Source organism: Pinus tabuliformis, chromosome 3_1, assembly GCF_031772625.1.
Source record: "Pinus tabuliformis cultivar Carrire ecotype Pingquan chromosome 3_1, CPIR1, whole genome shotgun sequence".
In the NCBI taxonomy this organism is placed as follows: Eukaryota; Viridiplantae; Streptophyta; class Pinopsida; order Pinales; family Pinaceae; genus Pinus; species Pinus tabuliformis.
Window position 1 is genome coordinate 872,444,842 of NC_142301.1, and position 72,089 is coordinate 872,516,930.

Genomic DNA, 72,089 nt, shown 5'->3' on the forward strand with positions numbered 1-72,089 from the left:
AATTATTCTACATAGATTGTGAAGAGGAAGAAGGAAAGGAGCAAGAAAGGTCAAAAGAAGAAGATATACTCCAGGAACAAAGCCTAGATGAAGAACAAATAAATTCGACCATATCTTGTAATGCATTGGCGGGAATTACCACTCCTCAAACCATCAAGATAGAAGGACAAATCAAGAAGAAAAAGGTAATAGTGTTGATTGATTCAGGAAGTACGCACAATTTTAGTCATTGTAGGGTAGCAAAAGAATTGAATTGCTTCCTATATCCAGCACCAGAGTGTCAAGTGATGATCGCAAATGGAGGAACAATAAATTTCTCTGGAAGATGCCATAATATAAAGCTATCCATGGGAGAATATGTATTGACTAGCCCAATGCTTTCCATTCCAATGGGAGGTGCTGATGTTGTACTAGGAGTCCAATGGCTACAATCCTTGGGCACAATAGCTTTTAATTTTCAAGAACTTTTCATCAAATTTTCTACAGAAGGAAAGGAATTTGAATTAAGGGGTATTGCAGGGAAACCAGGAAAGATAATCAGCTCTAATGGTATGACAAAGCTTCTAGAAAAGGAGCAAAGAGGTGTAATTGCACAATTATGTTCGCTAGATGTTTCCACATCGGAATCATCTATTTCTCTAGATCTCCAAAAAGTCCTGGACAATCATTCCAAGGTATTTGAGACTCCCAAAGGTCTCCCACCTATGCATGATCATGATCATGCTATTCATCTGATTCCAGGAAGTGTTCCTCCAAACATCAGGTTGTACAGATATCCCTATGTCCAAAAAAGTGAAATTGAACGTATGGTTGCAGAAATGCTAGAGGCTGGTATAATTCAACCAAGTCAAAGTTCTTTCTCTGCTCCAGTAGTATTGGTGCACAAGAAGGATGGATCATGGTGCATGTGTCCGGATTATAGGGAGCTCAACAAGCTCACTATTAAAGATAAGTTCCCCATTCCTGTCATTGATGAATTACTGGATGAATTGCATGGATCAATTTACTTCACCAAGTTGGATCTTCGTTCGGGATATCATCAAATCAGAATGAAGATTGAAGACATTCCAAAAACGGCATTTAGAACTCATGAGGGTCATTATGAATTTTTGGTCATGCCTTTTGGCCTTACTAATGCACCTTCAACATTTCAAGGTTTGATGAATTCAATTTTCAAACCATTCCTTAGAAAATTTGTGTTAGTATTTTTTGATGATATACTAATCTACAACAAGTCTTGGAAGGATCATGTTGAACATGTTGATAGGGTGCTACAACTATTGGAGGAGAAACAATTATATGCAAAAAGATCCAAATGTTTCTTTGGAGTCCAGGAGGTGGAATATTTGGGTCATATTGTATCTCATGAAGGAGTTAAGGTAGACCCTAGCAAAATTAAAGCCATTAAGGAATGAAAAATCCCCACGTCCATAAAGCATCTGCGAGGATTTCTTGGGTTGACAGGGTATTATCACAAGTTTGTTAAGAATTATGGGAGAATAGCAGCACCTCTAACAAAATTATTGAAGAAAGATGCATTTTCATGGACTCCGGAAGCAACAAAGGCCTTTGAACATCTTAAAGAGGCAATGTGCCAAGCACCAGTCTTAGCTACACCGGACTTCACAAAAACCTTTATTGTGGAATGTGATGCTTCAGGAAATGGAATTGGTACTGTTCTAATGCAAGATGAAAGACCCATTGCTTTTGAAAGTCGTCGTCCAATCAAGGGAAAGTTTTTAAGCAAAGCTATTTATGAGAAGGAAATGTTGGCAATACTCCATGCACTTAAGGAATGGCAACCCTACCTACTGGGAAGACACCTCAAGGTAAAAATGGATCATGATAGCCTTAAATACTTTTTAGAACAAAGATTATCCTCTGAAGAGCAACAAAAGTGGGTCACAAAGATGTTGGGTTATGACTTTGAAATCATCTACAAAAAAGGGAAGCAAAATGTGGTGGCAGATGCACTCTCAAGAAAGGATGAGGATGTGGAAGCATTGTTGTGCGCCATTTCTATTATCCAAACAGATTGGATAAACGAAGCAAGGGAGGAATGGAAGAATGATGAAGAAGTGTGGGCACTTATTCGAAAGCTACAACAAGATTCCAGTACATCTGATGCATTTAGCAGGAAGAATGATTCATTATGGTACAAAGATCGCTTATACCTCTGTAAGAATTCCCAGCTAAAACAAAAGATTCTTATGGAATTGCACACTTCTCCCTTAGGAGGGCACTCAGGATTTTTAAAAACTTACAACAGGGTTAAGAAGGAATTTTTTTGGGATGGCCTTAAATCAGATATTCAAAAGTTTGTGGCGGAATGTTTGGTTTTCCAACAAAATAAAGTTGAAACAATTAAGACACCGGGTCTATTACAACCTTTATCCATTCCAAGCGGACATTGGGAGGAGGTTTCAATGGATTTTATCACAGGTTTACCCAAGTCTCAGGGAAAGAGTGTCATCATGGTGGTAGTTGACAAACTTACCAAGTATGCACACTTTTGTGCATTATCACATCCATTTAAAGCCAGTACAGTTTCTACTGCATTTATGGAAACAATTCAAAAGGTACATGGAAACCCAAAGATTATTGTAAGTGACAGAGATCCCATTTTCACTGGAAATTTTTGGACAAAATTATTTTCTTGTCTTGGTACTCAGTTAGCTCATAGCTCATCTTATTATCCTCAATCTGATGGGCAAACTAAGATAGTAAACAAATGTTTGGAAGGATATCTTCATTGCTTTGTATCTGATAAACAGACACAATGGGTCAAATGGTTGCCTCTGGCTGAATGGTGGTATAACACTTCCTTCCATACAGCAACAAAAATGACCCCATTTATGGCACTTTATGGGTATCAACCACCATCCATCACATCATATTTAAGAGAAAATTCTAAGGTTCAGGAAGTGGAACATCACATCGAACATCAACAACAAGTCCTCCAACTCTTAAAGGATAACCTCGTGTTGGCACAAAATAGAATGAAACAACAGGCAGATCAACATCGCAATTAAAGAAGTTTTGATGTAAGTGATTGGGTATTCCTTCGGCTACAATCATATAAGCAAATGTCCCTAAAGCAAGCTAAGAAGGATAATAAATTATCACCAAAGTATTATGGTCCGTACAAGGTGTTGCAAAAGATTGGTACTATGGCATACAAATTGGAGCTTCCTGCAGCTTCTCGATTGCACCCAGTTTTCCATGTTTCATGTTTAAAGAAGGTTATAGGCGACAAGCTCCCAGTTCAAACAATATTTCCAGAACTTGACGAGGAAGGAAAAATTATATTGGAACCGGTAGCAGTCATAGAAACAAGAACTCGACAGCTACGAAATCGATCAATTTCAGAGTATCTTATCAAGTGGAAGAACTTATCCGCTGAAGATTCCACATGGGAGGATGAGAATTTTATGCAGAAGTATCCAGAACTACTCAAGCATTGAGGACAACACTTTTTTGAAGGAGAGGGGCATGTTAGGTCCCTATAATACTAGTGATTACCCCATTACTATTGTAGTTTTACCCCTTCTTTATATTGTTGTGCCCCTATTACCCCCATGTTGTTATTTCTATGTCCCATAGAATCCCTCTATTGTTATTTTTGTGGTTTTATATTATTATTGTTAGGTCGGCTGGATTATATTGTGACTCCTTAGACTCCTATATATAGAAAGGAGGTTTTGTCATTTGTATCATCCAAGAATTGTTCATTTATGTAATGTAAAGGAGGTTGCCACCTTGAAGAGGCTGAATTCTAAGGCGTTGATCTATCTTTTCTATCTTTTCTTGAGCTGGTTCCATAACAGAGACTTGAGACAATATGGTCTCGAACTCCCTCAAGGATGATCTGTCTCGCCCTCGCCACACACTTCTTCCACTCAGCCAAATCTTGAGCATTAGTTGAACCTGGCTTTGGGATTTCTTGATCAATGAAATCCTTCAAGCCATTGTCTTCTAATACAGCCTCCATGCGATCTTTCCATGCTATGTAATTCGAGCTACCTTCCAAGGCATACTCAAGTCTCAAGCCATAAAACGCCATTGGCCAATCTTGAAGTATGATATGAATTCGATTTGCACCTGTAACCCCAAACTTCAAACTTCAAATTCTCTTCACCGTATAATATTCACAACTCTGATAAAATTGGCTCCAATACAATGTCGAATTTCCTGCAAATTCTATACAAATCTACCTTTGAGATCTATGTAGAAAATCTGACTGTAGATTAACTCAATAATGCAATATACCAAAGCAAAATACTATAATCTACTTCTACACTTGTGGAAGCCTAAAGATCGAGCTGAATCAGAGCTAAACACATATAACCATAAGAAGAAGAATCAATGCACATGAAACACAGAAAATACTCAAGGGAAAGCCTCGGCTAAAAACCTCACTATCTGTATTATCATATAAGGTGGAAATACATCAGAATTATACAAAGCCTTAGCTCTCACAGCTAGCCAGCTCTCAATACAATCCTCCTGGATGCTCACAGGTACTCAAAGCTTCTCACAAGCCTTCTCCTCTGCCCTCCAAGCTCCTATTTCCTTGCACAGTTACCTCTGGGATGATCTCCTTCACCCAGTGTAACACTACTCTCAAACACTGTTCTAACACACTGTCAGAACTTCACAATCCTCAAGGAACCTTACCTTGACTGCATGGATGAGTTCCTTTATAGGAAAACACATGCAACTAATAGTAGCCTGTCCTTGACATTTAGCTCAACCGGGTCTTTCTCAGAATAGACATGCATGAGTTTCTGATGAGGGAATCTTCAATTATCTGGAGTACACTAGTTGAGTGCATGCATGCATCAACTAACTGATAACTCACAATTAGTTCCTCAAACAGTTTGGAACTAATTTAATTGGACTTAACTCAGTAAGTTGAGTTAACTAATTACAACTCAAACATAACTCAATCTTATCTCCTTAGTTAAGGGATAATCTCCTTAATTTAAGGGATAATTGTTGCATGATTGCAAATAGACTTCTAACTTGAATTTCTCCAACTAATTAATCCATAATGAATTAATTAATTATTTCCAAGCAGCTGGTGAGACTAGAGTCAAATTTTAATTCACAATTTTAATTTAAGGAAAAATTAAAATTGGAATACTCTGGATTCTATTTTTATCGTTTCTTGTTTCTATTTTCAACACCTTGAATGGGGCTACCTGCTCTGCAGAGCACTTACCACTGACCAGGGGTGCGCTGGTGACCCAAGGAAGCAATTCAACAGGATTTGAAGTCAGGAAACTCTCATGCATGAAAGCACTTAATGAGGTGGCATGTCTAGGGCATGTAGCAACTGAATTAGGGTTTGATAGACCCTGTTTACACTGATCTGATTTTCGGTAGTGATGTGCCCAAATAGACCTATAACAACTACCCTCTAAAGTATGAAGTAAAAAATGATAATGTTGAGTGATATGCTTTATGATGTGATGAGGAGGATCTGAAGCAGACAATGACCTACATCGATTACAATACATAATATCATGATATCTTTGAATTTTTCATGAATTCCTGAGGGAAGGCATACCCATGCTCAACATATAAACTTTTCATTACATGTACATAAATCAGATAGTCGTCTATAGATATAGATCCATGATAAGATGACTATTTATGTAAATCCATCATTCAAATGATTTAGTACTTTCCTGAAATTGCAGCCCGGATGGATGAAACTAGATCCGAGGTCCTCTATCTTGTCCAATCATTTGCTCAAGTTTGAGTATAACCATGTGAAAATGTGATCTGAATTTGAACATGGGAAGACATTGTCTTATTACTAGCCAATGATGTAAGTTGTTAACAGATGCGAGAGAAATCACCAATAATGATAATGATTCTCAAGGTGCTATAATACATTCTGCATGGTGTGAATAGATGTTTTGATGTCGAACACCATACAAAGTCTTTCGGTTGAAGGTCTGTGATGTCAACCTGTCACTAGAAGGGAGAAACTTGCCATTGATGTATGCAAGCCTCAAGGTACTGGAAGAGTGTTTCTAAGTCAACTTCCTGGATACTGTGTTGGTGTCGACAAGAAGAGACTCGCTGCAGGAGGGCCTTGATGTATCCCCTATCAATGACACAAAACGATTGTAATGATTTTGAAGACAGAATGTGACTAATGATACAATGTTCAGGAATGGCGGTCATGAAAATGAAGGTTTATGAGTATTGCAAAGGATGAAGTTTACTGAGTGACTTCTGTTAAACATGTCGGTGACACTGAATGAATTGGCAGCATTGACCCAAAACCAAAGTGATGGATGGTGTGATAGAACATAGGTATGATAACCATCAAGCAGATAACCCAACCCAAATAGTCACAGAGATGAAGTGAAAGTGTCATGTTCAAGAGCGACTTGCTACCATAAAGTGATTTATTCCTTTTCCCATTTTCCCCAGTCATTGCTAACCATTACCTCTTTATTTTTGAACAAGCTTGAGGAGGATAACATATGCTTGATGTATAATTCTACCCTTCGGGTGAATCCATCGCCATGTGATGTTTTAACAAGTGTAGTGAAGGTGAGACTCGGTCTTGTCATGATGGACAAGTTTGTCGCTATTTGATGCTTTAACAAGTTTACTGGCAATGAGAACTTTGTCCTTTTCATGTTTAGGGAGTTTGAAAAGGGACAAAAAGAAAACTCTGCAAGTTATTTTTCGTAAATTTGTCTCTCAAGTCCGAAAAAGCGTAAAATAATACAAGAGAGAACTTATTGACCATGTTCGATCAACGTATTCCTTTTTCATAAGTAATCTATCTCAGTCCAAAAAAGGGTTAAACTTATACTGAGTAGATTTCATTTCCAATCCATTTACGAGCTGTAAAGTACAAGCGCTCGATAATATTTTCATATTTTGAGAGTCTAAAAGAGCTAAAAGCGGAATCTAGGGCGGTTCCTTTTTCGATGTTTAACAGAGCTCGAAAAAGAGATAAAAGTATGCTCTGTGGTCAAAAGTAGATTTTATGATCATGCACGTCAAATTCACTATGTCAGTTGTAAACTTGCTTAAAGAACCACCAAACTGATTAAACATACCTATTTTATTGGTAAAAATAGTTAAAAACTATAGTTTATTCATTTAATGAACATGAAATAACCATAAAACAAGAATTTACCAACTCATTTTACCATTTGAAATTTACCATTCATTTTTGTGCTCTAAAACAGTTTTTTACCTCAAACTTTAGCAGTTGATTGCGGGAGATTCTATGGATCATTCTTCATACCGTCAGGATCGAGTAGGATATCTACCTCTTCTCTTTCATTTAAGGTCATTCTTTTTCAATTTAAGGCAAAATTGTTAGGGTTTTGGGGTCCCTAGGGTAAATATATCATGTCCTAGGATCAGCGCACTCTTACGCATCAAAAAATGTACTGCAGAGCAGTCAAACAGAAGGGAAACTACTCTGCATCGCACTATCTAAAGATCAGGGGTGCATTGGGCACAGTTTAGAAATTTGATTCATCATTTCTACCCAAAATATCTTCATTTTTTTGCATGAAATGGATCCTAACTAATCCTATGGTGTGATTTCAGACTTTGATTATATCAAATGGCTATCACATGACATGAAAGAGAACATGAAGAATAGGATATGGTTGCCCTAAATGATCCTGGTACTGTTGAGGCCCTTAGAGATTGTGGGTTACTCAAATATTTCAGGTTATCCGGGATGAGGCAACAGTTAGAACTATTGCAGTTCTTGGTTCATTCATGGGATCCAACGGGACATAGTTTTCACATAGGGGACAAAGTTTTCCATATATTGATCGATGATATTTAATTTCTCATAGGATTGTCGAGACATGATGCCCCCATTTCTCTTTTAGGTTCTTCCCGTGGTGGTGAATCAGTGAGGGACCACATTCGACAATTCTTCTGGCCAGGTACACGGCCTAGCAAAGATGGAAAGATAAACATCAGGGATGTTCGTGATATGCCCTTGCGAACAATCCTCTTTACTATCACAAAGTTGGTGGGTAGCATGACACTTCATGTCGCGAATAGAACATACATGTAGTATGCGCTCGAGTGTCTCGAGCCAGCTATGTTCAACTGGTGTGAGGTAGTATTCTCTTTGATGAAAGAGCAGATGGCTAAAGTAAAAAATGGTAAGACAAAAAATTTCAATTATGGATCGATCTTGATCGCTTTTACTTTGGAGAGAATTCCATTGATACAAACTCAACATGTGACACTGAGTTTAGCTGGTCCTAGAGATCCATGGATGCAAAGATGGGTAGAGTTGATGGCTAGACATGTTGGACAGTCATCAATCCAATTTTCTACCACATTCTTCAGTTGGATCCATCGACAACAAATTATCATAGAGGAGCATCCATATGCAGGAATGGATTTCTGTAGAGATCCATATTTGAGATTACCAGTGGGTGCTTAATGGGGTGCTATAGGTAAATTTTTTTTGACCATGTATTTTTAATTTTTTGAGTTTTTACATGTTTTTGTGTTTCTTGATGTTTCCAAGACTAAACTAAAAATGTTCTCATGTATACATATGTTGGCACTATTTGACCAATGGGTCATCAAAAGGAGGCGGGTGAACCAATGGGGAGAAATGTCAGAAGAGTAGTTCTCCAGGATTTAGATCTGATCAAGACACTAGCGGAGTTGCAACATCATATAGAGGGGTTAACCCTTAGTATACCAAATGTTCGAATTGAGGAGTTACCGATGAGACTACAACGCCATACTATTGGTGTACCCAGCTGTTGGATGAGGCTATTGTGCATGGTAGCTCAGGCAGTGACCTGTTATCATGAGCATCATTAGATCTACTTAGGATGATTTACTGTATGCATTTTGTGGTTTTGAGGTGAGATGACAAACATGTCTTGGACACAAACTTTTGTAAAATCTTTGAACATCTATCTATTTTACTTTCAGTGTTTTTGTATGGTTATGTGTAGTCTTATTCAACTATTGATGTGAATTGAAAATTTACTCTTTACATATGTTGTAAATGTTTGTTTAACCCGTAATTCTCTAAATAATCAGTCAATCTGTTAAAGTTTCTGGAAATGTGTTGATATTTAATGTAATCAAAATGTCTTTCCAAGAGATGAACTCTAAGGAATATACGATGAATAGTTAGAATTTAGAAGGTATAAACATTCGTAAGTTGTAGTACGACAAGTTGTGAGTCTAGCCTAAGGATGATTCGGCGAATGCCAAGTGAAATGGAATTAGAGAGGAGTTCGATCAATGTGCTATATTCAATGATATTGTTTGTAGAACAATCAATACAAATCCCTTGAAAAATCACTAACTCGCCACTTGGAGCGAATATGTCCCATGCTGCAGAGGATAGGTTCTGCGTACTACGACTAGCACCATCAGCATAACCAATAAATGGTTTCAAAGATTTCGACATCTGCAACAAATGCAAAGTGGATTGCTAACCACATAAAAACTTTAAAAGTCACACTATGACACACACACGCAATCAAAGCATATATAGACAATGTTTTTACTATGCGCAATCAATCATAGTAACGTTTAAGATACAACCGTTTCGGGTCTACGACAATGAAATTCCATCATAATCAACCAACTAGTAAGCGCCTTTTTCCAAAAGACGCTTGAAAATGTAGGGGCCCATCCATAGTGGTTCAAATTTTCTTGTTCCTAATTTCTCGGCTTCCTGATCATAAAGAAAGACCGGGCCTCCTTCTGAGAATATGCGAGGCTTGACATTGCGGTCATATTGCGCCTTAATTCATTTCTTATGTGCTTCATTGGCCAATGTGGCTTCACGATGTGTTTCATCTAGATGGATGAGTTCTAAGAAACGTGATTCCTCATTAGAAGTGTCAGGTAACAAGCCAATTGTGAGTTTTAGTGGTGAAATCTCACATTGTATTGGCAGGATTGCCTCAAGACCATACACCAATCAAAAAGGTGTGAATCCAGTTTCGTTTCTTACTAAGGTTCGGTAAGCCCACAAAGTTGAGTACACGATTAAATGCCAGTTTCATTTGTGAACTCCTATCATTTGTTGAAGCATTCGCTTAAGGATTTTTTTGATGGCTTCAACTTTCCCATTAGCTTGTGGATAATAAGGAGTAGAACTATCATGTGTTAGTCCTAACTTGGCAGTTAATTCAGTCATCATATGATTGCGAAAATGCGAACCATGATCTATAACTACAACTTGTGGTACACCAAACCGTGCAACCACATGGTTGAAGAAAAAAAGTGCAGCTGTCTCACCACTGTTGTTTAATGTAGGCATCGCCTCAGCCCATTTCGTAAAATAGTCAATGGTGACAATAATATATCCATGCCCCCCAGCCTAGTGAGGGTTACATGTCATGAAATCAATGCCCCATTTTGCAAATGGTCCAACAACAATGATAGGATGTAGTGGTGTAGGTGGTAATCGAGTTTTATGGTCAAAAATCTGGCATGCATGACAACTTCTAAAAGCAGTAATGCAATTGTTAAATATGGTAGGCCAGAAGTAACCATCACGGAGAATTTTTTGTGCGATAGCATAACCAGATAAATATCCACCACAAGAATGAGAATGGAAATCATTTAGAACTTTCTCGGCTTCCTCATGTGTGAGGCACCTATGAAAAATCATATCAATACCACGATGGTAAAGGGTGTTGCCAATGATTAGATAATCTTTGGCTTGATATCGAATACGTCATTGTTGTAGTGAGAGGTATTAGATTGGAAAGTTTGGTTTGGAGATAGATCAGTATATCTCCATACCAAGGGTCAGATGACAAGATCAGAAACAGAGACTCATATGGAATTGATGGTTCCGTTGTTGAGTTGATGGCGGTAGAGGGAAGGTCGCAAAGAAGCTCGGCAAAAGCTAGAGATTTATTTGACTTGTATTTGATGAATTCCAAATCAAATTCCTAAAAAATGATGATCCATTTTGAATATTTTCCCCCTACCAATTGACGTGGCAAGATGTATGTCATAGGGTTTTAATCTGAAATGAAAGTGGTCTTTTAGAGCAGGATATAATGGCGAAATCTCTGTACAGCTTGAACGGAAGCCAAAACTAGCTTCTCCACGTAAGAATCCTTAACTTCCATATCATTGAGATTACGACTCAAATAATAGATCAGATGTTCAATCTCATCTTATTCTTGGACTAAAACCATATCAATGGTTGTATCTGCAGTGACGAGATACAATAAATTGTCGTTTTTATAATTAGGAGAATACATTAATGACGCTCAGATCAGGGTATGGATTAAAGGAAGCTTGCGCAATCTGGTCCCAATGGAAGGAAATTCCCTTTTTCAAAAGACGATTAAATCCTTTAGCCATTTCGGCATAGTTGGGAATGAATCCCCTTAGAAAGTTAGCCTTCCCTTGGAGTATCTGTAACTGAAGTAAATTGGAAGGTGGAGGCAAATCAAGAATTTCCTTAACCTTCAAGAGGTTGAGTCAAATTCCTTCTTTAGACACTACAAAACCAAGAAAATGACCAGAACCAACACAAAACACACATTTATGTGGATTGAGTTGAATTTTGTAGTGTCGGCATCGTAAAAAGATGGCTCTCAAATGTTACGAGTGATCAACCCGTTTCTTTGAATGAGCAGGTAAGTCATCTAGATAGGGTTGAATGATGTGTTTGATGTCGTGGAAGGCATAATTCATTGCCCTCTGAAAAGTTTCCCCATCATTCTTCAAACCAAAAGGGAGTTTCCTATATGCGAATGTGCCCCAGGGACAAATAAAGGCAGTTTTAGATTGGTCTTCTAGGCAGATATTGATCTGATTATAGCTGGAAAAGCCATCCATAAATGAAAATATTTCACATCCGGCACATTCATCAATTATCTGGTTGATAAAGGGAGTGGGATAGTTGTCTTTTGGACAAGCATGATTAACATCCCTATAATCAACACACACTCGTATTGTTCCTTGTTTCTTCATGACAGGAACAATATTGGAAACCCAATCGGTAAGAGGAACGAGGTATATGAAACCAACATGCAAAATTTTTTCAACTTCTACTTTTATGGTAACAACCTTCTTCAGATGAACAGGATGGAGGTGCTGTTGTACCAGCTTGACATCAAGATACATTTTAATCTCGTGTTCAACTATACTAGAATCAATTCCTAGCATTTCCTCATATGACCAAGCAAATATATCGCAAAATTCATGAAAAAGAGCACGATAAGTTTCAAGTTCCGATGGAGAACAAGATTTGCCAACACAAATGTTTTCTACAATTACAGGTTTGGTCGAAATATCGATAGAAATGATTTCTTTGATATTCGATAAGTTTTGTTTAGAATCGACTGTGTCTAAAAATACAGAATTCGAAATGAAATCAATGATAGAAGGGAGATTTAGTTCATTTGGAATATCTTCTATATGATATGGAAGATGGGATCGATGATGATAATCTGCCCATGGTTCTTCTTCTGTCATCATTGATTGGATGATTCCTTCATCAGTAGAAAATGTACATGAAAAAGGATCAGTGGAAGTACCATATTCTAATGAACGATTAACCCATACAATCGGTGATGATGGATTTGGTTTTACTGCGCAAGCCAAAAAGATTGATTTCTATGCGAGCTCAATTGGGCTTAGTGGAATGGTTGCATTATGCATATCAACTTCGGAATTATTGGAAATCTGCCATGAGTCAGATGAAGTGGAAGATATCATGTTACAGGTCTCAACTTTTGTAACTTCCACTGTTTGTGATGGTGACGGTAGTGAAAATGTGTCCATTAGGGAAGAATCTTTGAAGAGACCTACTCCAATGTTCTGAAGAGATAGCGGAGGTCTGTGAACTAACGGAACGCTTCCATTTGCCTATGAAATAGAGGAGAAGAAGGCGAGTTGATCAATTACTGTGATTCCACCTTTATGAGGGAAAGCAATCATATGAAAGTATGTCGAAACCACAGTGGCCATGGCATAAACCCGTGGTCTTCCTAGTAAAATATTGTAGTCAAGGGGTCCATCAACGACCTCAACTTCAACAGTTACAGTTTTTCCCCCTAGTTCTATCTGCAGGTTACTTAAAATTCCACAAGGTGTATAAGTGTGACCATCAAAATCTTTTAACGTCATAGGTGATCGTGACAAAGGTGGTGAGCCAAGTGTTTTCCAGCAATTCATTGACATGATACAAGTAGATGCACCTTCGTCAACAATGGTTCGGTGAATGAGGTGATTCAAAGCATTTACTTGGATCAAGAATGCTAACTGTGCTAGTAATTGTGGCGTATAACCCGCATGGTTAAAAACTACAAGATTGGAATCTGTTGGATCAATTCCACCAATTGCTGACAATAAAGCATGCTTTTGGGAGGGACAATTTTGAAGCACCTCAAGCGTCGACATAGCAGAAGGTGATTGAGCCAAATCTTCTACTATGTTATAATTTTGTGCTGCTCGAGCTTGAGGGTTGAATGTAGATTTATGAACAACTCCCTTAGGCAGTTTTATTGTTAACTCTGGTGCAATGGGTGGTGGAATGGAGTCAGATAAAGTCGAAGTCAAAGTATTGGGTTGATCTATAGCCTGGTTATTCAACAACGATGGTGGATTACTGTAATATTTACATCGTGTAGTCACCAAAATATTAATACTAGGCTTAGTGGTGGATCGCATAAGCACTTGTGAAGTGGAAGCATGATCTGTAGCAACCAAATGAGTCTCTGGGTTTGGAAAAGTGTCTGTCAACACAGCGGATGTACTAAAAGTCTTAAGAATTTTTTAGACTTCAGAGTGGTGAGGACAGTCTCGCATAAAGTGCTCCTCATTACAAATTAAACATGGGTAAGAAGGTTTCCTAGCCGGAGAAGAGGAATCAGATGATTTCTCTTGAGGGGGAGAATTTTATTTCTTTTTGGTTTCACCCTTTTTCTTGCTTCCAGGTTGCTTTTCATTTTTACCTTTGTCAGATGACATGGCATTTATTTCGAAAGCAAGTTTATTATCAGGTGTATTTAATGGTTTGATTTGAAATAGCAAGTGTTTGACTAGATGGTGTACTCGCTGTTTGAGTGCTTGAAAAACCTATCACACCATCACTGGCATGAGAGTCCTTACTGGATGGAGGTGGTGGAATAGTAAAATATGGTCTAGGTGCTTTTGGAATCTGATCATAGAGCGTGCCAAACTGGGTGTAAATCAAGTCTAAGTATTGGGCACGAGAAATTACTTTCTCTTCAGTAACAACTCCTCCTTTAGCCACATCTTTGGTGATAGATGACAACAAGGATTTAATAAACCACTCGGCTAAAAGTTGATCAGGAACAAAAGTTTTTACCATTCGACAACAATGATGCCACTCATGAATATCATAAAAAATGTGAGTAGCAGTGGTCTATTTAAAGTTAGTCAACAGTTCTGTTCCAGTTTCATATCTGATGGGTAACTTGAAATGGGTTAAAAATGTAGTGGCTAAGGCTATGAAGTTGTCAAATGAAGCTCGTGGTAATTCAATATACCACTTTACATCCAGACCAGTAAGCATTCGCTGGAAAATATGTAGTCTTACTGAATCATCATTTAGGGAGTTGGATGAACACCATAAATGAAAAGTCATAACATGATTGGATGGATCTTATCCAGGGTTTCCATTGAACTTAGAAATATCAGAAGGCAATTTGTGTGGAATCACCAGCCACCAAGCTGAATAAAGAATGGGATCATTGGTAAGTCGCTTTAAATCTGATAATTCAGGTGTTGCGACAAAAGGCAACTATTGGTTTAGGTCGGGTTGAGCATAACCAAGGTAAGATGGAATTGCCTGGGAAATAGACCTTTGAATACTAGCATAAGGAATCTACTACTGTTATCCTTGATAGGGGTAGGTTTGTTGAGCATATCCAGTATAAGGTTTTTGTTGGGAACCGAGATAAATTTTCTATTGACCAAAACCAACATAGGCTTGTTGACCAAGTGCAGGATAAGTTTGGTACTGTTGGAGTTGTTGTTGTTGGTATTGTGGCTACCACGGTTGTTGATACAACAATTGTTTCCCACCAGTATAAGTTTGACTAGGTTGTGGATAAATTGGACCAGTATAAGTCTGAGTCATCCCAGTTAATGGTAAACTAGCCTGAGGTTATTGGATTCCATACACGAACGGTTGTTGTAAAATGGCCTGAGAAGACTGAGTCTGTAGACCTAAAACTTGAGGGTAAGAGGTTGAAGGTCCAGCTTGCAAAGGTTGACATACAATCAACTAATCTTGCGACTGTGGTAAAGTCATAATGACAGGCGTAGTAGGTATGGATGAAATAGGTTGTATTGGTTGTCATGAATACACAAGCCTTGGTTGAATAGGCATTGTAGGCTGCCATTGACAAACAACCATTCCAAAATAAGTTGGACCTAAAGATGATGGTATACTACCATATGGTGGTCCCCCAGAGTATGGAGAATTAGCAGATTGGGCTTATTGTTCTCCATATGGAGGTAATCCAATGTTAAGTGGATACATTGGATGGTAAGTAGATGGACCAACTTGATATTGACTTGATGGATCAAACTGTTCAGTATCTGTAAGTGAAGAACCAGGTAAAATTCCTACGGACGACATGGGTGAAGACCATGGACTAGAAGAAACAGTGGAGTGAGTTCCAGATAATGATTGGTAACACAGTGGGACGGACGGACCACCATACAGATGTGACTTAAGTGTTGTGGTATACATCGAAGAAGTAGCGACATTAGAAGCTGTCACAACTGTAACAGATGATACAGTCTGGGATGTTGTTTTAGCCATAGTCAAATGACCCAATAAATATCCTAATGAATCTACGAGAGTTTGAAAGTAAATAGGATAAAGAGGAGTAGTATAAGTTAGTCAAGGAAAAGAAGGATAAAGATAAAGCCCTGCTCCAAAACGAGTTGGAGTTCTAGGTGAAGTTTCTTCTTCAAATTCCTCTTCAATAGAAATCAAAATGGGTGGAAGGATTTCAACGTTAGGTCTGTAATAAAGTTTTGGTATTTGACTCTGTGGTAAAGGAGAAGTCTCAACAGTTACAGATGTATGAGGATAAACCGCTCGATCATCTTTTGGTACAGGAACAACTTCTGGTTGTTCAACTTCAGGATCCAAGTGTTCTAGTAAAAGAACAATGGGTTCAGGATGAATTTCTTGAACAACTTCTATTTGAGGATCAACTTCTTGTTGGACAACTTCAGTTACCATTTCACTAAGTTCACTTTCAGTGTCCTTAGGTAATTGTAAAGGTTCCACTTCAGTAGTAGATAAACCAGTAATAGTAGGAGTAACTGGAATCACAGTACGTACCGGTATAGGTGACTTTGGTAAATCAGATGAAGAACCAGAAGTTTTTGATATACTGGATTCAGTTAAATGAGACCGCTTTCGCTGACTAGGTGTAGCTTCAGGCAGTAAAGGTGGTTTACTCGTTGTCCTACGTGAACAATGGGGTAAAGGTTGATTTTCTTCCACGATCGCTGATTGATTTTATTATTAAAAAAATAAACAAAAAGAGGGTAAACTAGGAAAAATAATTACCAAGTAACTATGAACTGCAATATACCACCTCGGAGGAGCCAAGGACTTAACATACATGTAGGTAATCTCCCCGAATGTTGTTTTCGGTATATCACAGTATAAAAGGCAGCTGACTCAGTTACTTATGGATGGATAACAACCTAATGTAGTCCTCCCAAATATACCCGAAAGTACGTGGAAGCCCAATCTGTGTTAGCACTGTCTAATGCAAAATCGCACAATGAGAGCATTCCCTTATACTTTTCATACTATAACATCATCCGATATACTCAAAAGTATGTGGACGAGCTACGATATACTTACGTACTTGGAATGAGGTATCACACTTGGAATGTATCGCATACCATTAGCAACAATTGCGATGTTTAATGATGCTGGAACACGTCTCTAGCCTAGAACTCTAAATGTTATGTGTTAAGTCACAATGATCCATTAGGTTAATTGAGATAAATTTTAGTTGATCTTGTTTAAAAGTTTTCCTTTCAGGTTCACCACGTGATTTTTCTGAAACTCCTAGAATTCAACTAAGATGGGAAACATTCTTTTCATTCGATTTAAACAACGAAAACCATAACTAAAAGGGACAGAGCAATCAAAATCTTTAAACAAAGAGCATAGAGCACATCTAATGCAACTTTCCCTATACCACTCCTACAAGCACATACAAACTTCTAAATGCATTATGCATGTTTTTTTTTTCATTCCTTTAATTTTTAGATGAACATAAAGAAACTAGATGCACAAACGATCAATCAATGCTTTTCACAAGAAACGAAAACTTTATGACAGTTTCTTTTTCAAAGAAATGAAGGCTTTATGACAATTGTTTTTCAGAAAAGTAAAGACTAATCAATATAAGCTAACTTTGCCATTGATTCGACAATGATAAAGAAAACATAAAGACACATTGAACAAACAAAGCCAAAGTGGGCATGGAAAAGAAATGCTAGTTTGGACTTCAAGGACAGAGAAACATTGACCATTCAGCAAACAAGATGTGAAACAGTTTGGAAAAAATCAAGCAAAAGGATGGGGTTTTGGCTTGATAGGGACCAGCACAGCCCTGAGTGGGAGACATTGCATTGCAGAGCACCGTCTCTAAGCTAAGGCTACTCTACAGAGCACTGTGTCAACACAATAGAGAGCACTATCAACACACAAATAAGCACACATTTTGACTGAACAAGATTCAAAATGACTGAATATATATATATATATATATATTTTTGTGATGGCGGGCCAAGATCAGAGTTTGAGGGACTTGTATAAATTTTATGGCTCTCATCTAGCCAAATGGCTAGCACTAATGGAGAAATGTTTTAGTTTGAATTACATCATGGATGATGAGACTCAGCTGAGAATGGGAAAAATGTACTTGGACAATGAAAGATGGCAATGGTGGCAAAGGCATCAACATTGCTATCGAAGGCCGTTGACTTGGGACATATTCACAAAAGCTATTATGGACCACTTTGACCGTAAAACTAATCTTGTGGATAAGCTCACACAGACAAACACACAGCCTAGCAAAGATTTTATTTTTACAGAAAAGAAGGAAACCAAGGAACCTAAAGGGTTATTTTCTGCTGGTATCTCCTTATTGGAGGTTCATGGATTGATTCAGAAAGAGAATATCATTGTTTCTATAAATCCTAGTTGCAAGCATAATTTCATCAATGTTAATTTGGCAAAAAAATTACAAATTCCAGCAAAACACATTGAACACACACAGGTCGATGATGAGGATGTTCAAGTGTATAAGGATTTGAAGATTTCTATGGATAAGTATGTGTTGCATGGTGATTTTTATACTTTAGAGATGGATAATATGGATGTTGTTTTGGGATATACATGGATGGAATCAGTGGGTACTATCAATATTAATGTGCAGAAGAAATTCTCGAAGCTTTGGTATAAAAAGAAGAAAATTACACTACAGGATATTTCCATCAATAAACAGGTAGAGTCCATGAAAGTTGACGCAGAAGATGTTCCAGGGACTGACATATCAGATGATGAGCAGTTGATGATCGACAATCAAACACAAACAGAGGCTGAAGCAGAAAAGGTTACAAGTGTTGATACATCAGAGGAGGGCTCAATGGTTGAAGTAATATTGAAAGATAAGACACCACAACAGGCACCACAACATGCACCAGATAACAGTCAGGCTCCAGTAAGGGGTGAATTAAAGAAAAACACACAGTGGGTTAAAACTTCAACATATCATCACCCACATCACCCCACAAGACAACCATCAAGCTGGCAACCAATTACCCACAAGGACAACAACCCCTGTAGGATAGATAGAGAGGAGCAAAGATCCACCTACTACACATCAACACAGAAGAGCTACCACAGTCAACTTCCATCTCAAGCGAGCGAGGCACCAGCGAGACAGAGGGTTCACCTTTCTCTTGGATGGCTAGATGCATGTGCATGGTACCAGTGGACTACTCTTTTGAGTAGATCTTATTATTTGTGTTCTTCCCATGTTTCGTGGACGAAACATGCTAAGGGGGGTGGAATGTTATATACCTAGGGGGGATAATATGGGGTACAAAGGGAGGTACCCAAGGTAATAATGTAATAATGGGATGGGCCATAGTAATAAATAAGGTGGTTAACCCATATCATGTAAGGGACCACAAGTAGTTAGTAATAATGTAATGGGCCAATGGTATTAGTTAGATGGTATGAGGGAACCATGGTAATGATCCATGGTATTGTATGTATGAGGCCTATATAGAGGCTAGAGACTCCACATGGAGAGATGTCAAGGAATTTTGTGAAGGAATATTGTATGAATAGGCATATGGCTTGTGGAGTGTTCTCCTTCCTTAAGGAGTAAATGTATGGTGTTTCCCTACCTTAAGGGTTTGATCAATAAATAATCATTTCATATTGTTTCTGGGTTTATTTGCATTGTCTTATATTTTTATATCAGATCTATAATATTTCTGGGTTAGATCTATAACAAGTGGTATGAGAGCTATAACAATATGGGTAAATAAACTCAATCAAAGTCTATTGGTGCTGCTAAGACAAGGGATAACTACTAGGAACGATAGTCGTTCCCCACCGGATTTGCCAATTTGTTATATGGAATTTATACCTAGGGATAAGTATATCTTCCCTAAATGGGTAATTACATTTAGAACAACTAAAGTAAAGATGTTTAACCTTTTCCTAAAATAAACAGATAAGATAAAAGAACCTACTTGTGATCCTTCACTTCCTTTGATCTCCTTTGAGTTGCTCTCGTCACTCCCGCTCAAACTAAATTCACTCAATTGGTACCTGCCAACATAAAAAGAAGATGACAACAATCAAAGGATATGATCTAATTATTGTAAACAAATGGAATCGACAACATTTGAACAACATTCATCATTGATATACACAAAAGTATTGGGAAAGGAACAAACAACTTTATTGATTGATAGAAGGATAAGATACACCTAATGTGGTTCGATCTTGTGTCACTCATCCAACTTAGTCCAAGCCCTCATCACACCAATAACAACATCAATCTAGCAGCATAACATTACTTGACAATGATTTCAAGTCTCTAAACCAACAATATTTCTCTATAATATCCAAGCCCCTTGGCTCTATGATGGGAGGCCAATTTATAGATGAATTCAAGTGGTTTTGTCATTAATATGGCATTGAATGGTTTTCCATAATTGGATGATTAGTTTCCATGTTCAAAGGGATGAGAGGATAGAGGATTAGATGATCCAAGGCTATCCTAAGTTGAGCTCATCTTGATAGGATAGGAGTTGGGTTCCTTCTAGAAGGCTCTAGAAAGGAGGAATATACTCAGGATCCAATGAACATTTCAAGGATTCTCACCCAGTGTAGGCTTGAGTGGGCTTAGGTGCTCTGCAACACAACCTTGAATGGGGCTACCTGCTCTGCAGAGCACTTACCCCTAACCAGGGGTACGCTGGTGACCCAAGGAAGCACTTCAGTAGGGTTGAAGTCAGGAAACTCTCATGGATGAAATCACTTAATGAGGTGGCATGTTTAGGGCATGTAGTAACTGAATTAGGGTTTGATAGACACTGTTTACATTGATCTGATTGTCGGGAGTGATGTGCCCAAAGAAAACTGTAACACTTTTACAATGAAGTTTTATTGGATCCCATTTTTCTCTTTGGATCTTTCCATTCATTGATCTTTTTCTTAGCATTCGGGTAGGGATAGGGCTCTTATAGAAAAGGGAAGGCATTCTGAAGATCACTAAGCTATTGACAAGTCTTGTGGCAGAAAGTAGTGTTCTGATAGTCCAACAACTATGAATAAATGTTATCACTTAGCTTGAGAAGGATTTTATTTCGCAACCCTTTATTGAGGTCCATTACTACACATATATGAAGAAATGTGACATTTCCTTTCATAAGCCTTTCGACATCTATTTTTAAGAAGCAAGCTAATAAGTTTCCAACGTCGACTGAGATGTTTAGTTGAGTAAAATGACTGGGAAGGTTAGAAAGTCTTACCTAGATTGGAGCTCCCAAATCCTTCATGGAAAGGGGATTAAAATGAGGAAACCATGGTTAAAACGAGAGCCCAAAATGATTGTAAAATTAGGGGGGGATTGATTAAAAACCTTCTCTTGATCCTCTAAATTTTTAAAGAGTATTATTGTAATATCCCCAAATGATTGACTGGTTGGACCAAATAATATGAATAATAATAGTAGTAACAAATAAATAAATAAATAAGCGGCACTAGCCATGGTTTTTGTTTTTGGCCCTAGGTAATTTCCCATAGTTTCTTATGAGCAACCAAGCTAGAAAAGGAGGAGGAATATCAAGAGCATGCATGTAATTTGGTTTGTTTTCTTTATCGATATTTCAGAGCTCAAGCGAGTTTTCATGTGACGATTTTCAAGTGAGATCCTCAAAATTTCTTTGGTGGGATCCAATCTCACCCTAGTGGGAAAACCCAACTTTGGTGGTCTATTTGATCCCCTTAGCTAGCCCAATTTATTTTTAAATTCTGCGTAGAGAGAGGGTTTTGTGTATTTTGATCTGGTTTATGATTTCTCTTTACAGGGATCTCCATGATCTATTGGAACACATATATGAGAGCAATAGATATAGTTGACCGCCTGCCAAAAGTGCCGGATGGGAAATTTACTTAGCAACGTTTTGTCTTCAAGAAGGCCGAGTATCTGTTGGTAAATCAACAACCTCCCCACATTGTCTCTTATCTCATAGATAAGACTCCTTACTGACACATGATCGTTGTGAGACTGACAAGGCCACAAATCACATCACTCTGTTGTGACGACTCCCTATTCATAGGAGAAGGCCAATACCTGTTATTTGCAGCACAATGTCTACAATATGCATCCTCCATCAATCATATGAGCCACAGTGTGCACCATCAGCTATTGAGATCGTGGAGTCACGGTGTAGAAGAGGTGTCATTTCATCAAATAGAAGAGGGGTGATCTGCTTGAATCTCTTAGACGCAGATCGAAGAGGATTGGATTGGGCACAGTCTGTCTGAAGCTCCTAAATGCATATAAAAGGGGATTGGATTGGGCGTAGTCGCTGCAATACAGGAGGGCATCATTTCATTTCACCGGGTGAGGGATGCACAATTCACCAGCCTGCAACTCTATCTTCCACTGAATATACCCCGAGCCACTACAACACCACTACATGTACTGTTGTAATACCTTGATATCATTGACCCTTTAACATAAATGATTTGCTGGTGTCACACGGAATAAGTCGATCTTGCGGACAAGATAGACCTTCCTAGAATCTAAAGAAGACCTAATGACAAGCAAACCAACCAGACACTATCTTTCTCTAAATATGCTTTTGTAAACAATGGAAAACAAGTGTTTTTAGGGCCTACCTTAGGTCCAACGCAAGTTTGTGGATGCCCTCGTTCCTTTGATCCAAATGAGCTCCTTTGTCGCGAATCTGCAAACACAAACAAGGCAAACAAATTAAATAGCACCTGAAAAGCCAATTGCATAAAACATATTTAACATGAAAGTCAAGGAGTCCATGAAACAAATAACATGAGATACTTGTTGAGAAAAATGAGTTTGATTGTATTAATTCAAAAGAAGAAGAACTTTACAACCTTTGCCTTGACGTTGTACAAGCTCCTCCCAGGGTCCAGCAAGAAGTCTCCTCTACTTTGACAAGTTTCAATCACTCCCTAATGAAGCCAAAAAGGTATGTGATCTCTCCTCTTAAGCTCAACTAGGAAGTCTTGATTTCACCAGCATTTACCCTCAAAAATGTTCAGCTTCTAACCTCCTTAGCAACTAGCCCAATGCCTGTATTTATAGTGCAATGGAGGGAGGTTACTAGGTCCTCCTTCAAAGGGATAAAGCCCTCCTTCAAAGGGATAGCTCCTCTCATCAAGGGATTAGCTCCTTCTCTTTTGGGATGCATGAACCACCTCAGAGCGAACAATCCACGTCAAAATTCCTTCTAGAAACCTCTAGAATTAACCCAAAGTGAGTTTTTTAAGATAAAACTTGTGCCTTTTGACTTTCACAGGGGTCCGCACCCACACCGTTAGGGACAGAGCGGGCAGGTCCGCAGTTTTTGTAAACAAAAGGTGCGGGACCGCAGGTGACAGTGAGAGAAAGTGCGGAACCAGAGTTTTATTGATTTTCAATGTCTTTCTCCCATTTTTAAAGCTTGACTTGAAGAGCTGAGGTCTGAGACTTGCTTAGGAGGACAGTACAAGTGATGATAGACCCATACTGACTGCAAATAATCATGGTGACGATATTTTTGTGTAACAGATTGCCCCCTAAAGTGCGAAGTCTGTAGTAGATGAGGATTTCATTGATCATTTAGGAAGAGTGAAGTACTTTATCATTTTGAGGATCATCTTGTGGAGAGCCCAGTTGGAACCTGTAAAAACATTCAATGCAAGATATATATATGAGATCATATCATCGCTGAGGTAGGCATTCCCATACTCAGATCAAAACTGACTAGAAAAACTAACTACTGCTCTGATATAGGAATGATCTTGTAAAACATCACAAGTATAGACTCATGTGGACACAGTATGGACGCAGCCATATGTTTATGAATAGTCCATTATATAATGAATACAAAATTCCTCGCAGCCTGGATCGTGGAAACTAAATCCAGGGTATTCATTTCTACTTCCCGAAACAGTACGATTCTATCCATGCGAATGAATGTGTTGATGTCGAACATGGTAGAAACCACTTGATTACTAGTCAATGATGTAAATTGTTAACAAGTGTGAGAGAAACCACCAGTGATGTCAATGGCTCTCAAAGTACCCAGTACAATCCATGAGATGCGAATAAATGTGTTGATGTCGAACATGTCACGGAATCCTTTGATCGAAGGTTAATGATGCAACCTGTCATCAAAGGCGAGAAACCTGCCATTGAGGCATGCAGATCTCAAGGTACTGACAATTTCTAGATCATCTTTCTAGATAATGAGCTGAAGTCGATAGAAAGTGATCCGTCGTAGGCAAGCCCACAAGACGAAATCATAGATCAAGTTGAAGAAATTTAGTTGCAAGAACTGACTCAGGGATGGTCAAGATGGATGACAGATATTTGCGGATGAATGGCTTATTGGTAGTGACCTCTTGAACACATAACGACACGACAGATGGTTTGGTGACAATTGACCCAAAGTTAATACCCAGAAACTGGCTGAAGACTTTCAATGTGGTTTGATCAACTGTTAGGCAAAGGATTTCCCAACCCAAATGAATAAAAGTGTTGTGTTCAAGAGTGGTTACAAAGTATGACAAACAGGCTCATTTTTCTCTCTTTTCCCCCACCATTTCTGGCAAGTACCTCTTTATTTTTGACAAGCTTGAGGAGGATAACATTTGCTTGATTATAAGCTCATCCTTCGGATGAGTCCAACTTAGTTTAAATTCAAACCCTAAGAAGGAGTGGTTCGTTCCTGTTTGTAATTGAACAGGTCCTTTATTGTGAAATTTTAACGAGTCCAGTATGGGAGAAACTCGACGTTTTTCAATTTTAGAGAGTCTGAAAAAACTTAAGAAGACTCCAGGGTTGACCTTTTTCGTAAATTTGTGTCTCCCAAGCCCGAAAAAGTATAAAATAATACTTGAGATAACCGCTTGATCTTTTACGACCAAGGAGTACTTTTCTTATTAGTGCCCTTGATCCGAAAAAGTAAAAAAGCGATCAACGACACGTCGTTTTATAACCGATATCGAATTTTAAAACGACAAAAATCCGGCAATCTTTTCATGTTTTTACGGTCGGAAAAGAGCTGTAAGTGGACCGTCTTTTAATTCCGTTTTAACGAGTTTAAAAGAAGAACTCGGCGATCTTTTCATGTTTCAGGAGTCAGAGAAGAGCTTAAAGGTGACTCTAAATGTTTTTTCGTCGAAAATGATAGAATTCGCCTGAATAATCCGTTATCCTGAACAAAAATGCAAACATTACTCATACCTGTTTGAAATGGATAAAAATGTTGCAAAAATACCTTTCCAAAGTGAAACATAAACAAATTTGCAATTTATTTACTCAAAAAACTTTTAAAAAGGGCCTTCGTCAATTCATTTTTACCGTTTGAGTTTTGGGTGAGAAAATAGTGCTCTTGCTCAGAAAACGTCCCGTGAAGATTGCGGAAAATCCAACCGTCGGAATCGAACGCCGTCTTCTCCAGGTAATCCACATCATCCTACTCTTCATTTTTGACCATTTCAGTTTTTGTTTTAGTCATTTATTTCATTTTTTGGGAGGGTTTTTAGGCATAAAACCCGCGCGCGGGGGCCCGCAGGTTTACCACTGCTGGCGTGCGGACCCTGACTTTTTCTCCATTGGGAAAAAGCTTGGGGTCCGCACCTTCCATGTAGACAAAGTGCGGTACCATGCACTGTGTCTAACCTGGAGGGTGCGGTCCCCGTCGCAAGGGTTTTTAACCCAAAAATTCTCAAAAATGGACCAATCAAAATAATTTCTAGCAATTTAATTTATCCTTATGTTTGATGCAGAGAGTACATCATGCTAGATTGGCGTGAACAAGAGCATGAGGACATGGATGCTGCCGCATGGAATCATCAACCTTCACTTGATGCTTTGAGGGCGTGCGGCTTGTACAAATTCTGGGCCATTCCTGGCATGAGGGCTCAGGTGGATTTCTTACAGTGGTTGGTTGACAGATGGAGCATACAGGACCAGTGCTTCTTCATTGGCGACCACCAGCTCGAAATCAAGTTGGCGGACATATATTTCTTGACTGGTTTGCCTAAGAGAGGCGAAGACTTGACTCTGTTTGGGGCTAGGGCAGGTGGCCAGTCTGTCGATAGCCTCCGGCTAGAGTACTGCAACAGCCAGGCTAGAGACAAAGGGATAGACATAAAGACCATATCCCGTCTTGAACTCATGGTGATTGCGTTTACTGTCACCAGACTTTGCGGAGCTGCCACATTACATATTGTCACCGGATCCCAGATGCGTATGGCAGTTGATTGCTTCCGAGGCACCATCTTCAATTGGTGTGATGCCATGTTGGCCAATGTGAAAGGCCAACTGACCAGGGCCAAGAACGGATGACTAAAGACCTTTGGTTATGGGGCTTTGGTTGTGAGTTTTGGCCTGGAGAGGGTTCCTATGTTGATCCCGCAGCACCTTACTGTTGGAGCTGGGCTTCCTCGAGAGCCCAAACTGATGCGATGGGTCGTAGTTATGGCCCGTCACCCGGACGAGAGGACAGAGGTTGCTCGATTCAAAACTGAGTATTTCCAATGGATGGAAAACCAGGTCTTTTCTATTCAGGACTTCCCTTACGCTAGGATAGATTTTCGTGGTGAGCCAGACATGGCTCTTCCACCAGGAGAGCAGTGGGATGACTCAGGTAAAATCATTTTCAACATTTTTCCTATTTTAATTTTTTTATTATTTTTTCATCGTCTCAAAACTGATAGCAAAAGTTTCAAATGCAGATGTGGGTCCACAACGACCAGCCGCTCTCCAGCCTTACGGGAGGAAGCAACCAGTTGCACCCGTGCCAGCCCCACAAGACGAATCAGCAGAGGTTTTGGCTGAGTTGGAGGGTCATCTCGAGCGTTTGACAGGAGATATTCCGAAGACCACTATAGATGACATTCCTCGTCGACTTCAGCGCTATGTGATTGGGGTCCTGGGACCTTTTAGGAAGGTCCTTTGCAAGGTGGCCCGTGCAGTGGTTTCTTATAGAGATCATCACCAGTGATAGGATGATCGCCTATTGTGGGCACATGTGACATTTTTGTTTTTTGTACTTATCATTTTTGCCGATCATAAGGTGTTTTCCAACCTATGATCGAGGACGATGTATTTTTTGACACACTCCTATATATATATCATTATTACAGGCTTATCTTGTAAATCATGTTATGGAATGGTTTTAAATTTACATGTATGATTGTTGCAAATGTCTATTTAACATTCAAGAAGCAATTGCATCTGCTAATGTATTTAAAGATCTTGGAATATGCTGATATTCAATATAATCAAATTCACGTTCCAAGAGATGCACTCTCAAAAATAATCTTAATAACACTGGATTTCTAATGGCATACACTCTATTAAGCTGTAATACAACGAGTTAAGAATCTAACCTCACTATCAAACTCCGAATCCCAAATGAAATAGATTCAGATAATAACTCAATCACTGCACTATACTTGGCAATGTTGTTCGTTGTTTGACCAAGGCTTACCCCATGCATAGATACTAACTCGTCAGAGGGCGAATAGATAACCCAAGCTGCGGAAGAGATGTTCCGTGTATTACGACAAGCACCATCAGCGAAACCAATGTATGTTTGGAGAGGCATCGACATCTGCAATATCCAGAGTAAAACCAAGATAAGCATGAATAATGACGAAAAAAAAAACACTCTCTAAGCTAAGCAAACTGTTTAAACTAAAACACACCAGCTAGAAAGAAAAACTATCCTAACTAAAAATCTCCATACCCATTCTTTTAAGCATAATACCTCTTCAAGTAAAGGCCATTTCTGGGTTTACCCAAAGAGTCCCCGTCAAAGTCTACCAATTCATAGGCCCCTTTTGCTAGCTTTTGCTTGACAACATAGGGACCATGCCACATAGGAACGAATTTTCCAGCGCCTAATTTATCATTAGCTTGATCGTAAACTAAGACTAGATCTCCTTCCGAAAAGTTTCGAGGGGTCACATTTTGATCATACTGAGCTTTCATTCATTTTGCGTGAGTCTCGATTGCTAATGCAACATCACATCGATTCTGATCTAATTGAGGCAAGTATAACAAATGCTTTCCTCTTTGGAAGTGGCTGGAAGTAACTCAATGGCCATTTGCAGTGACGGGATTTCGCATTCAATGGGTAACACAGCTTCCAAACCATAAACTAGTTGGAAAGGAGTGAACCCTGTTGATGTTTTTACTGAAGTTCGGTATGCCGAAAGCACTGAAAATAGCATGTTGTGCCAATTTGACCGATGAATCCCAATGATTCGTCGGATCATGATAACTAAAACTTTGTTGATGGATTCAACCAGACCATTTTCTTGTGGATAATAAGGGGTTGAACTATTGTGACGTAAACCAAGCTGGCCTGTAAGTTTGGTCATCATAACGTTTTGAAAATGGCGCCCATGATCAGTGATTATTGCTTGTGGGACACCAAACCTAGCAATTATATGATTGAACATGAAAATTGCAGCTGTTTTGATGTCTGCCTCAAATGTAGGCATCGCCTCGGCCCACTTGGTAAAATAATCTACCACAAGGATGATATACGCATGCCCCCCGACCGAGTGAGGGTTACATGTAATAAAATTGATACCCCATTTGGCAAAAGGACCAACGGAAATTATAGGGTGGAGAGGAGCAGGTAGAGCGCACATCTTTCGATAAAAAATTTGGCAGTTGTAGAATTTTCAGACCACCGTAATACAATCTTTAAATAAAGACGGCCAGAAGTAGCCAGCGTGCAATATCTTTTGGGCTGTGGCAAACCCAAACATATGACCGCCACACGCTCCAGAGTGACAATCATTTAGAACCCTTTCAGCTTCCTCGTGAGTTAAGCAACTTCGAAAAATAGAGTTCGCCCCACGGCGATAAAGAGTATCTCCAATAATCCTGAATTGTTGGGACTGGAATCGAATTTTTCGACGTTCTGACCTTGAAATTTCTGGCCGAAAGGATTGGGTCTGGAGATAAACGATGATATCCCCATACCACGGATCTAAAGTTCTGATTAGAGACAAGGATTCGTCTGCAATGGGCTCCTCCGCCACAGTTTCCGTGTCAGCACGCGGGAAGTCACACATTAACTCCGCAAAAACTAAAGATTTCTTAGACTTGGATTTTTCGAATTCCAAGTCGAACTCCTGCAGGATAACAATCCATTTAGATTACTTGCCCCCTAGCAATTGCTTGGTCAAAATGTAGATCATAGGGTTGCAATCCGAAATTACTGTAGTTTTACGTAGTAAAATGTAGTGACGAAAATGTTGGACAGCTTGAACGGCTGCCAATGCCAATTTCTCCACGTGAGTATTTTAGCTCAGTTGGATTTAAAGTTCGACTAAGGTAATATATCACATGTTCAGTTCCGAATTCATCTTCCTAAACTAAGACCATTCCAATGGTGGAATGAGAGGCGGTGAGATACAAGAAGTAATCCTGGTTGTAGTTGGGAGGATGCAATAACGGTGCATGGGTCAACGCCTATTTGAGTGCATCAAAAGATTTCTGAGCTATCTCATCCCAATAGAATGGAGTATTCTGCTTCAACAACCGGGTAAAACCCTTTGTAACCTCGGCGTAGTTAGGAATGAATTGTCGTAAAAAGTTTTCTTTCCCTTGCAAACTTTGGAGTTGGCGAAGACTCGAAGGAAGAGGCAATTTGATGATAGCTTCGACCTTCGAGGGATCAACGCGAATGTGGGCTTTCGAAACTACGAACCCCAGCGATCGACCCATTTCTATACAAAAGACACATTTGTGTGGGTTCAAACGAATCCGATAATGCCTACACCTCATAAAGATTGCTCGTAAATGGACGAGGTGATCAGCTTGATGTAATGAATGAGCAGGCAAGTCATCGAGATAGGGTTGCACAATGTGCTTGATGTCATGAAACGCATAAGACATCGCCCTTTGAAAAGTTGCTCCAGCATTCTTGAGCCCAAAAGGTAATTTGCAATAATCAAATGTCCCCCATGGACAAATGAAAGCCGTTTTTGGTTGATCGGTAGGTAGAATATTGATTTGATTGTATCCGGAAAAACCATCCATAAAGGAGAATATTTCGCTGCCGGCACAATCATCAATAATTTGATCGATATAGGGAGTTGGGTAATTGTCCTTTGGACAGGCTCGATTAATGTCCCTATAATCGATGCATATTCTTATTGTTCCTTGCTTTTTGTTAACCGAAACAATATTCGATACCCAATTCGTTAACGGGATCGGATAAATGAAACCTGCTTTCAATAATTTTTCAACTTCTGCTTTAATTGCAGCAGCTTTTCATGGGTGAATCTGATGCAAACGCTGCTGGACGGGTTTAGTGTCCGAGTAAGTCTTGATCTCATGAACAACAATTGTGGGATCAATTCCTGGCATTTCCTCATAGGACCAGGCAAACACGTCACAGAATTCTTGAAATAGGGCCTTATATAGTTGAATTTCGTCATCTGTACACGAGGCACCTATATGAATGTTCTCAACAATTTCGGGCTTAACCGAAATGTCAATAGGAATAGTTCGAGAGATGTTTCCCAAATTTAACTCTGAATCGGGATGTTTCCCAAATTTAAATCTGAATCGGGATGTTTCATTGGATTCTGAGGTTCCTTGACATATTCAGTTGTAAAAATTGATGAGAAATCATTTTCAAAACAATCATTCTCGGGTAAAAATGAAGATCTGTGATGGAGATCTTCCCATAGTAAATCATCTACACATAGGATTTCGCGAATTTGCTCGTCAGAGTGAACAAGTTCAGAAAACATGATTAAATCCAAGTTTGATGTGAAAAGTGATTCCTCACAGCCCACATTCATGAAGTCATTTTTGGTTGAAGATGGGTCGGCAAATGACTGCACGGCTTCATAAGCAATTTCATATGGACTCAAAGGCATGGCATTACCAAATGAGTCTATCTCAGATTCAGAAGGAACGATCCAAGGAGCATCATAAACAATGGTGTCTGATGTAATCATATGAATGGTTGCAAATGAAGACGATGCCTTGATCGGAGGAAAAGGAAAAGTTCCCAGTAAACTGACATCTTTAACTAGTCCTACTCCAACATCTTTATATAGGATAGTCGTTTTACCGACATGCTGAATACTCTCAGAAGAGGCTGGGTCGGATGAAAAGTAAGCAAACTGGTTTATTGTTATGATCTTTCCATTATGTGGGAACTTTATTACTCGAAAGACCGATGAAATGACCACTGTCATAGCGTAAGACCAACTTCGACCTAAGAGAAGGTTGTAAACTAGAGGGGCATCAACCACCTCCACATCTAGACTAACGGTTTTTCCTTCAACCCCTATAGGCAAATCCTATAGAATGCCAAAAGGATGAAACCCACGGCCATCAAAGGCCTTTAGAATCGTCGGGGATTGATTTAGCGAAGGAGAACCAAGCGATCTCCAACACTATATCGACATAATACACGTTGAGGCTCCCTCATCAATTACAGTCCGATGAATAGGCCTGTTTTTGACTATCACTAGAATCTGGAAAGCCATTTGATGAGGAAAACACGGTGTACTATTTTCTAGATCGAAAATTATTAGGTTCGAGTCCTGAACATCAACAGCTCCTATAGCCGACAAAAGTAATTTACGTTGTGCTAGACATGATTGCAGCATTTCCAAAGCCGACATTGCTGAGGGTGAAACAGCTAAATCCTCAACAATGTTATAATTCTGAGCCGCTCTCGCATGTGGATTGAAAGCGGAATTTCAAAGTATACCCTTGGCGGACGGTTTGATTACCAAGTCTGGATTAGGTTTCTCGATCTGTAGTGGATCGAAACCGGGAGCTGAGGTTGATGGATTAGAATGAGAAGATTCTGCTTCTTTACCATCAACAGGACTTTTACTACCATAATCTTGCGACCGAGTCGCAATCCTAACATGGGACATCATCAGTATGGGTTCTTCATTGGCACTCGAGGATGAACCTATCATCTTACTGTCTTGAGTTGGAAAAGGATCCTTCAAAACAGCAAGAGTTTGGGAACCTTTGACAATCTTCACAACCTCTGCACGATGAGGGCAGTCTCTTGTAAAATGTTCATCGTCATAAATGAGACAAGGATAACGAGGTTTGCGCTTTTCATCATTGGATTCCGCCTTTTCAGGTTTCTCCTTTGAATTTTTGTCTGTTTTATTCTTCTTCTTTCCTTTCTTCTTCCCACCGGATTTTGATTTGGCTGTAGATGACTCTACAACGTGAATATTGGCGGAGATCTCTGCAGAAGAATCTCCTGTTGGGGAATCAGGCAAGGTTATGATAGGAGAAGAATTCTTGGAAGATTTCTTCTTACTTTTAGTGTTAACCGTACCAATCATACCATCGACGGCATGAGATCCTGAAGGAGCTGCAGCGATTTGATTTTTCTTGGGAAGATCGGGGATTTTTTTGTGTAACGTACCTGACTAAGTATAGACCAAGTCAAGGTACTGTGCTTGAGCAATCACTTGCTCCTCAGTAACAACTCCGGCTTTAGCTACATCTTCAATGATCTTTGGCAACAAAGATTTTACAAACCACTCGGCCAAGATCTGATCCGGAATAAATACCTTCACTAAACACCGTCGACGTCTCCACTCATGAATATGATCTGAAATGTAAGTGGATGTCGATTTCTTTAACGAAGTTAACAATTCCGTGCCATTGTCATATCAGATTGGAAACTAAAAATGAGTTAAAAACGAGGTTGCTAACTGACTAAAATTATAAAAAGTGCCTCGCAGTAACTCAATGTACCACTTGGCCGCGAGACCAATTAGAGTGCACTGGAAAAGTCTAAGATGGATTTAATCATCTGAAATGGAGTTAGACGCACACCAGAGGTGGTAAGTCATCACATGGTTCGACAGGTCCTCTCCTAATTTACCTTCGAACTTAGGAATGTCACTGGGCAACTTATTCGGCATTGGCGGCCAAAACGGAAGATAATTAATGGGATCGTTCGTTAGGCGTGACAAGTCAGGTAAGTCCAAAGTTGCGATAAACAGTAACTGCCGATTAGGATCCCTAAAACTCTAGGTCATAAGACCAGCCCCAGGAGGAGGATATCCAGGATAACTAGGAATAGGAATTGCGTTTGGGATATTGTATCCTCCCAGAAAACTAGGATTAACCGGACCGTACTAGGGTTGTTGAGGTTGTTGATAAGTGCACCCAGGGTATGGTTGATACTGATAGACTGGCTGCTGCACAGCAGGACCGAATTGGTACTGTCCCTGGTACGGTTGATAAGTAAATTGTGGTTGACTTGTGACAACCGTACTTAAACCAGGTTGTCCTACAGGCATCTGAACCAAAGTTTGAATCGTAGATCCAGATGGTGATAAAGATGTCTGAGGAGTGGATACAGGAATAGTAGAAACCGGAGCTGTTGATACTCCAGAAGTAGGTGGGGTAGATTGAACAGATGTTGCGGCAGTTGTAGCAGTCGTTTGAGGCGGAGTACGAGGTGTACTAGGCCCAGGCTGAGAAACTACCGAAGGTACAGAAGTTTGAATGTTAGACTGGACTGGTTGCTGGGGTGAACCAGAAACTAAGGGTTGTCTAGTTTGAGATGACAACTGTACATTTGGCTGCAACACCTATTGAGTTTGCGATGGATCCCACACTATATTCATTCCGGGGTACTGACCCATAACTGGTTGAGAATACTGAGGACCATAACTAGGTTGAGGGTAGGATTGGTAATTGAAAGGTACATTTCCCGTTCCTTGAACATACGTTTGATCGGAGGGTGGTTGGAAACCTTGGTTCGAGTACTGACCTTGGGGTTGATACCCTTGAGGCACGTACTGATACTGGGGTTGACCTTGAGGTATAAATTGATACTGGGGTTGACCTTGGGGTACATATTGAGTCTGGGGTTGACCTTAAGGAACGTACTGTCCCGTAGGTATGTACTGTCCTTGAGGTTGCCCCCCAGATTCAAATTGTGTACCTTGAGGTTGCCCCCCAGGCGAGAATTGAGGCTGCCCCCCAAGCAGTAACTGGCCACCTTGAGGTTGAGGATTGGGAATAGAACCTGACATCATAAGAATGTCTTCTACGCTCAATGGCTTAGTACCATTGCTTCCAGTTAATAACCCTTGCTCAATGGGTTGAGGAGATGCTCCTGAAAAAGTACCAGAAAGTGACTGATACCCGGAGGGAACAGAAGGACCGCCGTACAAAAAGGATTCAGGCGATTGAGTAAACATGGATGACTGTCCTGACATATTTACGGGAGTATAAAAACCTCTAGGTGTTGGGTGATAAGGAGCGTGAGGTGGTGAAAAACTTAACCCTGAGTTTTCTAAGAAATTAGTCAAAGAAAGATACCAAGAACTGCTCCTAGGTGGACTGTAAAAAATTGATTCACGCTCCCTTAGCTCAATAACAGGTTGATTTTCAGGGATAGGGATGCCTACTTCTTCTTCTGGAGTAAGTTCTTCAATAGCAATAAGTCCAGAAGGAAGATCTTGGGTGATTACTCTTTCTACCCTAGGTGAACCAGGACCACTAGAAATTGGAGAAACAAACCCCGATGTCGGAGTAGCAGCAAATTCACTTTCAGGCTTGGATATTTCAGGTTCCTCACCTATATCACTAGTAGATGAAAAGTTACCAGCAATTTCGGAAACAAACACTGACTGTGGATTATAATCTGCCACTAACGGTTGAAAATCAGGATGTACTATCATAGAAGATTCTCCTTCTTCAGGTGACCCAACTCTACTATCTCTAGGAGTTACGAGGACTTTCAAGCCTTCAGGCTGGCTCGGTACTTCCTCAGGAGGTTGGCCCCGAAGTCTACGGGACTTCCTCAGTAACTTAGCCACGTTTACAAACTCAGGAGATTGGCCCCGAAGTCTACGGGACTGCCTTGGTAATTCAGCCACAGTTAAAAACTTTTAACTACTTCACACGCAAACAAAGTAAAATCTCAATGAAAAGCACCTAAAGTCTCTAAAGAACCAGACAAATTTGAATCACACGCCTAAAGAATCTAGGAGATCAAACACACACAAACAGTAACTTTCCGTACTGAAAACACTAGTTGGTGATGAAATCCAACGTTGCAGAGTTCAATACAGGTATGGTGGTTGGAACAGTTACCCCGGCAACCTGCTTAATGAATAGACTGGCACAAGTTCCTCCACTTAACCGTCTCGAGTGAAGAGAACCCCCCAGAAAATCCAAGTGATTCTAGCCAACGTCTGCTCCAGGTACAGTGGGATCTTCCCACCACTGTCACCTTAGGAAGAATCCTAAAGAATATGGCCACTAAGGTTACCAACTGAGACAAATATACGTGGGGGAACAGTCTACGATCTGATACGCACGCAAGGGCAGAGTAGCAAGCTCAATCCCCTTGAAGGCTCCTTGACATAATCCAAGGTTTACCAACAAGTGACCCCAGGCTCCTCGACAATGGTTAATCCGAGGTTTACCATTTTTAATACGTGAATATCTGGCGTCGTTCCCAATGAGGAAGGATTGATTCCCACACTGGTTCGGACACGATCTCGTGCTTCTCCTTTAAGAGGAGCTTTCCCAGAGCATAAATGCAACAATTGGATTTCTTCCCTACCACAAGATACAACTACTTGTTTGTTTTTACTGTCTTGGAGAGTTAATTACTCTCCTACTCCAAGACACTAGCCTAAGCTAAGTTGGTGTATCAGAGCCCTAGAAATAAAAATGTTACTAGATGAATTTTACTTTAAGCGTTATTTTTTATTGGTTTTTGTTTAAGTCAAAAGGTGCAGAGATGAAACTCATGGTATGAAGACTCGACTCAAAATCACTAAAAATGCATCTAAGATGATTTAAACAATCTTTTTCTCTTCGATGAACTTCTAAACTAAGAAAGAGTTTGAGAATGCAAATACTTTGTAAACACAAATCTTTCTCAATCAAACAAATTAAAAGAAGAGCTTTTGCTTTTTCCAATGCACTCAAAACGAGACAACTAGTTATTTCACAAAAATTTCCCTTTTTCGTTTCAAAGCACTCAATCACTACAAAAACAAACCTTTTTCAAAAGAGATTTTTATATTTTTTATAAAACACTCAAAACTATGGAAATGACTAACTTTGAGATCTATAAATTATAAAAACCTATTTGAAGTCAAAGCCTACTACATGTCTTTTTTAAGGATGTTTTACTTAGCTAGATGTAAGCTAAGGACTAATTTATGCAGAATCACAAATAAGTCAAGAACAACCAATTTTGTTTTCTTTTTGAAAATGAAAATCTAAACTTTAAACACAAGCTTTTCGAAGTTTTGTAAAGAGAAAACTCAAAGAGGATTCCTTAACAAAGGGAGATTTCATAAATGGTCAGACTCATAAGAAGGCTGGTAGACACTAAGGTGATCTGAAGTCCCTACAGCTTCTAAGCTCAGAGCCACTACACAACCAAAATGAAAAACAAACCCAACAAGAAAAACTCCTAGGAATTTCACCTAAAACCCTAACACTAACTAAATCAACCTAAGGAAACCTTCTGACAAGTTATATGCAGGTATGGGCAGTGGATAACAATTTCTAAACAAAAACTAAGCTGTCTAACAGAGGAAATCTTAGGTTTTTCAAAATTTTGACAGGTCCGCAGGCCCACAGTTGACACAGGTGCGGTCCCGTTCTGTGCTAAAAGCCAAGCTGTGGGTAGGTACGCACTGTGTCAAATGGCTAGGGTGCGGTCCTCTCCCAAAGCTATGAAAAACGAAAAATAACCCTGGATCTACAAACTCTACCCAATTTTACACACAACACGCCAAAAACCGAAACAATAACACAGTTTCTCAGGTCAAAGTAAAAACAAGGAAAACAATCAAGTCCCCAGCGGAGTCGCCATTTTGTCACACGGAATAAGTCGATCTTGCAGACAAGATAGACCTTCCTAGAATCTAAATAAGACCTAATGACAAGCAAACCAACCAGACACTATCTTTCTCTAAATATGCTTTTATAAACAATGGCAAACAAGTGTTTTTAGGGCCTACCTTATGTCCAACGCAAGTTTGTGGATGCCCTCGCTCCTTTGATCCAAATGAGCTCCTTTGTCGCGAATCTGCAAACACAAACAAGGCAAATAAATTAAATAGCACTTGAAAAGCCAATTGCATAAAACATATTTAACATGAAAGTCAAGGAGACCATGAAAAAAATAACATGAGATACTTGTTGAGAAAAATGAGTTTGATTGTATTAATTCAAAAGAAGAAGAACTTTACAACCTTTGCCTTGATGCTGTACAAGCTCCTCCCAGGGTCCAGCAAGAAGTCTCCTCTACTTTGACAAGTTTCACTCACTCCCCAATGAAGCCAAAAAGGTATGTGATCTCTCCTCTTAAGCTCAACTAGGAAGTCTTGATTTCACCAGCATTTACCCTAAAAAATGTTCAGCTTCTAACCTCCTTAGCAACCAGCCCAATGCCTGTATTTATAGTGCAATGGAGGGAGGTTACTAGGTCCTCCTTCAAAGGCATAAAGCCCTCCTTCAAAGGGATAGCTCCTCTCATCAAGGGATTAGCTTCTTCTCTTTTGGGATGCATGAACCACCTCAGAGCGAACAATTCACGTCAAAATTCCTTCTAGAAACCTCTAGAATTAACCCAAAGTGACTTTTTTAAGATAAAACTTGTGCCTTTTGACTTTCATAGGGGTCCGCACCCACACCATTAGGGACAGAGCGGGCAGGTCCGCAATTTTTGTAAACAGAAGGCGCGGGACCACAGGTGACAGTGAGAGAAAGTGCGGAACCAGAGTTTTATTGATTTTCAATGTCTTTCTCCCATTTTCAAAGCTTGACTTGAAGAGCTGAGGTCTGAGACTTGCTTAGGAGGACAGTACAAGTGATGATAGACCCATACTGACTGCAAATAATCATGGTGACGATATTTTTGTGTAACAGCTGGTCAACTGCTGTAATATTTGGGCTTGATGCTTAATAAAATTGTAGCTGGTGGATTTTGGGTTTGTTTGATGTTAATATTCGCTTTTTATTATTTACAATGGAGTTTAGGGATAAATCATATGTGAATATTCTACTTGGAGTGTTTTTATGTTAAGTGGTATCGGTATTTCTTATTAACCATTAGTGTTACTTCTTTATTAAGTATATTACAATGGTATCATAGCCATAATCTTGGCCAGCTGTGGGATGCCAAGAAAGGCGAAACAAAAGGGGATTACCATCAATTGGAATAGGAAAAGGGCTAGAAGTCAAGGGAAAAATGAAGAGATTGAAGACCAAGTGGAGTCAGGAGAAGAAAGGCCAATGGGTGATCATGAAAGTACTGAACTTGAAGATTCATGACAAAAGATTGCCGCCACTCAAGACATAATTGTTGAACTTCTTAAATTATAGACCGAGAAACCTAATTTGAAAAGTAATAATGGGGAATGCAGTTCTTACATTCAGAGAAACAATCTGTCACATGAACATGGCAACACTCAGAGCAACCCTTTCAGCCGACCAACCATGCCACCATTCTTGGATGATACCTCTAGAGAGAAAGACTCTCTTTCACCAATTTCAGAGACAGTTACAACTTGGATGAAGGAATATGATACGTTTCCTCCCAATGTGAAAGAAACCTTAACCGTTAATGAATATTACTTCATGAAAAGTAAACAACATACGAGAACAACCACATATGGAGGCCCTCAGTCAAATAGGGATTTGCAAAAGGTCATGGGAAATGTAAATCTTCCTTTGATGGATCAACAAAGTGTTTGACACGATCGTCGGTGCAAAAGATGGATACATATTTCCAGCTCAAAGCCATGCATGTGATGGATGCCACTAAATATGCCACACTTCATCTTGATGGAGAAGCACATGAATGGTGGCAACATGACATGGTCACTCTAGGCATGCAAACATCATCTCTTATACAAAATTCATGCAAACATTGATAGAAATATTTGGTGGAAAGGACCCTGAACTGTAATTCCGAGAGCTTACCCAACTTCGACAGACAAGAAGCATTGAATCATATATCATGGAATTCTAGAGCTTCAGAGTAATGGTCAACAACCTCTCAATGGCTCAGATAGTCATGTTATTCATAGAAGGGTTGTCAGAACCCCTACATGGTTGGGTCAGAGCCTACCATCCTGTGAACTTGCAACACACAATTAGTAGAGGAAAGGATATGCAATATGTAGTACCCAAGGCTAGATTCCTACCCAAACCAACTATTCCTCAGAGGGGGAAAGAAGTCAAGAAGCAACAAAGGGAGCCATCAAGGAATAACCAGTTGGATGATGAAACCAGGAAAGACCTCAGGAGGCAAAGACTATGTTTCTCTTGTCAATAACCTTGGGCACCAGGTCATCGGTGTACTAAGGGGAAGGCTCACTATATTGAAGTATTTTATGAAATCGAAGATGAAGATGAGAAACCAAATTCAGATTACAGAGAATAAAAAGGTATGGGGGCAATATAGGAACCTGAGAAGGGATTATTTATTCTCTTACAGGGGTCCCAAGGTATCCCACTCTTCAGGTCAGGGGCACCATACAAGGACAAAAAGTGACTGTGATGATTGATGGTGGGGCCTCCCACAACTTCATTGATGCAGAATTTGTAGTTAGAAGAGGACTGACAACCAAAGAATTTAGAGGATTTACAGTTTTGATTCCTGGGAAGAAGGATCACAACCGCATAACATGCACTAAAATAGTACCTAACATGAGCCTAACAATAGGGAACTACATAGTCACACATAACTTTTTTGTTGTGGATTTCCAAGAATATCATGTAGTATTAGGGGTCCAATGGCTATATTCGATCGAGACTCACACAATAAGTTATCAAGACTTGGAATTTTCATTGACATGACCAAATGGTAATAAGTTGATGTTGAGAAGAATGCATGCATATCCACCCAAGATTTTGACATCCAACGAGATAGAGGAAGATCTTCGACATGGGGATATTGTATGGGAATTGGAGTGTCAAATCATGGAGAAGAAATCAACAGAACCACATAAGGAGTATCCCCCTGGCATCATGGCATTGTTGCAAAAATACCAGAAGGTTTTCGGAGATATACCCCCAGGGTGACCACCTGATAGGGGATTTCAGCACATCATTGAACTAGAGGAAGGGGTACAAGCTATCATCACTACCCCTTACTGAAATCCCAAAGAATATGAGGATGAGATAGAGAAATCAATCCAAGGGTTGTTGGCATTAGGACACTTTCAACTAAGCTTTAGCCCTTTTTCTTATCAGTAGTTTTGGTCAAGAAGAAGGATGGATCCCTAAGGATGTGCATAGATTATCAAGCACTAAATAAGGAGACCATAACAAATCGATACCCTATCCCTAGGATCAATGAGCTGATGGATGAATTAAAAGGGGCCAAGTAGTTCACAAAGATTGACCTTCACTTAGGTTATCACTAGATCAGAGTTCAAGATCAGGACATTCCAAAGGAAACTTTCAGATGCCATTATGGATACTATGAATTCCTAGTGATGCCTTTTGGATTGACCCACACCCCCAACAATGTTTTAGTCATGTATGAACCATGTGTTTAACAAGCAGCTATGAAAATTTGTGTAGGTCTTCTTTGACAAAATCCTGATTTACATCCGAATATGGGAGAAGCATCTACAACAATTGGAAAAGGTTTTGGGGATACTAGAGGCACAACAATTTTATGCCAAAATCTCCAAATTTGAGTTTGGCGTGACAAAATTATTATATATTGGCCACATCATCAGAGTCCAAGGCATCAATGTGCACCAGGAGAAGATTTAAGCCATTATTAATTGGCCCACTCCCAAAAATGTAATAGAATTAAGAAGTCTCTTAGGTATTTGTACCTATTAAAGAAGATTTTTTTAAGGGGTATTCACAGTTAGCAACACCTCTTACTGAACTAAAAAAAAGGCGAGCCTTTGTATGGACAAATATAGCACAAGAAAAATTTGAGTGCATGAAGGAAGTGATGAGTTCATGCCCAGTTCTAGCCTTGCCGGACTTCTCCCAACCATTCATATTGGAGTGTGATACTTATGGGGAAGGAATTAGGGTTGTTTTAACACAGAATCATCATCCGATTTCTTTTGAGAGTAGGAAGCTTCAATATTATGAGCGATATTACTCCATTTATAACAAAGAAATGCTGGCGATTGTGTTGGGCTGTGTTATATTCTTTCCATGACTAGCTAGGGGGTCACAGGGGGGGTGGCAGCGCCCCGGGGGAATTTTTTTGGACCCTATATTAGGTGGGTGGACCTACCTATGGTTTTGTGCATGGGTTTCACACATGGTTTTGGGCGCGATGGTTTTCGGTCCATGATATTTTGTAGATACGGTCAAGGGAAGTACGATTATGTTCTAATCCAGTTTTAACGGATTGGGGTTTATGGATTCTTCAGCATGTATATATATGTATTGTAACATTGAAAGGAAAATAATGAAAAATCAATTTGGTAGTCTCGGTTTTGGGATCCAGGGGAAAATCTTTGTGTATATTTGTTTTATGTGTTATGCTCTCGCCATTGTTTATTTTATGTTTTTATAATTCGTATGAAGGTAATTTATGTATGGGGTTAAAACCTACATTTGGTATCAGATCTGTTTTAGCTTCAAGGGGACGCCTTTGCTGCTGAGGGGTTTTTCTCGGGCTTGTGGTAGATCCTATTCAGTGGGAGATCTATGGGATCAATTTTGGTGGTGAAATAATATGGTGAGAAGTGGAAAGATAGAGATCGAGAAATTTAATGGTCAGATTTTTTATTTGTGGAAACTCAAGATGGAGGATCTATTGGTGGATAAAGATCAGTGGATTGTGGTAGATCTAGGTACTAAACAAATGGGAGTGTCTGATGAAGAATGGAAGAATTTGGATCAGAAGGAAAAAAGCACAATACAATTGTGTGTCTCAGATTCAGTATTGCTAAATGTACAAGGGGAAGCTATGATGAAGGTTTTGTGGGACAAGTTAGGGACTTTGTACCAATCTAAGTCTCTGGTGAATAAACCATTCCTACAGGAAAAGCTGTATAACCTGAGGATGAAAGATGGAGACTCGGTGACAGAGCATCTAAATGCATTTAATAATGTGGTAAGGCAATTATTATCTATTGATATTAAAATCTCATATGAAGGTAAGTGCATTAGTTTGTTGTGTTCTCTACCAGATTCGTGGGATAGTTTGGTTGTTGCAATAGGTAGCAATGTAGCTACCTATTGTAGTTTTATGGAGTAGTCTTAGTCACACTGATGGAGGAGATGAGATGAGAAAATATGGAGAGCCAGAATAGTGATGCCTTGTCTGTACGAGGACGGTCCCACAACAGAAAAAAAATAAGTCCTCGAGTGGGAGATCTAAATCTAGAGGGAGATCTAAATCTCCAGGAAAACTTGTAAAGGTGTGCTGGAAATGCAGAAAGGAAGGGCACTAAAAGAGGGGCTATAAATTTAAAGCTCCTGAGAAAGGAAAGGGATCTGATGATTCTCCTTCTCCAGAGGGGAAACCACCTCAAATGAAGGTGGGGATGTGTACTTGGCTTCTTCTTCAAGTACACATGTAGATCATGAGGCATGGTTGATTGACTCAGTTGCATCCTTTCACTTCACTCCCCATAGAGAGTGGTTCTATGAGTATGAGAAATATGATGGTGGTGATGTCTTCCTAGGGGATGACATGAAGGCTATAATTTTTGGTCATGGAAAAGTCAAGTTGAAGTTGCAAGGTGGAAGGATTAGAACACTTCTAGGTGTTCTGCATATTCCTGCATTAGCCAGAAATATGATTTCTATAAGCAAGTTGGATGATGTAGGTGTAAAAACAGTGTTCGAGAAAGATACCTGCAAAATGGTTCGGGGAGCACTGGTATTGATGTGGGGAGTTTGGATTGGAACTCTGTACAAGCTAAAAGGTAGCATTGTTATTGATGGGTGCAATAGTTTTGTGGTTCCTGAAAGTGGAGCAGAAAATCCACTGGTATCTGGAGAAAAGACCATGCTATGGCATCAAAGGCTTGGACATATTGGAGAGAAGGGCCTTCGAATACTTCACGATAAAGGTATGGTAGAAGGTATGACTAATAGCTCTTTGGATTTTGATTTCTATGAAAATTGTGTATATGGGAAGTAGAATTGGGTGAGTTTCCCCTCTGGTGGTAAGAGGGCGAAACAATTATTAGAGTTTGTGCACAGTGATGTGTTTGGACCTATGAAGGTTCCATCACTGGGTAACTATATGTATGATGTATCATTTATAGATGAATTCTTAAGGAATATATGGATATATTTCCTCAAGAAGAAATCTAAAGTCTTTGACAAGTTTAAAGAATTTAAGGCTCTGGTGGAAAATCAGACAGAGAAGAAGATAAAGGTGATGAGGACAGATAACGATGGAAAGTTTTGCAAGAAGGAATTTGAAGAGTTCTGTAAGAAGTGTGGTATAGCACGGCATAAGACTTCTCCATACACACTCGAGCAAAATGGAGTTGCAGAAAGAATGAACAAGACTTAGATGGAAAGGGCAAGAAGCATGCTGAGTGGTGTCGGGTTAGGACAAGAATTATGGGCAGAGGTGATGGAGACAACATGTTACTTGGTCAACAGATCACCTTCATCAACGTTGGAGGATAAGAATCCACAAGAGCTATGGACTTGTAAGAAACCCCATCTTTTACATTTGAGGGTATTTGGATGTGATGCATATGTACATGTTCCAAAGGAGAAAAGAACAAAGTTGGATAGTAAATCAAAAAAGTGCATATTTATTGGGTATAAGGATCATGGTTTAAAAGGTTATAATCTTTGGAACCTAGTAACAAGGAAGGTTGTGTACAGCCAAGATGTGGTGATTAGAGAGGTGAAATATGTTATTAAACATGAAGTCCTAGCAAAGGAACCTGAGAAGATAGAGTTTGAGCTAAAGGAGGAAGAATTAGACTCTACAGCAGAAAAGGAATCAGAAGATCAAGAGCCACAAACTCCTGTTGTGAGAAGATTAGTTCGAGAAAGAAGGCAACCATAAAGGTATAGTCCATATTCTTTTTGTTCAATTTCTTTTTATCTATTACTGGTGATGATCCCAGAACTATGAAGGAAGAGTAGATTCAGAGGATGGAAAACTATGGAAAGAGGCCATGGTTGATGAAATGACATCTTTACAAAAATGAGGCATGGGATCTGGCGGAGTTGTCGACTGGAAGGAAACTCATTGGCAGCAAATGGGTGTTCAAGAAGAAGACGAATGCAGAAGGAAAGGTGAAGAAATACAAAGCTCGGTTGGTAGCAAAAGGTTATTCCTAGGTGCTGGGAATTAATTTTGGTGATATTTTTTCTCCTATTGCCAAGGTAGCTTCTATTAGATTACTTTTATCTATTGCTATTGCTTTTGATTTTGAGGTAGAATAGATGGATGTGAAGACAACATTTCTTCACGGGGATTTGGAAGAAGAGATCTACATGAAGCAACCTGAAGGCTTTGCGGTGAAGGGTAATAAAGAGCTGGTATGAAAGTTAAAAAAGTCTCTGTATGGGTTAAAATAGTCACCAAGGATGTGGTATCAGAAATTTGATACATTTATATGGGGACTTGGCTTTACCAGAAGCAAAGAAAATGGCGATGAGTATTTTAAATTAATTGGTGACCGTGTTATTTATCTGTTCTTATATGTGGATGAAATGTTGCTGGTTGGAAATGACAAAGAAATTGTCCAAGATTTGAAGACCCAATTGTCTGCCAAATTTGACATGAAAGATCTTGGCACTGCAAACTATATTTTGGAAATTAAAAGAGATCGGGCAAAGAGGAATCTATGGTTAAACTAGAGGAAGTATGTCAAGACAATACTGTAGAGGTTTAATATGCAGGATAGTAAACCAGTGAAGGTTCCTATTCCTGTAGGTGTAAAGTTATCTGCTAAACAGTGTCCCAAGACACAAGAAGAGGAAGAGGACATGTCCCGTGTTCCATATGCAAGTGCAGTCGGTAGCCTGATGTATGCGATGGTCTGTACTAGACCAAACATTGCACATACAGTGGGAGTATTGATTAAGTTTATGTCAAAACCAAGGAAGGAGCATTAGACAGTAGTGAAGTAGGTTTTCAGGTATTTGCATGGCACTAGTGATTATAGTTTCTGCTACCAAGGAAGACTAGGATTGGACAGAGTTTTGGACATCCGTGGCTTTGTTGATGCAGACTGGGCTAGAGATCTGGATCAGAGAAGATCTACAAGTGGGTATTGTTTAACCTATTTGGAGGTGCAGTCAGTTGGATGAGTAAGAGACAATCTGTAGTGGCCCTGTCAACTACAGAGGCAGAATATAGGTCAGCCACTCAAGCAATCAAGGAAGGAGTTTGGTTGCAGAGATTGCGTTCAAGTATGGGGTTAGTACAACGAGCTATAAGGATAGACTGTGACATCCAAAGTGCAATTTTCTTGGAAAAGAACCATGGTTATCATTCAAAGACAAAGCACATTGATGTTCAGTATCACTTTGTGAGGGATATGGTAGAAGACAAAAAGGTGTTGCTGGTAAAGGTGGACACTTTGAAGAATACTGCAGATGCATTGAAAAAATCTATGAGCTCTGAGAAGTTCTCTTAGTGTAGAGAAACAATGGGCATTGTAGGGCTAGATCAATGACTAAGCTCTCCTGTGGCCCCATGTGGAAAGAAAAAAACAAGTGGGAGAATGTTGGGTTGTGTTACATTCTTTCCAAACCCTATATTAGGTGGGCGACCTACATATGGTTTTGTGCATGGATTTCACACATGGTTTTGGGTGCGATGGTTTTTGGTCCATGGTATTTTGTAGATCCGGTCAAGGGAACTATGGTTATGTTCTAATCCAGGGTTAATGGATTGGGGTTTATGGATTCTTCGGCATGTATATATATGTATTGTAACATTGAAAGGAAGATAATGAAAAATCAATCTGGTAGTCCCGGTTTTGGGATCCAGGGGAAAATCTCTGTGTATATTTGTTTTATGTGTTATGCTCTCGCCATTGTTTATTTTTCTGTTTTTAGAATTCCTATGCAGGTAATTTCTATATGAGGTTAAAACCTACAAATTATGCATGCATTGGCCAAGTTCTAGCCATATCTCGTGGACAACATAGTCAAAGTCAAAACTAATCATAATAGTCTCAGATACTTCCTAGAGAAGAAGGGATTAAATGAAAGGAAACAAAAATGGGTTAGCAAGATCCAAGCCTATGACTTTGAGATTGAATATGTCAAAGGAATAAACAATATGATAGCATATGCCTTGCCAAGGAGACTGACTACATTCTCCCTCATAAACATTGTGGAATACTGAAAGTCCCATCTTTTGGTGGAATACTCAAAGAACCGATCAACCTGTGAGATCCTTGATGGACAGTCATCAAACATTCGGTATAGATTTGTCAATGACATTATCTATTATAAGCACTGAATATATTTAGTACCAGAGTCACAGATAAAAATGAAGATGCTATAGGCAGCCCACTACTCCCCTCTAGCAGGACATCTAGTATTTTTGAAGACCTACAGGACCATCAGGGAAAGGTTCACATGGAAGGGACTCAAGAAGGAAATTATCCAATATATCAAGGAATGTGGGACCTATCAGAGCAATAAAGTGGAACATACACACCCGATAGGTTTGTTACAACCACTGCCCATTCCAGAAAAAAAATGGGAAAGTGTCTCCATGGATTTCATCACAGGGTTACCCTCATCCCAAAGCAAAGATTCTATCTTCATGTTGGTAGATTGTCTGACCAAATATACCCATTTAGTTTCAATTTCCTCTAGAATTTATGCATCTTAGATAACAAAGATATTTTTCCAAGGAGTATTCCATCTACATGGGTTGCCCAAAACCATTATCAGTGACCGTGACAGTAGGTTCATGGGATCATTCTGGCAGGAGTTATTCGAGTTAGTAGGAATAGATCTCACCCCTAGTAGAAGTTACCACCCACAGATAGATGGATAGACAGAAGTAGTGAATAAATGGGTGGAAGGTTACTTACGAAATTATGTCACAAGGCAACAAAGAGCATGGACCAAGTGGTTGTATTTAGGAGAATATTGCTATAACACCACTTATCACATGTCCATAGGAATGTCACCTTTTCAAGCCTTATATGGATATGAGGCACTGTCTTTTGCAAACAACATTTGCAGATAGCAAGGCACCATTAGAAAAGGAATGGATCCAGGGATGTCAAGATATTCTTCGAGCACTCAAGGACAACCTACAGACAACTTAGAATCGACAGAAGTTATATGCAAATCGAAAAAGAATTGAAAGGAGTTTCAAAGTGGGAGATGTAGTCTACCTTTGGCTACAACCATACAGATAGTCTACCTTGAAGCAAAAAGGAGAAGAAAAGTTAAAGCCATGATTCTACAAGCCCTATTGAGTAATCTGAAGAATAGGAGAAGTGGCATATGAGTTAGAGCTTCTAGTAGAAACCATAATCCATAACATATTTCATGTTTCTTGCTTCAAGAAAGCGGTTGGGGAAAGCATCAAATCGTCACTTGATTTACCCCCATTATATGAGGAGGGGAATCTTCAACTAGTTCCAGAGGAGCTGTTGGAGGATCAAGAAAAGAGGCTTCAAAGTAGGACCATCCATGAATATCTAGTACGATGGAAATCTTTTCCTGTCAAAGATGCCAACTGGGAAGGAGAGCACATATTATGACATCTAACATTGAAATTGCTTGAGGGCAAGAAATTTCGGGCAAGGGGACTATAATATCCCAACTGAATGGACCAAATAATAATAATAATAGTAGTAGTAATACATAAACAAATAAATAAGTGACATTATCTCATGGCTTTTGTTTATGGCCCAAGGTAATTGCCCACAATTTCTTCTTCTAAGCAGCCAAGCTATAAAAGAAGGAGGAGGATCAAGAGCAAGACATGGAATTTGGTTTGTTTTCTCTATAGATATTTGAGAGATCAAATGAGTTTTCAAGTGAGGATTTTCAGGTGAGATCCTCAGCCTTTCTTCTGTGGGATCTAATCTCACCCTGGTGGGAAAACCCAATTTCGGTGGTCTCTTCGATCACCCTAGTTGGCCGAGTTTATTTTTAAATTCTGAGTAAATAGAGGGTTTTGTGTGTTTTGATTTGATCTGTGATTTATCTTTGCAGTGATCTCCATGATATATTGGAATGCATCTATTAGAGCGATAGATATAGTTGACCACCTCTCTAAAGTGGCAGAAGGGAAATATACGTAGCAGTGTTTTGTCTTCGATAAGGCTGAGTATCTATTGGTAAATCAATGACCTCCGCACAACATCTCTTTTCTCGCATATCGACCTCCTTACCAACACATGATCATTGTAGGACCAACAAGGCCGAAAATTGCATCACTTTGTTGTGACGGATCCATGTGCGTAGGAGAAGGCCAATACCCATCATTTTCAGAACGATGTTTGCAATCTACATCCTCCATCTATCGTATGAGTCGTAGTGTGCACCATCAGCTATTGAGATCGCGGAGTCACTGTGCAGATTAGGTGTCGTTTCCTCAAATAAAAGTGGGGAAATCTGTCTGAAGCTCTTGGACATAGGTCGAAGGGGACTAGATTGAGCGCAGTCTTTTTGAAGCTCCTGGATGTAGATCGAAGGGGATTGGATTGGGCGCAGTCACTGTAATACAAGACTATGTCATTTCATTTCACCGGGTGAGGGACACACAACTTCACGAACCTGCAACGCTATCTCCCACTGCATATACCCCGAGCCACTACTAGATACCCTGATATCGTTGACCCTTCAACATAAATGATTTGCTAGTCAACTGTTGTAATATTTGGGCTTGACGCTTAATAAAATTGTAGTTGTTAGAAATTGTAATTACTCCTACATGAGGAGTTGGCTAAACATAGAGAGTCAATTAACTGAGTGATTGATTATTTGAGTGTTGATTCAAGTTGAGTTAAGTGATAGATGACTTTTAGTGTGTGGTTGCATGTCAAGATATTTTAGGCAAGTCGATAGTTGGAAAAAGTTAAATACCCTTCACCGGGTTCATTGTAAGTACATGTTTTGTGTGATCAATAGAAGAGCAACAAATTCTGTTTTATGTGTGAATTATTTATGCTTTGTCTCCTTCGCCTTTCCAACAAATTGTTGAAAATAGCAACAAGAAATGCTAAAAATAGAATTTCTAAAAATATCACTACTATAAATAGCAGTTCAACCAGTGTTGATTTTAGCAACAATGGATGGAAAAATGGAAGCGCTAAAAATAGCATTGTATAAATAGCATTTCGGGACACCTTCCTATTTTAATAAGTCCCTAAACTAAAATAGTGAAGTAAAATTCGAATTTGATCTTAGCACCTATTTGTAAATTAATTAATTATATCATCTTGAGTTAATTAGTTAAGGAAAATCAAATATGAATTCTATGTGGGGACATGCAACAGTTTCTCCATTAATTGAGGAATTTATCCATTAGTTAAAGAGATAAGAGTGAGTTGTAATATTGAGTTGTAATTACTTAGCTCAGTTAACTGAGTCAAGTCCAGTTAGATTAATTCAAAGAGTTTGTTGAATTAATGTAAGTTCAGTTAGTTAATGCTTGCATGCATGTAACTACTGCACTTTAGATAAATGAGTATTCTCTCATAAATAACTCATGCATGTCAGTTCAGACAGAGACCCAATTGAGATCAGATGGAGGGGCAGTGTACTATCAGTTGCTAGAATATTTCTTTGTGAATATTCCTTGCATGCATAAGGAATTCTTTGCTTGAGGATTGCGCAGTTACTTCTTCAGGTTTAGTGAGTGTGATGAGGCCAATTCACACATGTGACATCATTGGACCCCAAGGAAAATTGTGCAAGGAAATAGGAGGCTTGGAGGGCTTAAGGAGGACATATACTATGTCTATTCAATCTGTGAGCTGTATTGTTTGATTGCAGAGAGAGCAGGATAGCTTGAGAGTTGATTCTTTTTGTAACTTGAACAAGATTTCCACTTGTATGATAATACAAAGATTGGGGTTTTAGGCTGAGGCTTTCCCCAGGATATTTCTTCTATGTTATGTATGATTGATTTCTCATTCTTAGTTATATGTGTTCTCTTGATCTTGCTCAATTCGATTAAGCTTCCACAAAGTGTTGTAGAAGTAGATCTTGTATTGTGTTTTAGTATATTGCATAATCTGTTGATCTACAGTGGGAATTTCTACAAAAATTGTTATCCGAATTGAGTCAAGAAAAAGCCAAAGTTTATTAGGCCTCTGTGTATCTGAGAAGTGCAGCGCCAATCTACAAGAGCCACACGGTTTATTATTTTCTTGGTTATTCAAGAGTCATGAATTCGTAAGGGGAGATATCGCTAGAATAGTGGTCAACAGTTGTTATTGGCTTGCACCGCCACCGTATTGTGAAATTTCGTGTGTAATAGCCACCACAATCAAGCCACGAAGAGCGTAATAAAAGTTTGGTATTTGTTGAAAGTCAAGCGGCAGTCAAAATTAGAGAAAATGTTTGTAGCCCCAACCACTGCAACCCAAGTTAAGTTCTTAATGTTGGAGGTTTCATTTAAATTTCATGCATTGGTAAGGTGTTCATGAACCCCATAACATTATGGAGATACACTTTTAAAAGCACGTGGTGTTAAAAAAAATGTTTTTTTTGAAAAATCAAAGGAGCATTAGTTTTGTTATAAAAAGGGTTTAATATAAGGAAAATATTTTTTAGAAGGGGTTCATAAATGATAAAGGAGATTTATAAAATTTATTTTATGAAGTTCTTATAAGGAGTTATAAAGGGTTTTGAAGCATAAAGGATTTGAAAAAGTCTGTTAATCTATACAACTATTTTGGCGTTTTGTCAAGCATGATAGTTTTTTGGGTGAAGATTGTGCCTTTGGGGGTGCATATTGAAAATCATATTTTTTTGGGGGGTGATATGGAAGATAGCTTCATGCAATCAGGAAATAAACTATAAAACAGAGGAATGACCACAGTGATGGGTCGCAAAGCGTGACTGAAGCATATGAAGAAAGAAAACTGAATTGAAGAGGCATAGATTTTTGCCATGGTTAGAGAGGTTCATGTCGCATCCGAGGAACTTAGAATTCTAGCAGAAGACAAAGAATAAATTGAGGGTGATTGGTTTAGCTTTGATTTGCTACCACCTCCTATGTTTACAGGTAAATATTTTGATCATTAGGTTATCAAGATGTTAAATTTTCTTAGAGATAAAGAGTTAATTGAGTACGAGTCTAATAACCCATATGATGAAGTATGTGATGCTTTAGCATTGAATTTTATAAAACAGGCATTGGATGAGAAGTGTTTGTGAAAGGTAGCAAAAGCTACAATTTCCAAGGAAGCATGGAAGTTTCTAGAAGAAGAATTTGGTGCAAGAGAGAGTGACATGCAACATCAGGTTATGTCACAAGCAAAGAAGTCAGCCGCAGATCTGAGAGTATATGAGCAAGACTCTGAGAGGAAAACAGAGCTTGGAGAACCCCACTCAAAAGTGGATGATGGTTATCAAGACCATAAAATTGAAACCAATTATGCAAGCATGCATATGGATGAAGAAGATGCAGTAAGGATTGCAGAGAGAGAAGTTGAAGCCTCTGTGTGTGAAACTGAGCAAGAGCAAATAAATGTTCAAGGAATCCACTCTAATATGGATGATGCAGATGATTGTGAATCCCAGTATGATGAGACACATGTGGATCATGACTACAAAGTTATATGTGAATTAGTGAATCCAGTCGCAACTGATGGATTTGGTGAAGTTGAAATTGTCAATGAAATTGATAATGAGCACATGCATGCTCGGATATCCCACCATAGTGTGGATGAACATTATGTTGATGATATGTGTGGTTTCTTTTTTGAAATAGAGATTGATTGTGGCAATATGGTAAGCACAATGTGAAACATTGAAGGTTGAAGCTGCCACTGTAGCAACAAGATATAAAGTAGTTGGAACTGCTCATGAAGCATTATGTCATCAAGCAACAACTGATGATCAAGTGATTGAAGAATTTTTGATGAGAATATCCACTAACAACATAACAGTGGAAGACAACCTCCATGCAGTTGAAAAGAAGGCAAATGTAGAGAAGGAAGCTCTCACTAAAGAGAGTAATATTAAATATGTTTTTAACATTGTTTTTGAATATGGAGGTGTTCAAAATAGCATGGAAGCAGAATTTGAAAGAAAGGTTGTTAATAAATTTGATGTAGAATATAGGAAAAAAACAACAGTACCTGATGATGAAAGTGAAAAGAATGATATGGATGTTTCTGAAGACAAAGATGAATGCATTGAAACCATTTTTCAGCAATGGAGTCAATAAGAGATAACATTTTTCTATCAAGAAATATGACAGAAAGAAAGTCATGAATATGAAGAGAAAAGAAGACAGTTTGAAGATGCAATGTTGTGGTAGCAATCCATAGTTGAATGGATATTTGAAGAGGAAGGTGTAGAAGACATGATCCAATTGTTTTTCAGAATAAGTTCAAAACAATTCAAAGAAGAATTGCAGTAGTAGCAAGTGAATAAAACCTACAGCAAGAAAGTTCAAGAGAGAATGAAGTAATTTCGAGGATATAAAATTTGGAAGCAGAGAAAAAGAAAATGCAAAATTGTAAAATTCTTGAGTCATTGTAAGCCTAGCTGAGACATAGACCAACATGCACGTTTGTGTGATAGTTAAGCCATGTTGAGTCATAAGGTCGTAATTAAGGGGGACTCTTATAAATTGTAATTACTCTTGCATGAGGAGTTGGCTAAAAATAGAGAGTGAGTTAACTGAGTGATTGAGTATTTGAGTGTTGAGTCAAGTCGAGTTAAGTGATAGACGAATTTTAGTGTGTGGTTGCATGTCAAGATATTTTAGTCAAGTTTTAGTTGGAGAAGGTTAAATACCCTTCACGGGGTTCATTGTAAGTATCATGTTTTGTGTGCTCAATAGAAATGCAACAACTCGTGTTTTATGTGTGAATTATTTATGCTTTGTCTCCTCTACCTTCCCAACAATAGCCAGTGGATTCAAGATTTGTTTGATGTTAATATTGGATTTTTATTATTTACAATGGAGTTGATGGATAAATCGTATGCGAATATTATTCTAGGAGGGTTTTTATGTTAAGTGGTATCGGTATTTCTTATTAAGCATTGGTGTTATTTCTTTATTAAGTATATTACAATTATAAAGAATCCTTTTGAATAAAAAATCACCACAATATTTTGAGACCAGTTTTGGTTCGTGCATTGGTAAAGAGCAAATGCCAATGGCCAAAATCGGTTAAAACCACAAATAATTACGTGCTTTTCAGAATTGTAGAAACTTGGTTGCAAGATCAACCACTTCAGAGAGAGAAGTTCCACTTCCTGATCCACAATGAATGCTAGTCTTGAAGGTCCACTTCCTGATCCACAATGAATGCTAGTCTTGAGAGGTTTTTGGCATTTGGTGGTGAACATCGAGGTTTTAGGACAATTTTAAAGGATTTTTTGGTTGAGAGGAGGAAGATAAACTCAGCCTTTGGTTCCACTTTTTAATATTGACACTAAATGAATAAAATCATCCTCAGCTATGCCGTACTCTCTGAGAGATTTCAAATCCTGAGGATATCTACCTCCATGAAGGAGCCAAATGCTGTTGGAGGGGTTCTCATCCAATCCTGAATCTTGGTTGCAAGTGAAGATACCAGATTTATGGCTTTGAGTTGTAAATAGAAGGGACCCCTGAGATTGGTCTTATAAAATGACAAAATTCTCCAGATTTGCTGTAATAATATCATTTTAGATGTAGAAAAAACCCAAAGAAGCAAGGACGAGGCCCTTGTTTTGTGGTTGTGGGCGCTCTTATGTTGGCATATTGTGGCGGGGGTTCGGTTTTGTTGACACCTAATCCTCTGCGATTGGGTGAATGTGGAATGTGAACAGTCATCAAGAAGATGAACTGATCAGTCACATTCATGTATATAACAATAGCTACCTAATGAAATTAATGAATCAGTTTTTTGCCTAGTCTGGAGTTACTCCTGGTCTGACATGGTATCAGAGCCAGTCCTAAGAATAGTCGTAACTCCTCTCATTGATTCTCTGCGCATGAATACCTGAGCGCTGCCTCTGTCCTGCGTCTCATTGATTGTCCTGCGTCTCATTGATTCTCTGCGCATCGGTTATGAGCCCTTTTCGCTGCCTCTCCACACAAGATGCACCGGCTCTGCAACGGATCATTGAGGACTTTGTGAAAAATATTGAAGACGAATCCTTCCGTTGTGGAGATTTCAAGCCGCTGTTAGAACCACTAGTGAGTCCAGATACACTTGAACTGCAATCCACAGTGATTACACCTCTGTACAAGATCTGACCCCTTCAAATTCCAAACTCGCTTTTTCCAATTTCTTAAGCTGTTCAGCGTGTTGTTGTTTTTCCATATTTTCCGGTGAAAAATGTTTTTGTTCCTTACGCATCCTTGACGATTCCTGAGCTTCGCGGAATGTCTCATTAGAGTAAGGACGTCCTCCATTCTCGGAAATTACATTGTTTATCTGCTTCAGCAATTCCGTTACTTGTCTTTCCTTCACTATTTGGTTTTATTATTGAAAAAGACCTTTCGATTATTGCACTTGGGTAAAAGCTCCTGCATAGGTGTATTTTTGTTTAAAAAAAAAACACTGTCGCCGGTTGAAGAGCCCGGAGCCCTCAAAACTTCTGTCCAGACAAAGGAGCAGCCACAACGGATTTTGGACAGAAATTTTTTGAAGCAGCTAAAGGGAATCAGAAATAAGTTTTGAGATATTTGCACAAAGAGGAGCGATGTTCGATCTGCGGTTTGCATCAACTTCTGTGTGTCATGTTTCTCTCTAAATACACATTATATCTATATCATACATTGGCTGCTCTCTATATAAAGGCTGGCATAGATTCATTTAAGCAAGCGAAAGACATCGAGTACACTGTCTCTGCTCTTGCAAGAGACTCAATCTGCTGAAACAGTGAAGACTGAGAGGTTAAAACATTTGAGTATTGTGCAGTATCATTCAAAATTTTTAAAGCGTTTATATATTGCGCTGCTTTCAAAATAGTATTGCATATTGATACATTGAAGTGATACAGTGATATATTGCGCTGCTTTCAAAGTGGTATTGCATGATATATTGATATATATTGAAGTGATCCCTTGTGCGTTTTTTCAACATAGTAGTATTGCATGATATATTGAAGTGATGCTGATGCTTCTATCAAACGTTAGAGGAAAATAAAGTGCATAAGGCTGTGACATAAGGATTTTTTTTCAGCAGAAGAATTTTTACAGAATGCATTCAATCATCTCTATGGTAGGGATAGTTCTCACTGGCAAGGAGAACTATCCTGAATGGTCCCAGATGATAAAACACACCCTCATCTTCAATGAGTTGTGGAAGGGAGTGTGTGTCGGAGAAGGAGACAATGACCCAGTACAGCCTACATCAGACAAAGAGCTCGTCATTTGGGATAACAAGAACAGCAAAGCATATGCATTAATCGCAACATCTGTAAATGAAGAAGTAAGTCGCCATATTTCATCATATTCAACTGCCTTTGAAGCTTTACAAAAGCTCAAAGAACTCTATGACTCACATTCTGCACTTGAAGTTGTTCAGCTCATGATTAAACTCTTCACTCTTGAACTGAAAAATAATGATCCTCTTGCTCTTGCATCTGAAGTTAAATCCATAATGCATGATATCAAATCCACTAAGGTTGAGCTGGATATCCCTCTTATTGCTTTTCTCAAGGCACTCTATCCTACTTACTCCAATTATCTTGAGTCTTTACAAGCAAATGGAAATCTTAAAGATATAACCTTTGACTCTCTTGTGAAAAAGTTTGCTGAAAGAGAGAAAGCCTTTGGAAAGAAGACAGTCCCTGAATCTTCTGAAGAGACTGTTTGCCTTGCTCATAAAGAAAAGCATCCTGCTCAAGATTCTACAAGAGGAAGAGGTGGACGAAGAGGAAGAGGAAGATACTTCAGAGGCAGGGGGCAGACATTCTCAAGGAGAAAAAGAAGATCTGCATTGCATTCGCTGCAAACGAAATGGATCACATGATGCTTCTACATGCAAGCTACCATGGGACAAAATTGAGCAGAAAAGAAACCAGCAGAAAGGTAAAACTGATGATACAGACAAAGGTAAAGCACCTGAATCCGCTCACTATATTGAGGCACAATGTAACATTGGAGTAAATGAAGATTTGTTTAATGCTTCACTTGCTTCTTCGAAAAATGATTGGTTGCTTGATTCAGGAGCAACCTGTCATATGACTCATAGGAAAGATTTTTTTGAAGATTTCACTGACAATGTTGATGGAGCAGTATACTTTGCAGATCAGTCAAAAATCAAGCCATCAGGGCTTGGCACAATCAGACTTAAACTGCCTGGTCTTCCAGACTTTCTTCTGGATCATGTTCTATATCTCCCACAGCTCAAGAGAAACTTGCTGTCCTTGGTCCACATCCGCCAGCAAGGTCACTCCATTCATATGTTTGATGGCAAGCTTGAGGTAAGAAAAGCATCTGACCACTCACTTGTCATGAGGGGAATAGAAGAAGAAAGGCTTCTCAAACTGCAAGGAACCTCTGCTCATGCACAACATTTCTCATATATTTCTCATCATGAAGAAGGTACACTTCCATCAAGTTTATTATGGCATGCTAGATTTGGACATTTAAACTATGACAGTCTCCGCTTATTGAAGAAAAATGGTGTTGCTGGTTTGCCTACAATTCCTAGGAAACATAAGCAATGTGATGCTTGCATTCTAGGAAAGCATAGCAAACAGTCTTTTCATGATTCACATTCAAGAGCACATAGGAAGCTTGAACTCATTCATTCAGATTTATGTGGTCCAATGCCTGTTCCTTCTGCAAATGGAAATAAATATATCATGACATTTATTGATGATTACACCAGAATGTGTTGGGTTTATTTATTGAAGAACAAATCTGATGCTTTTCAAACATTCAAGAATTTTCATAAATGGATTGAAAATGATGCAGAATCTCATATTGAGTCTATTCGCACTGATAATGGAAAAGAATATACATCAAATGAATTTGAACACTATCTTCGCCAACATGGGATTAAACATCAAACAACTGTACCTTATAATCCCCAACATAATGGTGTAGTAGAAAGAATGAATAGAACAATTTTGAATATGGTACGATCCATGCTTTTCTTCAAAAATGTAAAGATAATGTTTTGCGCTGATGCTGTTCTATGTGCTGCATATATAAAGAATAGATGTCCATCTAATGCTATAAGAAACAAGACTCCTTATGAATTGTGGTATGGACATGTTCCTTCGGTAAAACATCTCAGGATCTTTGGTTCCACTTGTTATGCTTTGATACCAAAGGTACATAGAAACAAACTTGGTGCTAGAAGTCGTAAGTGTATCTTCCTGGGGTATTCAAACACATCTAAAGCATACCGCCTCTATGATGAAGTAAATAAAAAGTTTGTTGTATCTAGAGATGTCATTTTTCTTGAATCATCCAAATCTGACAATGTTGTTGAGCGGCAACTTGATCGCTTGGATAGATTCGCAAAAACGAAATCATTTCAAGAATTTGATAATCAGATTCCACATCTTGAAGGGGGGATTCCTATACTAGAACAACATGTGGAATCTTCTTCTGAAGAACAATCTCCCCTGCATGAAACTCCAACAACGGATGATGTTTTAAGTGATGTAATTGATAGAATTGGGAAACTCAATCTTGATTCAGTCCCAACTCAATCAACAGAGCAGCCTAGACCATCTCAGAAAGGTCCCCCAAAGTGGCTGACAAAGACACTTGAAAGTGTTCATCCTGATGAAATTGGAAAAACAGGAACCAGAAATTCAAACTGACAAAATGGAGGTGATGTAGATGACTCTAATTCACCTGTTGATATGGATGTTACTTATGATTGTGAATTGAACTTGTTTACAGATTTTGAACCAACTTCCTTCAAAGAAGCTGCTTCTCATGATGAATGGAAAGAAGCGATGAAAAATGAGTATGATGCCCTCATAAAGAATGGCACTTGGAAGCTGGTTGACCCTCCATTTGGAACCAAACCAATTGGCTGCAAGTGGGTCTACAAGAACAAGTACAAAGCTGATGGCTCACTTGACAAGCACAAAGCTAGGCTTGTGGCAAAAGGTTTTGCACAGAAGGAAGGGGTCGATTATGAGGAAACTTTTTCCCCCACAGCAAAATGGGCCACCATCCGGACACTCTTTGCACTAGCAGCTCAAAACGGTTGGAAAGTCCATCAAATGGATGTAAAGACTGCATTCTTGAATGGAGATCTAAAAGAGAATGTTTTTATGTTCCAACTTGAAGGATTTGCTGTGAAAGGACATGAACAAAAAGTATGCAAACTTGTGAAGTCCTTGTATGGCCTCAAACAAGCACCGCGAGCCTGGTATGAAAAATTAACTGAGCATCTTCTGAAACTCAACTTTAATCATTTTGATCTTGATGATGCAACTTTATTTGTCAAGAAAGTTGGCAAAACAGTTGTATATCTTGTCGTATATGTAGATGATCTTTTAATGACAGGGAACAATGAAAGCTATATTGCATCCATAAAGAAAGAATTAGGAAAAAGTTTTGAAATGACTGATTTGGGCTATGTTCATTACTATCTTGGCATTGAAGTAACCCAACATCCAAAATCCATATTTCTTTCTCAAAAGAAATACATTGGAGATTTGTTAAACAGATTTGGCATGACAGAGTGCAATCCTCTTTCTACTCCAATGGAACAAAACTTAAAGCTCACATCTATTGAAGGAAAGGAATTTGAGGATGCAACAAAGTATAGACAACTTACAGGAAGTCTCATCTACCTCACTACTACCAGACCAGACATTTCATTTGCTGTTGGAATCCTCTCCAGGTTTATGCAAAAGCCTTGTGAGGGACATTGGTCTGCTGCAAAAAGAGTTCTAAGGTACTTGAAGGGAACTCAAGACCTTGGAATCAAGTATACACAGGTGGACGACTTCAGCTTGATTGGATACTCTGATTCAGACTTCGATGGAGACAAAGAAACTAGAGTATCTACTTCAGGATATGCTATGAGTCTTGGATCAGGAGCTGTCTCTTGGAGATCACGCAAACAATCAGTTCCAGCAGATTCCACAACAGAAGCAAAATACGTGGCAGCCGCTGAAGCAATGAAAGAAATTGTGTGGCTCAGGAAAATTCTTGAAGATTTGCAGGTAAAACAAGTACAATCAACTCCACTCATGATTGACAACACCTCTGCAATAAAGTTGGCCAAGAACCCAAAGTTCCATGATCGTACAAAGCACATCAATACTAAATATCATCTGATCCGACATCATGTTGAGGCCAAAACAATCCATCTTCGTCATTGTTCCACAAATGAGCAAATTGCAGACATCTTCACCAAAGCGCTTGGAAGAGAAAAGCTTGAAAGATTCAGAACGATGCTTGGACTCAACAGTGATCAAGAAGATGAACTGATCAGTCACATTCATGTATATAACAATAGCTACCTAATGAAATTAATGAATCAGTTTTTTGCCTAGTCTGGAGTTACTCCTGGTCTGACAAGTTTCATGTTATGCACCTTTCATGGTTATGGGTGCTCTAATATATATAATCCTTTTAAAAAAAAGATGCAGAAAAAGCCCTGCAGTAGACAAGAATTTATTGGTTAGCCAAGTCTGAACACGCTCGTCCAGGGAAGCCGGAGGTGATGCGGCTGCTGCTTCTGGCCGTAATAGGCCGCACCCAGTTTTTTCTTTGCCCCATGTTTGCTGAGTGAAAACCCCTGCAGCTTCATCAGAGAAGAATCACATGTTATATATAAAAAATATTTTGAAAGACAAAAATATTTGCAATTTATTGGTGGATCAAAAACTAACAAATAGAAAATTTAACCAATAGAAAATTTTAAAATATACGTTGAGGAAATCTACGTTGCCCTTTGTGTTTATATAAGTGAGGGAGGCGGAGTAGGTGGCGGGGAAGTTTAGGCGGCACGCAGCGGGCAGGTGCTACCGGAGTTTCAAACGTGTGAATAAGAATACTAACGATCGTCCAAGACGGACGGACAGGTTGCTCCTGCCAACAACTATTCAAGGGCTGTGAAAGGTAAGGCCAGATGTAATAATGACCTTGGTATGCACAAAAGAGACGTGAAGACGGCTGCTGTGATATGGAATCAATCAAAGTATAATGACTGAGATTTGGAGGCAACCACACAGGACCCACGATTTAAACTTTAGTTTTACTGAGGCATTATTGTTATTTTATTTTTTTTTAATTTGTGTTTTAATATTGTATTGTCGCGCTGTAAAACTTTATTATAATAAAACAAGTATATAAACAGGTAGGACATGATTTTTTTATTTTTTTTTATTTTTTTTTCTCCCTTATAGAGGTGAAATTGTAATATGGTATTGTTATTATATTTATATGTACGAGCATGACATCTAAAAGATATACATGAAGAATTATAAGAATTTTGTTTTATTATAACTTATACATGAGCATCAATCATCACTCACTGGGTGCAAGCCCCGGAAGTGATGATTGATGCTATGTGATTCGTTCTCCACATTTCACTAGTTTCAATCCCACTTCTTCACCCCTGTGAGCATCACCCGATGCAATGAGTGCTAAGTGAACTATTCAAAAATCATGAGAAATTAGTCAGTTATGACTACCTCTCATGGAAATGGTCATACGTTTGAATGACTTACTTAACGCAGTTGAATCCCAAAAATGATATCTAATTTTGTTTTATATTTTCTAAGCAGTACTATTATCAGATAATAGATCCTTGACATAAGTTTTCGACCAAAAAAAAACATAACATAAAACAAGATTACATATCACTAGCACTTTCCCTCTCCAATTGAATCGTATATTTAATATTATTTATTATATGTTGTTTTATTTAATGGTAAGGACTGTTTCGAAGGCACCATATATTAATGCAAATATTAAATTTTGTTACCCAATAATTTTTATTTAATTTTTTATTTCTTGTAAAATATTATTCAATATATTTTATTATAAATATTAAATTTTAAGAGAAAAAAATATAAATATATAAGATATAAAGCAGAAGTATCAAATTTTAATAATTATAATTAAGAAATTAAATATATATGTATATATAATTAATTAATAATTTTAATATATAAATATAAATATTTTTTTACAATTAAATTTTTTATCATAATTTAATTGTTAAACAAATTATTGTATCATTAATAATTAATAATATATAGGAAAAAAACTACTTTCAAATATTTTTTTACTTAAATTTTTTTTATAAAAAGATAATTTAATATTATAATTATATAAATAAAATATATTATATTTTTTTTTGGCAAACTATACCTAATAATAGGTATAACGTGTTTTAATCATAAATTATATATATTTTTGTTAGTTTCACACAAAGTTAACATGACTTTTATAGTTACATCACCAGCAAATACACATTAAAGCCAACAATAATGAAGAGAACAACCTGCTGCCATTTTTTTGATATGCAGAGCCACACGCCTTAGCATAACGAGTAGTAAGTTGTAACTTACTCAAATTAAAATGCTTATTGGCTAGGTAGATAATGGGTAATTCAAAATATCATATCACAAATAAAATAGGTATAACTAGATTAATTATTATATACTAAATTCACATAATTCCGGTTGCATTATAATGCATAACTTAAAATAAGTGACTTGCATAATTTAATTTAATGTATATTTTTTAAATAAAAACAAATATATTAATTTATTAAGTCAAATTATAAATTATAAATAATAAGATATAATTTTTAATATATTAAAATTAATACGATAAATATATGATAATTTTTTTATAAAAATTATATTTGTAATTTTATTAATAAAAATAAAATTGTTATTTAACAAATTCAATTTAATCCATTTATTATTTTGTTATATTATTTTTAATTAAATTAATATTGTATTTATTATTATTACTTGATTTAATACTTTAAGTTAATTAAATTATTACAATAATATATATATATATATATATATATATATATAGATATAGATATAGATATAGATATAGATATAGATATAGATATAGATATAGATATAGATATAGATATAGATATAGATATAGATAGTTATAATTATAATAATTTAAGAAAATATATATTTTTAATATAAATTTTATAAAACTTAGTTTTAATATAAATTTAAATTTAAAACAAAGTGTATTAAATATACTAATATAAATTAAATTAATTTTAATTAGTTGATTATATTTTGATTTATTTTAATTATTAATAATATTATTAAGATAATTATTTATTTATTTATTTATTTTTTATTTTTTTTTAGATTTTGTGATCCATAATGAACTAAGCAAAGTTTTTGGGTAGAAGTTACATAAGATAAATTTTTGACGAACGCCTTTCGAACCAACAAGTGTGGTTCATCATGACGACCAGATGAAGAGGGAGACCATGGCAAAGGTTTACATAGAAAGCAATGTAGAGACATAATTTCAACTAACTGCTATATTTGAACAATAATATTTAATTCATGATCCGGATTAACCACAGTTCTTAGTTCATTTTGCCAACGTTTCAAACCCCAAAGGGGGTCCATCATCAGGACAAATAGAAAGAATAGGAATGAGAGAATATTGAGAGAGAAGAGAATGCGACCTGGAAATAAATACAAGAACCCTAAATTCATAGAAAAGGCCGACATATAATTTAAACTAGTTAATATAATTTAATAATATGATTTATATAATTAATATGATTATAATAATCAATATAAATTAATTTTATATTAATTTATATAATTAATATAATAATATAAATTTTTGTTTTAATTGTTTTTATTCTTTTTCCTTTAATTAGAACAGGATTTCATTATTTATTTTTATTTTTATGAATAATTATAATTTATTTATATTAATTAATATATAGCTAAATTAATTTATTTTATTTATATTATGAAACTAAATTATATCTGATTATATTAAAATATATATATATTTATATATAAATATATTCAATATGACTAAATTATATTTAATTTTAGTTTGATGGATTGATATAAACTATACTATAATTCATCTATATTAATTGATGAAACCAGATTTTTATTAATTATATTATTGTAATTAATATATATAACTAATATATCTAATGTAAATATTTTAATATAATAATTCTAATTAATATAATTACTTTAATTTAACATTAATTGATATCTTTAATATAGCTTATAAGAATTTTTAAGATTTTTAATATAATATAATTAATATAAATTAATAAGATTAATATAATTAATATAAGATAAGGTTAATGTAAATTAATTTATATTTATATAAATAATATATTTTAATATAAGTTAATTAATTAATATAATAAAATTTTTTTTTAATTAATATAATTTATAAGATTTAGGGTTCTTGTATTTATTTCCAGGTCGCATTCTCTTCTCTCTCAATATTCTCTCATTCCTATTCTTTCTATTTGTCCTGATGATGGACCCCCTTTGGGGTTTGAAACGTTGGCAAAATGAACTAAGAACTGTGGTTAATCCGGATCATGAATCAAAAAACGCCCACAGAAGTCTAAAATCTAACAATAATATTTAAATTATGATATTAATTTATCAATATATTAAAAACAAATATTATTAAGTAAAGACTATATTAAACGACTAATTTTTGAAAAATAATATTTAAATAATTATATTAGTTTATTAATTTATTAAAAACAAATATTAATAAGTAATTGCTATATTAAATGGTTAAAATCAAATATTACTAGTTCTTTTTTTTAATAAATTAATAAACTAACATCATAATTTAAATATTATTTTTCAAAAACTAGTAATATTTGATTTTAATCAATTAATTTAAATATTATTTTTTAAAAACTAGCCATTTAATATAGCCCTTACTTATTAATATTTGTTTTTAATAAATTAATCAAGTGATATCATTATTTAAATATTATATTTGAAAAACTAGCCATTTAATATAGCCATTACTTAATAATATTTGTTTTTAATATATTAATAAATTAATATCATAATTTAAATATTATTGTTCAAATATAACTGTTACTTAATCTATGTCTCTACATTGCTCTCTATTTAAATCTTTGCCATGGTCCACCTCTTCATTTGGTCTTGATGATGAACCACACTTGTTGGTTCGAAACATGACGACCAAAAATGACTCTATGTGATTTCTACCGAAAGACTTTGCTTAAATTTTTTTTGTAAGCTTGGGGACCTTTTTCATTCATTCATAAAAAATGACAGAATACATCTATGATCAAGTGGTGAGGTGACCTCCATCTGCCCAATGGGAAACTAGGTTTGTTGGTCACCATACCACATCATAAACCAACCAAAAGGAAAATAGTTTAAGATTGTATTTTATAGATATATATGTTTGAGTATCCTTATCCTCTCTAATATCTAAATATCTTGTGCATAATATCAAATAATGATTTTTTTTTCATTTGTAATTAACAAAAATAAAAAGCATACTGACCTATACATACTACTAATCATCAGAAGAGTCTATAGGAGATGGATCTTTCACGCTCGAGCTAGGTAATTCTATTTGAGGGAGACACAAAATATTATTTTCTATACGACTGAGGTGGGCATTCTATTGTTGAATTTGAAACTGGATAAGCTAGAATTCTTTATGAATTTATGGAAGAACAAGGTCAGTCTTGGCCGAAACAGTTACAGGAGTGGACATAGATCTTGCTACAATGTTCTTCATGAGCCAATATAGGTAAACAATCTATTTATACTAGGAAGATCGACCTCTGGTACGACTAGGGTCTGGAGCTAATTCCAACCATTCCTTAATATGTAAATTTTCTTGAGCTTTCTGTTAGTTTAGATCTGCTTTCCACCCAGAGGCAAGCAGACAAATCTGTGGTTGAGTACCTGTGTGGTATGGCTGGGTCACTTCATGAAGGAGCCCAGGAGTCGTTCTATCGCCTCAACCTCTTGCCACTATCATAAAATAGAGAACCGAGATGGAATCCCTCAGGCCCTAACACAAAATAGGTTTTGAGGTGACGAACTTAGAGCATGTACCTGGAAATAACACGTGAAGGTACAACAAAGAAGAAATTCATAGAACAATGAGCGTTAAGAAAATAATATAAATATTTTCCATTGCTTATGATATGGGTGAATGGATAAATTCTGACATCATCAATCCATGGCTCCTCGAGGCTATAGAACCAAACTTAGAATCCATTTAGACATATAATTGTTTAGAGAATATCCTCTCATGCTAACAAGAAAACATAACAAAGAGTCATGAAATAAAACCCATGCCCCCATGCATAAAATATAGAATAGATGAAAAACCATTAACCTCCAGTGCATAGCCATCCAAGAGAGAAGGATGCCATAAATAACATAGACAATTCAGTCGAATTGAAGTTGCCAAACATAAAAACTAGCATATTCCTTCCATAAATTCTAGAATGCAGACATTCTACCTCGAAATATAGTTTCATAGACCCATTCCCCACAAATAATCATACATACATTAAGAAAAGAAGGTGGAAGGGGGGGAATCATAATATAGACATACCCGCAGACGCTAACTTCAGTGAAATGTATAGGGGCTATTGAACCCATTTGACCTGCGTTAGAAAGAACCTTCACAAGCACACTAGAGACAGTCTCTACACCTGTAACCACAATGCTAACAATGCCTCTGGATCTAAACCAACACTCAACATAGAAATCCATGGGGACGATACCATACCTGTCTCTCAAATCACCATAAATTTCTTGCATGCTTATCACCACCTTGCAAAGGTTGGAGAGCATGTGAGGGGTAGATTTAATGCCCTCACCATCCTTATTCTTGGCCTTCTAACCATATATATGATCTCAAGGAGTCAAATCTACCACACCCGCCCTATTGAGAGATTCTAAATCATGATTTTGTTGGGTCCATGGTTGTTTCCAATATCATATCCATGATAAGCTTTATACTATCCATATACACCCAATATGGGAACAACCCCAACTAAATAAAAAATCAGCTGCCTTATTTCCTTCTCTCCTTATATGGGAGGGAATGATGTATTCAAACCAATGAAGAAGATCCCTTATGTTTTGTATTAAAAGAGTTGTCCTCCAACTCTGACTGATCTTCTCACTACTAGATCCATGGTTTAATTTCTTAATAATCGAAATCACTAAGTTGGAATCCCCTTCTATAACAAGTTTCCTGAAACCTTCCCTTTTAGCTATAAGTAGGCCTTTCAGAACAACATTGAATTCTGTCTCATTATTGATATCTATCCACAATCTTCTGCATAGATAATTTTGGTTCGATGCTGGGAGTATCTGAATAAAATCCCAAAGCCTACATCCCAAGGGTTCTAGTTCGGTTTGGATCTCTCCTTTTATTCTCTCACTCTCACACACTCTTGCACACTTACAATATTCTTGTAGAATTTTAGCATTCACTTGGATTTGGAGAAAGGAAAGTAAATTAAAGTAAAGAAAAGCAAGGGAGTGCAAGGAGAAGGTTAGATTTTGTAGGTAAAAGGTTGCATGTGTTATTTTCTTGATGGGATGTGAATTCATGGTACATGCATTTATTTATTTGGTTCATTTGTTGTCATTGGCAAAGTCTTTTCCTATTTTGACAGTGGTTTCAACCTTGCCTTTCCATTTCCTAGATAGCCATGGTGTGATGGGATTCATTCTTTGTTGATCTTTGGCTACCGGAAGGTTTTGAAACTAGGTGAGGTGGACTCAAAAAAATTCGCAAGGGTTGCGGGTGGAGATGGTTTTCTCCAAGAAGCCCTCAATATGTGGGTGTAAATTCCTCAATGTATGGTGAAGAAATTCTCAAGCATCCAAGCTCGATTTGATTTATTTATCTTAGGACCAACTTAGGTGTGATCACGATAGCTTGAGGGTGGAGGTGGTTTAACCTCTGGAGTCCCTAGTTGAATATGTCTTGGTTATCCCATGAGATCCCCCATTCATGCTTGGAATATGACAGGGGGGTGATTGGCTGAAAGAAAGATTTGGTTCATCCCAATCTATGGTCAAGTGGTACATGGAATTCCCTGACTTGGCTAGATATGCATATCTTTTTTTTCTAAAGCAAGAGTCGGGCCTTCTATTTCATTAATCAATAAATAAAATACATAGAATACAACAATCCTCGGTGAATTGTGGACCAAGGAGAAAGCCTGCAAAAACTATTAACGAGCATGAGGAACTAGCCCCGATCCCAACAAAAAAACCTCAAAACTCTCAAAAGAGAGCCAAAGAACCAATCAGAAAAGAAAACAACGCCACTTAACACACCACCCAAGTAACTGCAGATGGTAAAGGAAAGGCACTTTCCATAAAGAACTAATTGCGGCCTACCAAGAGTAATAAAGATTGACTACTCCCAACATAACCTAACCAGTTGCTTTAATCATAACCGCCGTGAGAGAATCACACCCCGAACAAGAGGATGAGTACGCACCCATAATGTAAGACGAAACGCAGCATACGGACAACCTACCACATTAATCTTCACTGTTGATTCTCCTAATCCTATCCGATGGCAGCGATTAATTTCACAATGGAAAGAAGCTCAACACTTAATTAGCCCACACACCACACTACACGATCCATCCCAGCTGTCGCTTCACATCATATGATCGGACGGTCTTGGGACATATCGCACCCCCCAAAAACCTCATAAAATAGTGTGCGATGAGGGTGGTATTCCAACCGACCCCATTGCCACGCGTCAACCTTTGAATGTGTTCGCTACCAAAATGGGAAAATCAGAATCCACCTTTGGGGCTTGTGATCGCCAGAATACCACTACCCCGCCAGTAAGCAGCTTTCGGACAGGAAACTTCAGGTGGTGTGATCGTTGAGAGCGCCAGACGATGCGCCCAATCTTCCGAAACCAAAATAAAAAGGAAACACCCATCGAAGAGCCAGCCAGGGATGACTCTGAGCCAGCCATCCAGCAAACACTTGAGGTGATGATGCAGAATGAGATGCTGCTTTCTTCATTTAGGGCAACTCTGACGCCCAATATGGAGAATATTCGTGCACATTGTCCACTCAATCGCTAGCTTTGGCATATCTTCCCTCCTGAACCATTTTGTCCAACCTTGAGCAACCCTCTGACCTCTGTTCATTACTAGTTGGTTTCTGGCATTTTGCTTCTGTACTCTTCAATATCTTCCTCCGCCTGGTTGTGACAGAGTTTTTTCAGGTTGCTTTGTGCCATTGTGTTCCACCTCCATAAGATTGCGTTGTTCTTGCAGCCGACTCCTTGGTTGGAAAGAATGTCTGCCAACTTGTTGGCCCTTCTTTTCACATGTATAAATCTGAGAGTACGAAGCTTTTGTAGATGAACTTGAATTCTCTGAAGCACCCGATTTAACCTCCAGTGTTTTGTGACCTTTTCCGGCCCTGATCCATTACTAATTCTCCTGGCTGCGTTGATGACTAACTCTGAATCCGCCTCTATTATGACATTTTGGCAATTGTTCTGTATCAAAAATTCTAAGCATTGTTCCAAAGCCATTAGTTTTGCCATGTTGTTGGTGGCTTTTCCTAGGTATCCATGGAAGAGGGTAATTATTCTACCTGTTTCATCCCTTAGAACTCCCCCAAAGCCAGCCTCCCCTGGGTTGCCTTTGGAAGCTCCATCTATATTGTACTTTAAAAAACCTTCAGGGGGAGGATGCCAGAATTCCTCTATCGCCTCTCTCATGCTTGCTTTCCTACCTAGGCCTTGAGGAATAAGCCCCTGCATGTCTAACAGCTGAAGGATTCTCAACTCTTCAACTGAGGGAGGATTTTTGGGGAGATTCCTAATGGTGGTGCCAACTGTCTCCTTAAGTTGTTTTACAATCAGCTTCACCAGGCTAAGAGAGTCATTCTTTACCTCTTTGAATATTCTTTTGTTCCTTTCTTTCCACACATTCCATATAATGAAACCCGGCAAGAGATCCCAGGCAGAATTGAGAACTTCATTATCAGAAAACTTATTCCTCCAATTGTTTAGGGTGTTAACAATACATTCTTTGTCTCTATCAGACTGTTTGAAGATGTTGGTAAAGAAATCCCAGATCCTATCTGTGAAAATGCAGCTGTTGAGAAGATGCTCGATGGTCTCCTCTTGGGTTTCACAGAGATGGCATCTGGAGGGTCCCAGCATGCCCCTTTTTTTGAGGTTGTCCCAGGTTAAGATTTTCCAGTGGTTAACTAACCACATGAAGAGTTTGATTTTCATTCAGCCTTTGTGCTTCCAAAGCTTCTGCCAAGTGTTATTTGGAGCTTGTGGTTTCGGGTCAAGGAGAAGACCTTTAGCTTCCTTGATATTGAAGTTTCCCTCTTTTTTGTTGCCCCATCTCAGTTGATCCTGCCCTTTCGTTACTAGAATTATTCTCTGATCCAGCATTCTCTTAAGGGACTCAACTTTACTGTTGAGGGTCCTATCCTCTCTGCTCTCTATTTTTTTCCAAATTCTCCACTTTCCTGCATTATGTGGATTTTCCCAAAAGTCTTTCACCTTAACTAATCCTTGATTGTCAGTCTCTTGCTTGAGGCCTAAAAATTCTTCCCTTAGAAGATTAGGTTCTTGTTGCCATTTTTCCTCCGAGAAAAGTGCCAGATCTCCTTCTCCGATTTCCCAGAAATTATTTTTTTGAACCACTTCTCTATTCTCCCAAGCCTTGTTCCATATGGGGGAGCCTTTCACTGTTCCTGTCATTTGTATTATGTCAGAAGCCAGCCAGGCATTGGCATATTTTTCCTTCTAGATTCTTGCCCATTGCACTTTAGGATCCTTAACCCACCTCCACCAAAGTTTTGCTCCTAGAGCCTTGTTGAGAATCTCTAGATTGTCCAAACCTAGGCCTCCTTGGTTTTTGGGTTTGCAGATCTTTTCCCATGAGACCAAAGCCCATTTTTTCCTTGTTTCCTCTTTTCCCCACAGAAAATCTCGTTGAATATTCCAAAAATGCTGTAAGACTCCTAATGGAGCTGGGAGGACTGATAGCATGAAGATTGGGATAGCTTGGAGAACTGCTTTAATAAGCACTAGTCAGCCAGCTAAATTTAGAGATCTGTTTGTCCATTTCCTTACTTTGTCTTGCATTTTAGTTACTAGTGGATCGCAAATGCTCTTGTGTCTGGGTTTCACTGTAAGAGGAACTCCCAAATACTTAGAAGGAAGGGATTCTCTTTGAAAGCCTAAAATTCTAGAGATATTTCTCTATATGGCGATATGAGTGTTAAAGAAAAAGACTTTTGATTTGGTAAGGTTAACTTCCATACCTGTAGCCTTCGCAAAGTCCTTCAAAATTTGTTTGTAACCCTATGCTTCTTTAACTGTGGGAATTCCTTGTAACACAATATCATCTACAAATTGTTGACGCGTCAGAACTTGCCCATTCTCCGAAAGTTGGAGTCCTTGAATTCTTCCTATTGCTCTTGCATGTTTGATAGATCGCCCCAGCCCTTCCATCATGAGGATGAAGAGAAAAGGAGATAGTGGATCTCCCTTTCTAAGACCCCTGGAAGAGAGAAAAAGTTCAGAAGGAGAGCCATTCACCAAAATTGAAAAGCTGGAAGAGGTCACCAGGGCCATGACCCATCTGACCCAATTATGATCAAAATCAAACGCTGTGAGCACTTTTTTGATATATATCCAATTTACTTTGTCATAAGCTTTGGATATGTCCAGTTCCATGATCATGCCCATTCTCTTGTTGCATGTTAATGAGTGAAACACCTCATGAGATTGAATTATGTTGTCCAGAATTTGTCTTCCTTCTACATACCCTGTTTGTTCCCCGGAGATAAGCCTGGGCAGCAGGGGTTGAGTCTGTTAGCCACAACTTTGGAAATTATCCTGTAGACAACATTGCATAAGGCAATGGGCCTATATCTCTCTGGATTTTGAGCATTATCTTGTTTTGGAATAAGGGAAATAAAGGAGGTATTGAGAGCTTTCAAAATGGTCTTGTTCCTCCTGGAGTCTTCCACAATCTCGACTATATCCGTTTTAACGATATTCCAGCAGGTTTTAAAGAAATCCACATTAAAACCATTCGGCCCTAGTGCCTTGCCATTTTTCATTTCCTTGAGGACCTCACTGATCTCCTTTTCATTTATAGGTCTATTAAGATTATAGTTATCCTCTCTGGAGACCAGTTTAGGTATATGTTTAATTATGTCCTTGATGAAAGGTTCTCTTTTTGAGACGTTTTATTTGTCAATGTCCTGAAAATGCTTAACTAACACTGCATCTATCTCCTCATGGGATTGATGAATTTGGCCATTTTCATCCTTGATAGAAGAGATTCTGTTGTGAGTTCTGTTCGCAATGGTAGATCTGTGAAAAAATTTGGTATTATGTTCTCCTTCTTTCAGCCATAGAACCCTAGATTTTTGTTTCCAAAAAATTTCTTCTTGTTTGCACAAAATTTCCCACTCTTGTTGGTATTTCTCTGCTAGATCATTTTTTGTTTTTTTCAAAGCCATTCCTGATAAAATCTTGATTGAGCTCTAGAATTTTGTTTTCTACAATTTTTTTACTTGTGAAAATATTACCAAATTCCTTCTAGTTCCATTCCTTTAGCTTCTGCTTGATGTGCTTTAGTCTTTTATGCAGCAAGAACATAGAAGATCCTTGAATTTGCAGGTATTCAGCCCACCATTTTCAATATTGTTGTAGAAATTTGGGTGTGATAGCCATATATTCTCAAACCTGAATGGTTTGTTTCTTGGGGTTCCAATGCCCACGATCTCCATCTGAATCGGCCAGTGATCTGAGCCTCCAAAAGGAAGAATATCCACTATTATTTCCTTGTCTAGAAGCATGAGCTCTTCAGAGATCATGAATCTGTCTAGCTTGGAAGCAACCTGATAATCTCCTCCTCTTTTGTTGTTCCATGTGCAAAGGCCATTGTTTGTCTCAATGTCCACCAGCTTCATGTTTTCTGAAAAACATTGGAAAGCTGAGGAATCTTTGTTTAGTGCTCTTGTACCCCCTTTTTTCTCCGAGAGAGATCTAATCATGTTGAAATCTCCTCCTATAACCCACGGTAGCCCTGCAAATTTGTTTCGGAGGTCCACTAAGGAATCAATAAACCTGATTTTGTCATCTAGCCTTTGAGGGCCATAAACATTCGTTACAAGATAAGC